Source organism: Polypterus senegalus, chromosome 1, assembly GCF_016835505.1.
Source record: "Polypterus senegalus isolate Bchr_013 chromosome 1, ASM1683550v1, whole genome shotgun sequence".
In the NCBI taxonomy this organism is placed as follows: domain Eukaryota; kingdom Metazoa; phylum Chordata; class Cladistia; order Polypteriformes; family Polypteridae; genus Polypterus; species Polypterus senegalus.
In genome coordinates, this window is record NC_053154.1 from 107,117,409 (window position 1) to 107,189,497 (window position 72,089).

Sequence of the window (72,089 nt, forward strand, 5' to 3'; positions counted from 1 at the left end):
TTAATTGCATAGTTTATGTCATGATTAAAGCTCAAATTTTGACTTTAATCTCAAAATTTATACTTCAATCTTGTAGTTTATTTTGTCATTAAAACAGATGCCGTAAACTTCATCTTAAAATCGATGTTAAATTTACTAGAGTTCCTCAGACCCCATCGTAACCAAAGCAGTATGTTAAATGCTTTGTATTCTAAGTGTTCCCTGACCCAGTTGCTTAATGACAAAATAAACTAATATATTAAAGCAGAAATCTTGAGATTCTTTAACCTCTAAATTTTTACTTTAATCTGATATCTTATATTGTCATTAAAGAAAAAATTTCGACATTGATTTCTGAATAGATCTTTTTTTCTTCATTGTATCCCTGTTTTTTTTTCTTCACTGTGGTCCTGTATAAATCAGAGTACTCAGTAAAAAACATATTGTAGATATTGAATCAGCATGCAAACTTCACACTGACAGCAACAAGGTGTGGGATTCAAATCCAGTCTGGAGGTGTGAGGCAAGAATGTTGGCCACTGTGCCACATGGCTCCAGAAATACTGTAAATGTATACTGACCTATCTGTAAAGAAACCATATAGGCCTAAGTGTTGGAGATTGTGAATTTAAAATGATATTTTCTGTAAACTCAAGCAATCTGGATTTGAGATATAAACATTAATACAAGGCCAAAGAAGAAAATTTCATCTCACATTTTTAGGTTATTGTGCACATAGTATGTTTTAATGTTTTATAAATACAGTATATCAGTTTATCCTTCTCCCTATATTGAAACAAGACTAGTACATTAATAATAAAATAAAATAGTATAAAACTTACAATATACCACAATAACTCCTGTACTGTCCCGTTGACATGTTTTTAAGCATAAGTTTGTTCTCAAGGAAGGTGACAAGACTTGTGTGTCGTTTTCAGGGTCTTGCTTCAAGTCATGAGATTAAACCAGTCTCTTTCTCTAAATAATTTTCTTATTTGCGTTTTTCTTTAGTTGAATTGTCTGCCAGAAAGCCCAGAAACATTTCCCAGTTAGTAAAGAAACACATTATATTTGAAAAATACTGAAGTCATACTGCCACACTTTTCGTATAAAAGACCGAGTAATTTCCAGAGCTGACACAGCTCGCTCAGCGTTATATCTCATGATTAATGTATTAATTAATACATTAAATCATTAACACATTGAATCAAAGCCTGTTGCTACTTCAGCGATAACTGTCGTGTGAAAAAACAGTTTTATGAACGTGAGGGGTGACAATACAAAAACATAAATACTCTCGCTATATCAGTGTGTTTATGATGAGTGACGAACGATAAATTTTACTACGGCGCTGAAAACAACATATCCCATGATGCACCGTGAAGCTTCACGTGGGCTGTCATTCCGGTGTCGGCGTTAACATGGCTGCGCTCGGTGTAACGCGCTGCTTCTTTCGGCGTTCGCATCAGCTAAAAAAGGTGGAGACGAAATACATTGTCGGGCTCGGTTGGGTTCTGAGGAGACATGGTAGTGTGGATTCTCAAAGTAGCAGTGAGTTCATGCTGTTTTATTTTTGGTGGCTGCGGTCAACGTGTTAAAATGACCTTCCGCAATGGTTTCAATTGGTCATTAAGAATCTGAGCACGCTATTAATCACTCCATTGTTTGAAATAATATTTTATATACAGTTTCATAAATTGGTTTGTTGAAGAGTCATCAGAGAATGTTTATTTGGTTATATTGTATGCTTTTGCACATTTAATGTTTTCATTAAATATTTACAAAGATCCTCGCATAAGGCATAACATCTCATTTTGTAGCAGTCAATTCTGTCTTTTAGAAATTGGGGGAAAGACTGTCATTTTATTGATAGTGACATCGACAGCTATCCCCGAGGCTCATCTGCAGTAAAGTTATAGTTATCTGCAAGTCCTACATCTCACAGATTTTACTTAGATCTTAATTTTTATCTATGCAACATGTTATGAAATTAGGACGTGAAAAGCTAAAAACTATCCACGCTCATTTATGAATTCATTTAAAAACTGCAGTTTTTAATTCACGACATGGTGATGGTCTTTCGTATCAAACCTTCATCCAAACCATTTTCCCTTGAAAGCCTTAGATATTCTTAAAGTGAAAAGTGCTACAAAAGCCACTGGACCATCTTAAAAGAGAGTGTGTTTAGGAATTCCTCACAGTTAATAAGCAGAAACCATGCCTGAAATGAGTTTATATATTTAAGAAAGTGTGCTCCAGTAAAGTGAACTGCATGCATAATGTGAAGAGCATGTTTCTTAAACCCGTAGTAAAAGAACAGAAACAATCACGCATCCATCAAACGTTGTATTGTGTTTTTTGTTTTAATGGTAACATTCCAAGAAATTCAGAACAGTTTATTTTTAATAATGGAACCACCACAAAACCTATACAGATATGACTTGTATACAGAGCATAAATAAATTAAATAAAACCTAATTGAGTAAGTGACAGCTTAGGTTCAAATTAACAGAAAACACTGCCTTGGGCTTGATGCTTAACCAACAGTAGATAGGCTCCAGTTTTCTCATGATCCTGATAAGAGGGACTGGAAAATGAGTGGGTGAAAGCACTGCAGAAAAAATAGTTTTTCTAATGAGAGTGTATAGGTCTGGTACTTGTGTACTAAACGGACGGCATGACAAAGGAAAACAGAAGTATTTTGACGAATTCATAACATGTTTATTGGGGTAAAAAATAGAGAGAAATTGGAGTATTATAGAAATACATACACTTGTTTTGACAAATTCATAACATATTTATTGGGATAAAACAGATACAAAGGTCGTGACACCAAATTGAAGAGGAGAGGTTGCATAAGGTTTCCCCCTACCCATTCTAGTGTTGGGCTCCGTGGGGGAGGTTTCACTGCCGTCCGCTTAGTACACAAGTACCGATATCCACTTTAGCTTTAACCACCTCTTCATGTTATTTTTGCATTATTTAAACTTAAGAAGAGGTTTCAGCCTAGAGTACTTATAATACTTCTTATCCATTCTCATTTGTCTGATGAGTGAAGCTTTTTTTCAGAATGACCATTCAAAAAATTCAGATTTTTGTAAATTCAATATCAATAGACTAAAATAGTACTTGAAAAGTGTTGTTTTAAAATGTTATTGGTATTTTTAAATGTTTTTTATCAGATCAGCCTTCACTTGAAAGCCAGAAGTTGATGTTTTCAGATGAGAAGGTACAAAGCATTTTGACCAGAATTACAGGTCTTGACTTACAGAAGGTTTTTAGGCCTGTTAAGATGGAGATGAAGCCTCCTTCATACCATCTGATGACAGATGAACAGCTTTCCGAGGTACAGTTCCTATAATTTTGTCTTTCATATTGAGTGTGTACACGCTACAGATTGACATGTAATAAATACTACTTCTATTCATTCTAATCAACTAATAAGCCCTAGTGTGTCAGTGATAGTTAAAAATAGCCGTCATTTTGTAAGTATTTTAAGAAACTGTCATTTATATTTTGTTAGTTGAGCACATCATAATGCAAATTATAGTGTATATTCTTAATGTTTTATTTCAATTAAATTATTTTTTTAATTCAGATTCATCGTATTCTGTACTGTATCATCCCCTTTTGTATATTGTAATTGTTCAACATGTTTTCATTTGCATTTACCAAGAGTCTAAAGTGAACAGAATTTAGGTAATTTTTCTGTCTTGTACTTTAAGAAGAAATGGCATGGTAGGGTAATAGGTATTTGTATGATTAAATGTAGGGTGGAACAGTGGGTAGCACTGCTGCCTCGCAATAAGGAGACCCGGGTTCACTTCCCGGGACCTCCCTGCGTGGAGTTTGCATGTCCCCGTGTCTGCGTGGGTTTCCTCTAGGTACTCCAGTTTCCTCCCACAGTCCAAAGACATGCAGGTTAGGTGCATTGGCGATTCTAAATTGTCCCCAGTGTGTGTGTGCGCACCCTGTGGTGGGCTGGCACCCTGCCCGGGGTTTGTTTCCTGCCTTGCTCCCTGTGTGGGCTGGGATTGGCTCCAGCAGACCCCCATGACTCTGTAGTTAGGATATAGCGGATTGGATAATGGAAGGGTGGATAATTAAATGTGTGTGTTTGTGAGCATACTCTGAAATGCATAGGCACCACATCCAGGTTTGAGCAGGATAAGCAGATGCATATTTGTGTGTATATGATATTCATTGTATTTCTTTCAAAAGGTATTGTTAGAGGCAGGGGGTGTTAATGTAGATTCTAATGTGGTGCATCGAGAGTTGCTGAAATATGGGAGGGGCTGTTGTCACCTTCCTTCTCAGGAGAAGAGGATTATAGTTTCCAGTTACTCTAAAAGTATTTCTATGTTTAATTTTTTGAAGCTTATAACTGTGTTCTAAATATATTTTCTACTGTTCTTTACTGTTATTTGTCAACTGTTCTGAGGAGATATGCAAGTAAGAGTTTCATTACGGTTACACTATGTATATGTATGTTCCAGGCACTATTGTCTCAGTAAACTTTGCTGTCTCACTCTGTTTACCTTTTTCGACAAGGCATGACAAATCTTGTGTATTGATGCAATACAAACAAATTGAGATTAGGGGTTATCATAAACTAATTCTAATTGGATTAATATTCACACTTCCACACAATCAAAAAATACCGTATTTACTCGTGTACCACGCAGCCTCGTGTAAGACGTGCATCCTAATTTTTACAAAGAAAATCGCAAAAATTGTTTTGCCCCGTGTACGAAGCGCGTTGTAATTGTATAGGAAGCATTTAGAGAGAGAGCGCGAGCAAGTGAGCGAGCCCAAGCAGGAGAAGTAAACATTACAGAATTACATTTCCTCGTGTATGACACGCACCTGATTTTCTAGTGCTAATTTTCTTGAAAAAATGTGCGCATGGTACACGCGTAAATACGGTAATGAATAATGGCCTTGTTCCTACCAAATCAAGACTTAATTATGACCGTACTGAAAATAACATACATTATAACAGCACACCCTCTTGCCAATCTTTGTTTATATTCCAAAATTTCAAGGCACCTTCAAAGCCTTCAGTGATGGTCTTGCCTATGTTGTCCACTACTATAAAACTTGCTTACAGGCAAATAATTTAAATTTTTCAGCCTTGTATGAAATGCACCGCTTAGGTAGTGTATGGCTTAAGTACGAAGTAGTGGTAGTGTTGAAAAATTGGCTGATATCTGAAAGTTCTGCTGTCTTTTTTTTTTTTTTTACAACGGATTGTAAGGCTTGTGCAAAACCCATATGAAAAAGTATTTTGTATCCAAGGTTCTTAACAGTTTCTTCTCTCACCTGCTGCTTGTACTCTCATGTGTATGCAGGCATACAGCGAACATTAGCAGGGATGCTCTTTGGCACCAGTGAGGAGATGAAGAGATGACATGCTGGTAGCACTGCACATGCCTGGCTGGCTTTCTCATATGAAGCAATACATTTTATCTGTAGATGTTGGAAGAAATTTATTGTGTTTCCAATCTTTGTTGCAACTTCATTTTAGCATTGTTTGCTGAACACAACTGCTTGCACTGTGCCTTCCCAGGCAAAATTCTGCCATTTTCAAGCAAAACTTAACATTACTGGTTTTGGGACTACATGACTTGATGGGAAGCTCTTCCTATTCTGATACTCACTATGTTTTTGTCATTTTCTTCAACGCTACTGTACAACATAGATGGTGTCGATGTAGTCACCCTTAGAACAAGCAGTGGGTATTTTACAGATTTTGTTACTTTCAGTAGAGGTTGATGAAAGTAAGATTAGAGTACTGAACAGCTCATTGTTCAAGGATAAGTTCAGCATTTTTCAAAGACCGTGTATATGCATTTGCCACATGAAATTGTGTATCGAACATGTTGCAATACCACTGGTGTTTTAATTGGAATTAACAGGGTATGGGTACACCTGGAAAACAAAAGCCTTAAACTGTACATTCTGTAGTCTTCAGAAATAACTTTTCACCTCCTTACTGGGGAGAGGTTTCCTCTAAAAAATAAAATCAAAGTAAACTTTTCATGCCATGTGGTTATTTTTGTTTTTGTTTACTTCTGTACTTATGTGAGAACACACACAAGTTAATAGTAAACCTATCAATACCTAGAACATTTAAGAAACATGCAGTAAAATTAATATTTCCAGATTCCTTTTGTTGTCACAAGCATGTGATGGAAACACAGTGTGCATGTTGCCTTTTTTTGGAAAGTCAGAGATGTATTTGGTAATTTTTTGACTTTTATTTTCTGATGTTGCTCCGTGTCCTGTTGCCTCCATTGTAAAGTACCAATGGGAGAAAGATTTTTTTTTTTTATTTTTTTTTTTATAATTTATAGAAAATGCTGGTCTTTGGAACACTATCATGTTTGTGAAGAAATAATTTAAACTTGAAAAAATACTGACCCATATCCTTTAACTTTTGAATACTGAAATTAAAAACACACAAAAAAAAAAAAAGTCTATATATTGCCCAGTCTTAGTGACTAGTATTTCTTAATGTGGTTCCAAATAAATACAACCATCAAATCTATTTGAAAAAGTATACAGTGACTGCACTGGAATGTTTCAGGGCTAATACTCTGGACTGTAAGGGTTATTTTTGTATTATTAAAATAGTTCTAAATACTGTACTTAAATTAAGTGTGAAAATGCAACTTTGGAGTAATAACTTAAAAATTTTTAGGCCACAAAAACAGCAGAAGAAGCGGCAAGACAGAGGTTACAGATGCCCCCAGTTCTTCCAGAACGCAAACCTATTTGTGATATTTTGGCAGTAGACAAAGTCTTGGATGGACTTGAAAAAAGCAAATATGTATTCACAGATATCACCTTTAACGTTCCTCACAGAGTAAGTGCAAACCATTGTTACATATCAGCCAATATGCTGTGGTCATCTTAAAATGAGAATAATAATAAAAATGAAGAATAAAATCTTCTGTTCTTAAAAAAACAGTAATTTTTAAAAAATAAATGCAGTTTTAAAAATTGACCTTTAACTATATCTTTTGTGATGTTTGTCAGTTCTTTTTTTTCCCTTTCCTTTCAGTTTTATTGCTATTCATCCTTTGGAGTGCAGGTGGTAAATTAGCAACAGGGTGGCACAGTGGTTAGCACTGCTACATCGCAGTTCCAGAGTCGTGGTTTTGAAATATGGCCTCCACTCCATATTTATAGTTTTTCTATTATTATATGACTACGAGGGCTTGACTTCCACATCAAAGACTAACATTTTAGGTTAATCGATGACTTTTAAATTGCCCATTTGGGTTCGTGGCTTGTTTGTTGGGAGGTTTGGATAAAAATGTTAGTGTCATTGTATCTCATCCAGCGTGCTACCAGTACAGATACAGGTAGCCTGCCACCCTGTATAAATAAGTTAGAAAAAGGATGGATGGATGGATAGATTAATTATAAGACATGTTAAATGTTTTTGATGCGAACCATTTCATTGCGTAAAGTGCTTTAAGTATTTTAATTAAATTATTTTTTAACTAGAGCACAAACTAGAAAGACTTACTATTAACCCTAAAATTGGAGAAAGAGTTCATTATTGTTTAGTATTTGATTGAATACTGTTTTTAGCTGGATTATGGAATTGATGTTATTTAGAAATACTGACCAATAAATGCTACTGTAGGAACGTTTCATTGTGATTAGGGAGTCTGATGGTACCTTGCGCAAAGCAACATGGGAAGAGAGGGACCGGATGGTGCAAATTTACTTCCCCTTCAAAGGCAGGCGACTGACTACCCCAGCAGTTTTCAAAGAGGCAAACATGAAGGTATGTGCAGTCTTGAACATAAAATATGTTATGTTAAAATGTTGTTTGATTTTTGTTTATAATGTTTGAGATTATGTGAAAAAAAATCACTGAGAACCATGGATGCTCAGTTTACTGCTGACATGAATTTTACATTTTAATAGTACTTTCTTTGAATTATTTATCCTTATCCAAGGAAACTTATAAAAAGAGTTGCACATAGTTAATCAGAGTTATTACTAAGAAATTTTAAAAAGTGACAACAGGAAGAAAAAAAACATAGAGAAGAAAAGGAGTCAAAGTAAAAAGCTTCCAAATAGCAGTTGATTTTAAGCAGAGGGGTGGAAAACCTAAACAGACTCAAAATTCTTTCAGGGGTCTCTACCATAGGAACCTAAACATAAATAGACTTGTGGAGATCTTTTTCCACAACCTTCGGAGCAAGACCTGATAAGGTTGTAGGCATGTATAGCTTTCTAGAAAAAGAAGGTGAAGTTAATAGACAGGCCTGGGAATTTTCCAGAGCTGGGTAGAGTAGCCAACAATTGTACTCAAGTAAGATTAGCGTTACTTCAAAATAATATTACTCAAGTAGAAGTAAAAAGTACTCATTCAAAAAATTACTCAAGTAGGAGTATAAAAGTATTTGGTGAAAAGACTACTCAAATACTGAGTAACTCTTTGATCATAATAAATTATTTATTTTTTAGAAATTTTGTAATAAGACAGACAAAAATATAAAATGATGTGCAAAATCTGCTATTTTCAAATAATAAAATAAAAAGAGTAAAAAATAAATAACATCTTTACAAAATATAAATGCACAAATAGCACAAAGTTCCAAATCTCAGTTTTTCACAACAAAGCTTTTGAAGCCAATATGTACAGTTGGTAACATGTATGTTTGAACAGTGCAAACTACTTAGAGTGACAAGATATACTGTACACTGACAATATAATACTGCATATGCACTTGCCCTCCAAATAGTACAGCTGATAGAAAATAACATTAGAACAAGGCAGCTTGTGCACATACAAGAAGTCTCACTTTACCTTGACTGTCTGTGCATGTTTGGTTAAAACGTGCTTGTTCTTCACTTAATACCCAAGTGGTTAAGCTTCATCAGGAGTTGGCTCTTATTTTTCATGTACAGTGGAACCTTAGTTTGCGAGTGTTCTGCAAGACGAGCTAACATTTTTAATAAATTTTGACTTGATAAACAAACAAAGTCTTGCAATACGAGTAGTCCGTACACGCTTTGTCTGTTGAGTGTCACATGATCACAACTGAGCTGATGGTTCTCCTCTTTCTTGCTGCAGGATTGTGGGCAATCATCAGTCAGCATGACTCACTCATATAGTCAAATAGCTGTACGAGCGTTTACTGTTTACTACAGCTTTGTGACCATGTGTGTGTGCTGTGAGGTGTGAGCCTCCGTCTTGCACCCCAAAACATGAAGCTGAGTCTCAATACTTTAGCGACACCATCTTTATTCAGCTTGAAACTGGAACAGCACGGTAATTTATTGTAGCGGGATCTGCCTCTCTCCTATACACAGACACAGCAGTCAGGCAGTGTCTATGCCGCCACCATAGACATAGAATTACTAGACGCTGCATGACCAGCAGCATCGTACGTCGACGTCACCTCCATATTGCTAGTGGCACTGCTGCAGAGTGAAGTAATGAATAATGTGCTGCTTGGGATTGTACAAACCGCTGTGCGCTCCAAACCAGATCCCGGGGGATTACATTTCATAGGTAAGGCTGAACAATTGTTTTGGTTATATTTGGACATTAGAAAATCCTGTTTTATAACCTTGGCACTCAACGTCACCTTACAATAAAATTAAACAACATTAGTAAAATTAAAATAAGAGAATGATAAATCAAAAAGCAATAGTTAACAAACAAACAAAGATAACTGGCAGTAACAGTGCAAAATTCACAATTGGTATGCTAGTTTGAAAAGATAAGTTTTAAGGGCAGTTTTAAAATGTGTTCTTGCATCGAACTGACGTATATGAGAGGGAAGAGAATTCCCAAGTTAAGGAGCACTATGAGAGACGCTCGAGCTCCCATAGAACAGAGTTTGATGTGTGGTACAGAAAGTAGAGCTGCAGATGAGGATCTGAGTGAGCGAGAGGAGTGCAAGTCTGTAGGAGATCAGTAAGGTTGTGGAGAGCTTTAAATGTTAAAAACAGTATTTTGCATTGTATTCTGTAGTTAACAGAAAGCCAGTGACGTTGAGAGAGAATAGGTGTAATATGTTCAGTGGATTTAGAACAGGTTATTATCCTGGCAGCAGAATTTTGAAGAAGTTGTAAGCGAAGAATACGTTTTTGTGGGATGCCAGATAGAATAGCATTACAGTAATATGTGAGGTGACTTGGGCATTAACCAATACTTCAGTACTGTGTTGCGTAAGAACAGGACGTCTAGAAATGTTTCAGAGATGGAAGAAGGCAGTCCGAGAAATGTTACTTGTATGGGAGGAATTATTTAATAATAATAATTATTTAGTAATTGCCATTTTGAGTGTATAAGTTGATTTAAATAATTGCATGTACACAATTCGCCAAAATCTGTTATATGTAAATGATACGGTTTCCACATCTACCTGTATTAGTTTAAATGGCACTTTTGCCACTCGCAATAGGGCGGATGCGCTGACGTATCGTGTCGACTGGGCAACATAGTGAATGCAGCGTCTATATATGTCTATTGCCGCCACAGTTTTTGTGCGGTCATGTGACTACATGGCTACGCCTGATTTGTGAAACGGAGCCATGTGATTATTGTTGCTAAGTTTGATTGGTGAAATGGAGTCTTGTGATTATTGTTGCTACATCTGATTGGTGAAATGAAGTCTTGTGATTATTATTGCTACGTGTGATTGTGAAACAGTCATGCAGTAGATCCACTGGCGGCTTCTCTCTGGTAAAAATATAGTGTAATGTTTACATGGAAAAAAGTAACAAGTCGAGTGTTGCCCAATGTAGTGGAGTAAGAGTAGCGTTTCTTCTTCACAAGTGTACTCAAGTAAAAGTAAAATGTATGGTGCAGTAAAACTACTCTTAGAAGTACAATTTTTAAAAAAAGTTGAACTCAAGTAAATGTAACGGAGTAAATGTAAGTCATTACTACCCACCTCTGGATTTTTCAGAGTAAAGTTGATAGACTAGAAATGGGAAACAGTGAAGAGCAGAGTCTTAAGGGACCTGTACTTCAATAAGTAACTTTGATCTGTATCCTATTACAGGAGAAAGTAGGGTGAAATGACACATTTTATTGGCTAACTAAAAAGATTACAAATACAATCTTTCGAGGCAGCTAAGGCCCCTTCATCAGGCAAGTTGTAGCCAATGAACCTTGCCTGATGAAGGGGCCTTAGCTGCCTCGAAAGCTTGCATTTGTAATCTATTTAGTTAATAAAAGCTGTCATTTCACCCTACTTTCTCCTGTATCTGTCTATGGTTAACACGCTACAACACTCCACTGTATCCTAGTAGTAACTGAAAGCCAGTGAAGAGACAGAAGCAGGGGAATAATGTAGATGATGGGAGGAACAGAATATACCATATAGATAACACTGCAAAGAAATCTCTGATGATATCATCTTACTTCGAAAAGGGTATTTATCACCCTGTGCACCTTGCTCAGGTATCATCTGCTTCATAACAAAACAGCATATTTCACATATAGCAGTTAAAATGTGTAATTCATGTGTTTTTTAAATTACATTCTAAGCTTCTAATTGAAATAATTTTCTATTAAATCCCATCATCTCACATTCTAAATTATGGGTTATTTATAGGTTGTATTTCTTGAGGATCGTCATGAGCTTCTTCTAGACCATTGTCTTGTTCAGTTTGAACCAGATTCTGCTGAATATAAACAAGTGAGTGAAAAAGTATTAAAATGTGTTGTTATATTTTTATAAAGTTGTATTTAATGTATTATTGCTAAGTGTCAGATTTAATATCTGTCACATAAATGTTTTAGCTGAAAATTGTACTGCTAAATAAGCACATTTTCATTTATATTTGTTTTAAAGATTCATCATTTAACTTATGAGAACATTGATCAGCATGGCAAATATGATCTCCTGCGCTCAACTCGTCACTTTGGTGGAATGGTTTGGTATTTGGTTAGTGAACGACGAATTGATGGATTAATAATAGATATGATTCAGAGAGATTTGTAAGTTTATTATTATATTATTATGAGATGCTTCATTTTTCATATTTTGAAGGTGAATACTTTATTTAAACAATAATTTTACAGAATACATGATGCAGAAAGTGTTGTTGAATTGTATCACATGATGTATCCTCAGTGCCAGTCAGCAAAGGAGGCTTCTGAGCAGCAAGCTAGTGGAATTGAGTTACTTAAGGTAAGATGCATCTTTTATTATTTGGTAGTATTTTGTGTTAGGGGTTGTTATGAAATTTTTAAACACAGTTTTTTTTTTTTATTTTCATTTTCATATTTAACTATGTAAGCTTATTGAGGACAGTAATCAGGATGAACAATGTAGACCAGGGGTGCCCAATACGTCGATCGCGTTTCATTCAAAAAAATTTTTTTTTTTAAATGTTAGTCTATTATATATTCTGCCTATGGCATTTGCGACTTGACTGACATACAGGGCGGCCAGTCTGAGATCTCTCTTCTTATAACATACTGGTCATCCCGCACGCACGATCAAACGCGCGAGCTACTGCAAAACTCCGGCTATCTAAGTGATCTAGTTAGCCTTCCAATTTATATTGACTAAAGAAGGGATTTAAAAAACGTATTTGATGGGGGTGATGGATATGGGCTGGATGTGGAATTGGAAAAGGATTTTTTTCTCTCACAGTGTTACAATCGAAGTGCGTTTGCCTAATCTGTCAATCTATTATTGCTATTCCAAAGAAGGAAAATGTGGAAAGGCACTTTCGAACTGTTCATAAAAACTACAAAACTGACTTCCTTCTGAAAAGTGATCTGAGAAAGGAGAGGGAACTAAAATCGCACTTAATCAGACAGCCGTCATTTTTCACTTGGCTGAATTCAAAAGAAAAGGCAGACACACCGAAGCATCGTTCCGGGTGATTCACTCGATCATTAAGCACAAGAAGTCCTTCCAAGATGGAGAGATGCTAAAAGATGCCTTCATTGAGGCAGACAGCTAGGGAGAAATTCCTGCTGAGATTTCGAAACCCCTGACCGGAGAAAAAGAGAGTTTCTCCTTGTCATTAAACATGCAGAATACAAGCAACTTAATAACGATCAATGGCCGCTAGACTTGGCATTTTTTTCCGATCTGACCAACACGTTGAATGAGCTTAATTTACAGCTGTAAGGAAAAGAGAAAACCATGGTCAATATGATTAGCTCAGTTAAAGCTTTCAAATGAAAAATGTAACATCTGTCTTCAAAGCTGCAGTGCCCTGATTTGGGGAACATCCAAAACCTCATGTCAGAGCTGGAGACGCAATGGAAGGCGTTTGCGCAACTTGACAGCATACGCTACACAGAGCAGATTGAAACGTGTCTGTCAGGCTTTATCTAATGAAAAAAAGTAATGATTTGAGTGTTGCCCAATGTAGCGGAGTAAGAGTAGCATTTCTTCTTCACAAATGTGCTCAAGTAAAAAGTATGGTGCAGTAAAACTACTCTTAGAAGTACATTTTTTTTTTTAAAGTTACTCAAGTAAATGTAACTCTTTACTACCCACCTCTGAGATATATATAGCATTTTTAATGTAGGTAGGTCATTTTGACCTGGTCATGTTAAAAGTAGCTCGCAAGCTGAAAAAGTGTGGACACCCCTGGTATAGACTGAATGTTCTACACCGATGATGATAAAAACAATAATTTAGCTATTCCTTTTACCTCCCCCTGTCACTAAGTTTTAAGAAATGTGTAATTCAAAACATTTTGGTATGTATTTGACCCAATTCATATAATGTAATGTGAGTTTTACATTTAACACCAATCCTGACTTCCGTGTAGTTCTCACAATCCAAAACTGAGTTAAGTGGATTCAAAAAGGGATGGATAGTTGGATGGACAGATACAAATGGAAGTTGCACATATTTCAGTTTTTCAGTTTATTACGCTGGAACAAAGCTCACTGTGTATACTGACATTTTTAGAAAGGGTTCATCAGCAAACAAACATGCTCCACATTTTATAATCAATATACTTATGTGATGTTTAAAGCATTCCATGTTTTTTTTAATATTTACATTTTGGCCACATGTTGGTGTTTGTAAATATTAATAAAAAAGGCTGCTAATTTGTTAACCTTGAATACTTTGTTTACTTCCCATATTGTCATATCAATGTAGGATGGCACAAATGTGAAGATTTCAGGAATTCATTAATTGTAACACAGGCTTTTGAAAGTTTACTTTTTACTATCAGGAGCAGTGTAGGATAACTTAATTTGTTCAGAGTATGTTTTCTTTCTTCCACAGGTGTATGCCAGGACAGAATCCAAACAGTCCGGATATATTGAACTTGCACTTCAAGTCTATCCCCAAATTTCTCTGCAAACTTCAGGCTAACACTTTTCTCAAATGATGACTTTGTCTTGTCGTATGGATTACTTAGGATAGATTTCATACTGATTGAAAAATAAACTTTGATGACCACTGTCTGTATTCTATAAACAGCGTTTGTATGTGTTCAGGAAAACTGGGAATTCATGAAAAGTTACCAAGCCAACATCCTGTACTGAAAAGTACTTGAAATTCTTAAGTGGTACTTAAAAGTCACGAATTCCAATAATCACATAGCATGAGATAAAACAGCAGCTGTTTTGCCAACAACACACTTGCATTTCACATTAATATCACCTTTTGTTCTGTGTGCTCATGCATGTGAACTGGTGTAGATGTGCAGTGGCTGTCAGCATGCACATCAAATTATCAGTGGTTAGTGTTAAATGGTAAATAGTTAGCAAGGTTAATTACATTGTGTATATTATACTTGTAACTGTGATTGAGTGAGCAGTCAGAATGTCAGGAACACACTGACTAGAAGGATTGGCATCAACAGGACAAATCAAATAAGTACATGCCTAAGTATCATTATTGTAATAAGAAATTTGACATTGGGAATATTGAGTCTGCTTTGAAAAGCCATATGAAAGAAGGGCAGTTTTGTGAACTAAGGAAGAGCAAGGACACCAGTAATTCTGTTAATGTTTTTGGACCTTTTGTCCTATCTGACTGCTGCACCCACAAGCTGGCAGTAGCGCTGATGAGAGCTGTAGTGGGGCTAGTTGCTGCCTTTGTTTTCATATGTGGCCAAAAACGGATGTTTAAAATCTGAAATCCTCTGGGTGTTAAATGTGATGGACATTCATACAAGTCATAGCAAAAAACACAGGGAATCTTTTTCAGGAAATGTTTCCCAATGGTGTGAGATCATAGGGATCCATAGAGTGTGCATACAGGGAGTGCAGAATTATTAGGCAAGTTGTATTTTTGAGGATTAATTTTAATATGGAACAAACACAGTGCTATCGGTCAATCCAAAATGTTAATAAACCTGAAACCTGAATGTTTCACAACGGAAATGTGAGTGTGAACATCATCAGGGGAATACATATGTGCGCACAATTATTAGGGAACTATTAGTGTGCAGATTTATTATGCAACTAAAGGAAAAATGAAAATTTTCCCATCTCACTTGTTTATTTTCATCTGTTATAGTGAGAATAATAAACAAACACCTCAAAATTTACAAATAAACATCTCTGACATTTCAAAAAAAATAAATCAATCAATGACCAATATAGCCATCCTTCTTTCCAATAACAGTCATAAGCCTTTCCATTCATGGAGTCTGTCAGTTTCTTGATCTGTTGACGATCAGCTTTTTGTGGAGCAGTGACTACAGCCTCCCAGACACTCTTCAGAGAGGTGTATTGTTTTTCTCCCCCGTAAATCTAGCGTTTAAGAAGTGCCCACAAGTTCTCGATAGGGTTTAGGTCAGATGAGGATGGGGGGCCATGTCATTATTCCTTCATCTTTAACCTTTACTGGCTGGCCACGCAGTGGAGAACTTCGATGCAAGTGATGGAGCATTGGCCTGCATAAAAATCATGGTCTTTTTCCTGTATCACTGTTTGAAGAAAGTGTCTTGAAAAACTGGCAGTAGGTTTGGGAGTTGATTTTGAGTTCATCTTCAATGCAAAAAGGTCCAACTAGCTCATCTTTAAAAATACCAGCTCATACCAGTACCCCACCTCCACGTTGGAGTGGAGCTCTGTGCCCATTACTGATCCTCTGGTCCATCAAGAGTCCCTCTCATCTCATCGGTCCATAAAACCTTTGAAAAAAATCTGTCTTCAGATATTTCTTGGCCCAGTTTTGACGTTTCAACTTATGTTTTTTGTTCAGTGGTGGTTGGGTTTCAGCCCTCCTTACCTTGGCCATGTCTTTGAGCACTGAACACCTTGTACTTCTGGGCACTCCAGGTAGGTTGCAGCTCTGGAATATGAAAGTACTGGAGGATAATGGGTTCCTGGTAGCTTCACGTTTGATTCTTCTCAAATCTTTGGCAGCTAATTTGCGTCTTTTGTTCTCAACACGTTTCTTGCGACCCTGTTGACTATTTGCAACAAAATGTTTGATGGTTCTGTGATCACACACCAATATCTTAGCAATTCCAAAAGTGCTGCATCCCTCTGAAAGACTTTTTACAATTTTTGACTTTTCAGAGTCAGTTAAATCTCTTTTTTTGGCCCATTTTGCCTGAGGAAAACTAGCTGCCTAATAATTCTGCACACCTTGATATAGGGTGTTGATCTCCTTAGGCCACACCCTCCCTCATTACACAAATACACATCACCTGACGTGCTTAAATCCAATAAGCATTCAAGTTAATACAGCTTGGAGTTGGAATACACGCATTAAAAATGATATGGTCAAAATACTCACTTGCCTAATAATTGTGCACACAGTGTATATACTCTACCTAAGGCATACCTCATACTTTTCCTTTACTACCTAATTACTCTATGTAAAATAGTGTGAGCTTCAATGTTAGTTTTTATAACCAATCGGCAATTTAAAATTGTCCAGATGTCTGAGTTTAGGCATATTAGGTTAATGTAATTTTTTGCGGATATTCAAAATTGGAGTGTAAAGTAGTCCTGGATTCTTGTGCTGGTTGCTGGAAAAGTCATAAAAATTCCTGGAATTTGAAATGTAATGGAAGTATACAAACCCTGTGTAAAATACATCAATAAGGTAGACCGACTCAGGTTTAATTTTGTTTTATTTACATTGGTCCAGGAATTACTAGTAACTATATGAAAACATGTCACTTTTGATACAAGTGTAGTTGGAAAAAACCTGTAAAGGACTGGATTGTTTCTGTGCATCTTTATATTTCTTCTGTATTAATGGTGAAATGTAGTTCCAGCTGTGGAATGAGCTGGGTGAGACTTTTTTTTTTTTTTGAAATGATAGAAGCTTAGCAAGTTCTTTTCTACTTTTCAGTTAAAAAAAAAAAAATCACAAATCATACTTCTTGGTTGCCATAGCCTGAATGGTTAAGAGTATACTTCTGAACTTAAAGAAAACACCATTTTGAACACATTTACCTTTCCAATTAGAAATGGAGAGAAGTGAAAAAAGTCTTTATTTTTTAATTTTGTACTTTAAGTACAAAAGTAAATAGAGCTGGCCACTAAGGTAAATTTCACCAGTGTGCCTAAAAAATGACACCACTGTTTATATTAGATCAAGAATAAAATACAAAGGATTTGGTCACTTAAATAATGCCGATTTCATTTTAGTCATCTAAGAAGTCATCATCCAAGTTTACATCAGTTGTGTCAATGTCTTCTAAATCCAAATTATCTAAGTCATCTTCAAGCTCTTGTAATGTCTGAAATGGAAAAAAAAAAATATGGATGAATTCGCAGATTATGCATACAGGTCAGACGAACAATAAAATACAGGCAGCTCTCTGCGTAGTGCTACCATTTGACAAATAGTTTGGCACAGTGTACAAACAAACCCACAAAGTAGTAACACTCAACTATTTACCTCATCTGTTTTGATATTTGATGTTGAAATCTCCTCTGTTTTTGAGCCCACGTCTGCTTCATGTTGCGATTGTTCACTGCTTACATTAAGCATTGTTTCTTCATTCTTTTCAGACTCCTTTAAAAAGGTTCACATTAGTATAGTAAATGTTTTTCATTCAGCAAAACATTTTACCAAATACGTTTAAACCTTTGCAATTTAATTACTGGAGTTACAGAATACTTTTAAGCTATTGCCATATTAATTGTGTCTGTACTTTCATAATGCATTACAAATTATCAACCTTTATACAAAGACAGGAAAAAATAGCATTTCTAGAAAACTAGTGACAGTGCTATTAGCAGTTTAAGAAAACAGACTGAAAACTTTAGAAGCAATATTTCATAATTTAGGGCTCAAAATGTCAAACTAGATATAAATATATACTTTACCTGAATTGTTCTTTCTTTTGGCTCGTAGTGTTTTGCCTCTTCCATTAAATTCCTCTCTTCATTTGGCTGTGAATTTTAAATATTTTAAATACATATTCAAAATAACATGTCTTTAACAAAAAAGGAAGAACAAACCAGTATTTACAGTGACTAGAGGATAGTCTGTAGCTGGTCTTGAGTTTTGAAGACTGGTCTCCCTAAGGTATTGTTCTGCTACAAATGCTTCCTTCAGCCCTGGAAAAAGGTTTTCATATTCTGTTGGATCGGCCAAGGATTCTGCTGCCTTTGGGTTCACTTTACCGAGAGACTCTCGCCAAAGTTTAACAACCCTAAAAGATAAGACAAAAATAACAATGTTATCGCTGGTAAAATCAGGTAGGTTTACTGTTTTTGTATTTTTTTTCCTTGCAAATACTAATGTTTCCCACAGACTATTCCCGTGATATAGTATGTAAAATTTAGGAGGGACTGAAAAGCAGCAGGAAATGCATACAAATACCTGCACTGAATAATTAAAGAAAAACAAAATGATTAACTTTTAAATCGGTTTCTGTTAGTACTCGGCATTCTAATAAAGAATACAAAAAGACCCACACAGTTACTAAGCACAGTAAATTACTATACCTTGATACTTGACTTGGGAGATATGTACGTGCCAAGAAAGCAGCTTCAGGAAGTCGTCCTGTCGTAATAAGCAGTTCTAAACAATTGTCAAGCCTGGAAGAAATATATACACACACACATTAAACATATACAGTTTATAGAATAAATAACATGCACATTAAAGATTTGGGAGACTCCAGTGGTCCAGTTTGATGTCTAAATCTGCTCTGAAACAGACTGGCGATCCAACTAAGAACTGTACCTGTATTTCTTAGCAAGCATCACAAAGTAGGAAAAAAAAGCCATAACTGGCAAAAAAAAAAAAACCTCACAGTGACAAATTTGGTTGTACCATTAGAAGTAGGAGTAAAAGCATTTTATCGATTGACCTTAGGAAACTACTAACAACTTCACCAGGATTTAGTCAGTCACACATTCTGGGAAAGGCTGAATGTTTTGAAATGCTGTACAACAAAACTCAAAAACATGTCAATTTGACAGAGGGAACAATATACTGTATTTAACAAATCTTGTGCATTACATAGTTGCTCCATCTATGCGCAGAAGCCATGTGCTGTCAGCTGAAATGAAAAGTGTAAGATGCAGCTTTGAAATAGCAAATGGCCCGGTGTTACCTTATTCTTCTTATTCATAGAAATGGCTGTTTTTGACAACAAACAGGATAACACAGGTGTATGAATTGGATGGGAGCAAGAAAACCTAATTCAGAAACTCACTTTCCCTGCAAGAAGTAGGAGAGGAAAGCAACATTGTTCTTGCCATCTTTCTCGGCCCCTTCTGCGAGCTTGTTGACCATTGCAGCATTACCAGAAGCAGTTGCTAGGAGTAAAATTCCACCATAATCCTGGGCATGATGAAGGCATTCTTGGGCAAGCCCAAACTGGCATTTATTGACAGCCAACTCAGCTAACTGTTTCCATTTCTGTTCAGACTGGCAAATCAATAAAAAAAAAGGTTAGAATACACATAATTAGGCAATCTGAATGAAAATGACTAAACTGGCTATGCATATTTGTCAAATAAGACGCAGTATTTTCTAGTCTTTACTACAAGCAAAATATGACCAAATTATTTTTCAAAACATAAAAATATTCCGGGTAAAGTTTTATACGAAGAAGTGACTACTTATAATAACGTTAAAAAGTTCATGTACTGCTGGAAACAACATAGTATAAAACGCAATATCAATTCCTGCCTTTTCACATCAACACAAGGCACAAAAAATGGCCCTGAGCAGAGGACCAGGACCCACTAATATGCACAGCAGCTCACACAATTTGAAATCATTAATTAACCCTAGCCACCATGTTTTTGGATATGTGAAACAAAAGCCAATGCAGACATGGGAAGAACAAGTAACCTACATGTGGACAAAAATGTGGCATGGGATTCAAACCCTGGACGCCGACCACAGGATCTGGGAGGAGGCACCACTACCCACTCCTCCACCATGAATCAACCAAAACAAAAAAAAAAAAAATCACTACAGTACATACTTCAATATCAAGTCAATAATAAAATCTAGAAAGATTAACCATACTAGTTTTTTACAGCATTGGTAGCACAGAGTTAAAGTTGGTAATTCACTCATGCGTGACTGCAGTATTGTTTCAAGGCTGGATTTGTGAAATGGAGAGACTGTCTGGCTACTGAACCTCAGATCTAGGCCGTGAAATGCAGATTCTGGTCCTGGCTAAGGAACAGTGCAAGAACACTTTTTCCCTTGCACAAATACAGTCATAGGAAAAAGTTTGGGAACCCCTCTCAGTCTGCATAATAATTTACTTTCAACAAAAAAAGATAACAGTGGTATATCTTTCATTTCCTAGGAACAGCTGAGTACTGGGGTGTTTTCCGAACAAAGATTTGGGTCCCCTTGTTATTTTGCTGATTTGAATGCATGTAACTTCACAATACTGATTACTTGCAACACCATTGGTTGGATTAGCTCATAAAGCCTTGAACTTCATAGACAGGTGTTTCCAATCATGAGAAAAGGTATTTAAGGTGGTCAACTGCAAGTTGTGTTTCCCTTTTACTCTCCTCTGAAGAGTGACAGCATGGGATCCTCAAAGCAACTCTCAAAAGATCTGGGGCCTCAAGTATAAAGGGTGCGTACACATAGAAATGTTGCGTAAGAACGTTTCCACGTTCAAATCGCGATGTATAAAACCTAAACTTGGCGTAAAGCCACACACATTTCCACAGTACCTCATACCCTGTCGTACGCAAGTTCTGCGCTCGGTTTTGCAGACTGACGGAACCCAGCGTCAAAGCAGTGCTACTGTTCCTGTGTTCCTTTCTTTTCCTGACACGGCTTTATAAATACACTGAAATTAACCACATATTGTTTATTAGTTTAATGAAGCCGATTGTAATTAACCAGTAACAATATAATGGTCAAACTACTCTAAATACCATATCTGCTTTAGTGTTGTTACTGTCACTGCACCTTCTTTCAGCTGCTCCCGTTAGGGGTTGCCACAGCGGATCATCTTTTTCCATATTACTCTCACTGCATCACTCGGAGCAGCTGATCGGAAAGAGAATTATCAGTATACAGCATCAAGCACACGTTGCCTCAGCCATGCTTCCTATTTAAACTGCTTCTCACACGGCAAATGCTTCAAACCTTTCCTGTACGGACCTCGCGGTTCAGAAAGAGTTTCATTCCAAGAGATCTAAATGCACTCAATCAGTCCATGAACTGCTCCTTATAGAATGGTTAGTACTTCTAAGTACAATCACCTCACTGTAAACTTGCACTACAGTAAGTAGTACAGTAACATTGCACAACCTGAGCCACTTTATGAAGAGTGTATTTACATATGATGGCGATATTTTTAAGATAAAATGCAGCAAAGTATGTTTCTTATACAGATAAAACTAACTTCATTTAAATAATCTATATTGTTAATAATTAAAGGACACAGTGTCGCTATGCTAGCGAGGATCTGGCACTCTACTCACGATTGTTCCTGCCTCACACTGTATGCTTCACTGGAACTGGTGTGAAGGATAGAATAATTAAACATGTACAACGAAGATATTTCAGTGTTCCTTAAAAGTTTTGAAGACTCAGCATTCTAAGCTTACAGATGGCTTAACATCTATTACAGAGCTCATTGTGTGGCGATCGGTTACTTGGAGAAAGAAAGGGAAGGACAGGAATTTGAGGTTAGTACGTTTGAAAGAGACAGTACTGCATGGGGGCCATAGGCATGTGCAAACTGTGCACCTGCACAGGGCCGCCACGCCAATATATATTAAATATAAAACAGAAAGAGAAAATAACAACACAGCTAAAAACACAGCGTCAAATTTTGTCAAAAGTTAAATGCTTGTGTCACGAGCACGAGGTGGCTATGCAGTGTCCGCAATGGACATGGCCATCCGCCATGCATAAGATACCATATTGACATTAGTGGGCAAAGGGGCCACAGATTCTTTCTCTGCCCAGGGCCGCCACGAGCCTAGAGCCACCCATGAATACTGCTGCAATAAATTATTTCATCAAAGGTCACGCACAATCGCTGCACCACCGTGTTCCCATGTTTAATAACGTGCTTTAACTCAAATCATTACGAAAATGATATCACGTATACATCTCAGTATTTTAGTTATTCAGAGAGCTGTAATATCACGAATGTAATGGATTCTGTGTCCTGTCGGAGGAAGAGAAAGCCTGGAAGCATGTAGTGATTCACACACACAGAGCACAAAGGTGATCAAATACAAAACACTCATTTAACGTGCTACTTTAATTACGATGTGATTTGCGAAACTAGTTGATTAAACGATTTTAAGATGAAGTCTATGATGTTCTACTTTAATGACAAAATAAACTACGTGATTAAAGTAGAAATTTCGAGAGTGAAGTTAACATGCAGAGGGAGAAGTACAATGTTCTGGAATGCCTGTCACAGTGGTCAAAAATACCTCCATCCAGAATCCAGACACTCATCAAAGGCTATAGGAGGCATCTGGAGGCTATTATATTTGCAAAACGAAGCTCAACTAAGTACTGATGTAATATTTCTGTTGGGGTGCCCAAATTTATGCACCCGTCTAATTTTGTTATGATGCATATTTTCTGTTAATCCAATACACTTAATGTCACTGCTGAAATACTACTGTTTCCATAAGGCACGTCATTTATTAAAAGGAAGTTGCTACTTTGAAAGCTTAGCCAATGATAAATAAAAATCCAAAGAATTAAGAGGGGTTCCCAAACTTTTTCATGACTGTATGTCTGACAGGTGTTGAGAAATTACTGATTCTATCCATATGTGCTTACTAGATTTGGAGAAGTGGTTATGGTCACACATGTGTGGTATCTTGGAGAAGGTGCAAGAATATAAGGGTCATATGTGTCATTTTTACCTGTATTTTCAGAGCAAAGAGTTCTATTTTCATACTTGACATTAAGCATAGTCCATTTACTTTGGACTCTACCAAGGAAGCATCTTGTCCCTTTTCTTCCGTTTGTGACGTTCAATGGGCACCAGAGGTTGAGCAGTATCCAGTATAGATATCCAGAAGCTATTTTAGGCAGTTTGCAGATAACACTAGCTTTCTTCACTTGACTGTTAATCACAACACACACTGAAGTGATACAAAGCTAAAAGTGATGCAGTCAGAATAAGACATTATCCCCTTGTTAAAGGCATTTTCCAAAATGAGTGGCTAGTTCCCTTCAGATAATAAACGAGTAGCTGTGCAAAAAGAGGAGTTGATGTACCATTGGGTCTTGTTCAAGAGTGAAAGTATGGCTCTGTCCTCCAGTAAATACTAATTATTGTCAATTTAGCAGCAATGCAGTGGTCTGCCATTTACTAAAGACAGAGAACCAAGGTAGAGAACATTAAAGGTTCAAGTTTGTGGCACATTACATGGCTTCTAGTAGTAGGGCATTTCAGACATAACTACAGTTGCTGGATGCCTTTGCCTTGAAAATGTCAGACTGTATAATTAGGAAATGCAGGGGATGACAAACTACATGACTCCATAATAAACGTTTCAGCATAGTTCTAAATTTTCAAAGTTTCTAAAACTCTCTTCACTCCGACAACTCGGACAGAAATGCCTCTCTTCGGTTTGCAAGGTTCAAAGCACCAGCTTTCCATTTTTTCCTTGTAGCTCTCACACAATCACAAGCCTGGCCTACAGCTTACAACAAAAATCAAACCTTTCTAATTTTTTGGGGTGAGTTGCAGACTGGTCTGATTGAGTTGCTGGGAATATTCAACTAGACAACCAACTTGATAAAATTATGTAAATGAAGGCTATAACTGAAAATAACTGGAAATGTCATGTAGTATGACAGGGGCATTATTATTATGTTGCTCGAGTACATGATAATAACTTGTTTCAGACTTATCTAACCTATGTAGCATTCAATCTATAGAAGATGCTCAGGGTTGTGATATTTAGAGATCTCTATACTAACAATGTATTTGCATCGTTTTAAAGAATTAAACTCCAATTGTACTCTTTCAGCTCCAGCTTTTTTCTTCTATATACAAATTAGAAAGTTCTTAAAAGACAACCTAACCGTTTTTAACTCTTTTAGGGCTAATTTTTTTTCCCTTTTCTCCCAGGGCTGAATATTTTTCCAAAAACCTCAGTTTTCTAAAAAGCAATGGTTTCATGCAGAAATCAGCATGAAATACTTATTTATGATAAATGTCACTCTGCTTTTTGTTCCAACAGCCTCTACAGTACGCAAATTCACATACTTATTATTACATACAGTACCTCTTTGTCTCATCACTCAAACGCTAAAGGGCACTTTCTTGGGGGGAAAAAAACAGCTACCTGTCTTTTGTTTTTGATTTCTGTATCGCTTGGAATCAAAGCAGTTTGTTTGTTTTTGTGTGTTATCGCTTAATCAGACTTTGACTTGTCAAATAAATAATGTACAAAGACTATTTTGTTTTATGAATTCACTTTTGTTTTCTTGCCTGATGTTGATGCCATTCTAGATGTTGTTTACTTTACACTACTCATACACACGCAACAATTCAACAAGTCTAACAGTCCTTCTAGCAAAGAGGGTCTACCTACAGGAATATCATGACAAAGTTGATTTATTTCAGTAATTCCATTCAAAAAGTGAAACTTGTACATTAGATTCATTCATTACACACAGACTGATGTATTTCAAATGTTTATTTCTTTTAATTTTGATGATTATAACTGACAACTAATGAAAGTCCCAAATTCAGTATCTCGGAAAATTAGAATATTGTGAAAAGGTTCAATATTGAAGACACCTGGTGCCACACTCTAATCAGCTAATTAACTCAAAACACCTGCAAAAGCCTTTAAATGGTCTCTCAGTCTAGTCCTGTAGGCTACACAATCATGGGGAAGACTGCTGACTTGACAGTTGTCCAAAAGACGACCATTGACACCTTGCACAAGGAGTGCAAGACACAAAAGGTCATTGCTAAAGAGGCTGGCTGTTCACAGAGCTCTGTGTCCAAGCACATTAATAGAGAGGCGAAGGGAAGGACAAGATGTGGTAGAAAAAAGTGTACAAGCAATAGGGATAACCGCACCCTGGAGAGGATTGTGAAACAAAACCCATTCAAAACTGTGGGGGAGATTCACAAAGAGTGGACTGCAGCTGGAGTCAGTGCTTCAAGAACCACCACGCACAGACGTAAGCAAGACACGGGTTTCAGCTGTCATATTCCTTGTGTCAAGCCACTCTTGAACAAGAGATAGCGTCAGAAGCATCTCACCTGGACTAAAGACAAAAAGGACTGGACTGCTGCTGAGTGGTCCACATTTATATTCTCTGATGAAAGTAAACTTTACATTTCCTTTGGAAATCAAGGTCCCAGAGTCTGGAGGAAGAGAGGAGAGGCACAGAATCCACGTTGCTTGAGGTCCAGTGTAAAGTTTCCACAGTCAGTGAAGGTTTGGGGTGCCATGTCATCTGCTGGTGTTGGTCCATTCTATTTTCTGATGTCCAGGGTCAACGCAGCCGTCTACCAGGAAGTTTTATAGCACTTTATGCTGCCTGCTGCTGACAAACTATGGAGATGCAGATTTCATTTTCCAACAGAACCTGGCACCTGCACACAGTGCCAAAGCTACCAGTACTTGGTTTAAGGACCATGGTATCCCTGTACTTGATTGGCCAGCAAACTCGCCTGACCTTAACCCCATAGATGTATTGTGAAGAGGAAGATGCAATACGCCAGAACCAACAATTCAGAAGGGCTGAAGGCCACTATCAGAGCAACATGGGCTCTTATAACACCTGAGCAGTGCCACAGACATCGACTCCATGCCACGCCGCATTGCTGCAATAATCCAGGCCAACTAAATATTGAGTGCTGTACATGCTCATACTTTTCATGTTCATACCTTTCAGTTGGCCAACATTTCTAAAAATCCTTTTTTTGCATTGGTCTTAATTGATATTCTAATTTTCCGAGATACTGAATTTGGGACTTTCATTAGTTGTCAGTTATAATCATCAAAATTAAAAGAAATAAACATTTGAAATACACCAGTCTGTTTGTAATGAATTAATCTAATATACAGGTTTCACTTTTTGAATGGAATTACTGAAATAAATCAACTTTGACATGATATTCTAATTTTATGACCAGCACCTGTATAATGTAACAGTGAGTTTTGTCGAAGCTTACAGTCGATTATCGCCCTCTACTCTCAAACCCTGCTGTCAACAAAAGTGTAAACATTTTTTAAAAACCTTCTTTACAAAAAAGTTGATATAAATGATTCAAATAAAAACAAAATTTCTAAATCCTCTTTGACCTGTATTAAATTTACAATTTACTAATCAGTCAACATTCCCACCCTATTCTTTGGTAGCAAGCTGTAGGTACTGATAGAAACAAAAAGATCAAGTACAAATAGCAAGAATGAGGTTGCTGGGAACACACTCTGTGATAAGGAACTGTGCTCTGCAATACAGGAAGACTTTGGACAAGAACTGACACTTCTCCAGTTTATGTGGAGCTAGCTGAAGGGGTAATTAGGTTGCCTCTTCAGTGTCTCCTACAGAGTTTGAGATGGATAGGTGCACCAGGCATAGTCCATTAGAAGACCCAGGAAAATTTTGCTTAAATTAGGGTGACCTAGTCTCTCTAGATTAGCCAAGTATCACCAAAATATTCACCAAGAAAAGTGGACAAAAATCTGAGTAAAGAGAAGCCTTACCTCTGCTTCTACTGCAAGCTGATATGCAATCTTTAGCTCCCCAAGTTGTAGCGCAAGCTCAAACCGATGCTCTGGATCTGATGATACAGCCAGGGCTTGTTGCTTAAAACCCTATTAGAAGCACATTTTAACAAATAAAACATCTGTTTGTATAGTTTTCAATACAAATAATTCAACCCAATTTGTTTTTTTTTACAAAATTGCTTATAAGTGCAGTACACAAAGTCCTTCATTTTCTGCTTTCAGTTTCATAACTAACATAACCTGATCTAAAATGCCAATGATGAGGCTAATTATATTACAGACTATATTATCCACTCTTTCTTCATTTAAAGTATATCACTTTATACTGCACTACTGCATTACCACAGTATGTTGTGTAGTTTTTCAATTAACTGAAATAAACAATGAATTTGTACAACACCAGTCTGACCTGCTTTTCCAAGAAATGAGCAACTCTGGTCCTCTGTTCCTTAGGAATAGTTGGAAGAACCTTATCAGCCATACTAAAGTCCCTCCGCATCACTGCAGTCTGGTACTCCAGTACAGAGACTAGCAGGGAATAGCTGACAATATTCAATTCCTTATCGCCCAGGTATAGCCGGTTATCCTTAGGAATATATCCCAAAAGATACATAGTCCTTATAAAAAAAAATAAAAATAAAAAATAAAATACATACATGCATACATACATATATAAACAAATACAAATCATGTTCACTATTATAAGCTTCTTTTGCATCCAACCAGAGTGCAGAAGTAGTATGCGATAAAAAGTTTATTTAGGTCTTTGTTTCTCAGCGAGAACTTCTCTACAGGTTTTCAACTTTATTCAATTGCCTTTCTGGAAGAGGATTTGAGAATTTGATTTACATTAACTCATAACCAATTTGACTCTTACCTGTCCAAATGAGCAATTGTCACAATTTCTCCACCAACGTAATAATTCAGCCTGTTCACAGAGCTAGTATAGATGAAGCAGTCACCAACCCATAAACCGGTCTTAACAATTTCCTGAATTTCACCCTGAACCTTTATATATTAAAAAAAAAAAAAAAAAAAAAAAAAGTTAACTAGAAGACTAAAAATAGGAGCACTATTTATTTATTATATAAAATAAAAGTTTAAAACGAAACAATTCATTGATATTATGGAGAAGTCTCTTTAAATTTATTTGGTTTCTCAAATCAGAACCAGAATTTAAAGTACCTCAAAAGCATCTTCAATGCCATCTTCTGTAACTCCCTCATTTGATTCTTGAGCAGATGCCACCTTGTCTGCCAAGTATTTTAAAATAAAAAATGATTCTTCTGTAGCAATGCAGACAAGTTCTCCAGAGTCTGACCAAAAAATCTACAAAAGGCATAATAAAATAAAAGATGAGACAATTTTCCTCAGTCACACTCTTTAACATACTTAAATATTAAACTCACATTATAGAATACAAAATGGATTGTGCTTATGCAGAAAAAAAAAACATAAAAACAATATATAAATAGTACAAGTGTAATTTTCAATAAAAAAGTGGTAATACAGTGGTATAATTAGTTAGCACTGATGCTAATCCGAACTAGAGTTCTGGGTTTTAATCCCACACCCTCTCTTCTGTGTGGAACCTGCACAGTCTCCTGGCATCTATGTGTGGTTTTCCATTGGATGCTCTAGTTTTCCCCTTATTTCTTCAGCGACATACATGTTAACTGGAGACTCTAAATTAGCCCCAGTGTCAGCTAGAGTGGATTTGTGTGCCATGAGACTGGTGCACTCTGTAAGGATTTTTCTTGGCTTGCACCCAGGACAGGTAGGATGGGCCCCAAAAAGCCAACATCACTAAATGAAGTTTACAAATAAACAAAAACTATGCTCTCAATATAAACCACTCCTTCCACTGTAGCAAATATTACCCTTTTAACCATTTGTCCACTACAATCACACCCAGACTGGTTATTGCTTATAAGCACTTAGATTTTTTTTTTTTCAAACTTTAAATTTATTAAATCAAGACCAAAGATATCACATTAATATTAGTTAAATTTAAACAAGTCTATTTGTGTTAAATATGTTCACATCCACTACACCCATGCAAAAATCCAAAGAATTTAATAGTTCCTATATTATGGGGAGGAAAATTACCATTAAACAAACAAAACTTATTATTCTTACTACTCATGCTATACTTACATGTTTAGGCTGGATTTCAATTCGTCGAATTAACTCTGTATTTTCCCAGTCATAAAATGCCAACCCATTAACAGATCGCACTCCCAAAAGAAATCCACCATAAATACCTAGGAAATCACAAATAATTTCAGTGTGATATCATAAAATACAATAAATTTAAAAAGTGGGAAAAAGCCAGTTACCTTCAGCACCAAAATCAGGTTTAAAAGATTTCTTCTCTTTGAAATTTTTAAAGATTTTCACTACACTGTTGCTTTCTCTTATTGCATACCTAAAAAGGAAGAAGTACGCTTCTGTTAAGAACAACAACTAGGATTACTTAAAATCAAATTTAAATATCAGTTTCTTATACTTACTCTGATGAATCATGTGCCCAGGCAAATTCTTGTGCAGAGCCAAAGCTTTTGTTTCGTAATGCCATAGCAGTGTAGATGATGTATTCCCCATCTCCGCAGACAACAACAAATCTACCATGAGAAGGAAAATTGTTCTTTAATTAGAATACACTGTATATGCTGTAATCCAGGCTAACAGCACAATGGTAGTTTACAAACAGAGTAGGATTTTCATATTATTGTCATAGACAGACAGAGAGACAGACAAAGTTCCATCCCCACCATATCACTAGTATCTCGAATACACCCAATATTTCTGAATGATTAATGACAGGAGAAGGCATGGAATATTTGGTACACACTATATAAAGTGATGAGAACTTCACACCACTAACTAGAGATAAATATCCCAAGTACCATTGCAAAATTTTGAATGAAATGGTACATTTAATCACTGTACTTGTGTAAAAATAAACACATTATACACTGCCTTGCATTCATAGTCAAGTATTTTGAGCTTTTTAGGTTTTTTTCCTTGTAAATTTTAATTTTCAGTGAACCTTCCCCTATTTTTAGATTCATGATTAAATTGTGGGTGTCCATTTCTTTGGAGGATACATCTTGGGAGTGCCTTTTATTTTCAAGCCAGAGTTTATTGCTGCTAATGACCTCACTTATAGGCTGATAGAGTAATTTTTGCCACCTTCTATTCTACTTCAGCTAACTAACATTTGTGGGGTTTCCAAAAAATCTCTTTGTTTCAGGTTCTGGACCAACATCTCAGAGTAGATTGGTTTACTAATTCACTCCAAAGGTTTAAATAGTTTTTGTTTGATCTAACAAATAACCCAGCTTGTGCTTCATATTTAAACTCCCTTACAAATAGCCTAATATTCTTCATCCCCAACACAAAAAAGAGTTTAAAATGCCTTCACTGATTACATTTTGATGCAGTGAGGTATCAACTACTGAATGCATATTGGATTCTCTCTTGCCATTTGCTGCACAGAGCTGAAATGTTAAACCTTTGACCAACGAGCAGTCCATATTATAGTAATATATGCATACACACCATATACACACATACATATACAGATATATACATATACATATATATATATATATATATATGTATATGTATGTATATATATATATATGTATATATACACATATATATATATACACATATATATACATATATATATATTATATATACATACATACATACATATTAATATGTATGTATGTGTGTATATTATATATATATATATATATATATGTATATATATTATCTATACTAATAAAAGGCAAAGCCCTCACTCACTCACTCACTCACTCACTCACTCACTCACTCACTGACTCATCACTAATTCTCCAACTTCCCGTGTGGGTGGAAGGCTGAAATTTGGCAGGTTCATTCCTTACAGCTTCCTTACAAAAGTTGGGCAGGTTTTATATCGAAATTCTACGTAATGGTCATAACTGGAAGCAGTTTTTCTCCATTTACTGTAATGGAGATGAGCTTCAACGCCGTGGGGGAGTTTCGGTGACATCATCACGCCTCCCACGTAATCACGCAGTACATAGAAAACCAGGAAGACCTCAAAAAGCGCAAGAAAACATGCATTATATAATTGAGAAGGCAGCTAAACAATAAGAAGCGAAGCGAAAGTGACATATACAACCATATTCATGAGTTCTGCTACTGAAACAAAGCACGATGTAAACCTACACTTTAAATTAAGTTCATAGACAGGCTGCGCTGGCGTTTGTAATTTAGTGCCTGCCCATATAAGGCCGTCCGTCAGCGGCAATCCAATAGCAAACTGCCACGGGTAAATATTCACGGGTGAAGGACTGTGCTTATGGAGAGGAAGATGAGATGGTCAGGGTGGTGTTTGACACAAACTCAGCTTAAACTGCGAGAGAAAGTTTTAAGTGCCAGGACTAAGGTAACATTAAATAAAGCTATGGACATAGCAGAGATGGCACCAGCACAGCTGGGAACCTTCGATGCAAGTACACCGAGTGGCTCACGTGAACTGACGCGTGCACAGATAAAAGCAACAGTTCCAAAGAGCGCTGAACAAAACCGAATTACACAATTGAAAAGGCAGCAAAAATATGAAGCGCCTGATAAGCATATTCATAAATCCAGCTACTGCGGAAACAAAGCACACGGTGGAAAAAGTCAATGTCCCGCTAAAGGAAGACAGTGTAAAAAACCCGTGCATGCAGTGTGTCAGGTCTCAGATAAAGAAGAAGACGAGCTGTTTATTGATGCAGTAAGAAACGAATCGATGAATGAAACCTGTCATCTTTACAACGATTGACAAACACGGAATGTAACTTGAACACAACACATCCTACAAATACGAACCTGATTGAAAGAAATAATGATAATCAAATCCTTGATGACAGCAACACTCAGTAACACTCACAAAACAAATACTGTATATTGACAGTCATGTTACGTTATTTTTAAAATGTTCCCTTTTCTTTTCTACCTTTTTAACACACTACTTCTCCGCTGCGATACGCGCGTATATATATATATATATATATATATATATCCCGCTCTACATACTCGAATAATGGATACTTTATTCGCCATCAATGATTGTTTTGGTAAAGCCATACTCAGTGTATTCATTAGATGAACGGTAAAAAGTAAGAGCGAGGGAGGATGACTCATTGAGGCATGCAGGCTGTAGTCTGCCAACTCTATCTGAATTGCGATCACATTTGAAAAATATATCTTTTCAAGTTCTATTTAGTCCATATGTGTCAAACTCAAGGGCCAGGGGCCACATCCGCCCGGTGTAATTATATCCGCCCGCGAGATCATTTTATATACTGTATTATTGTTATTAATGGCCCGGGTATATGAAGCGCTGGTAACACAATAAACTACAGATCCCATAATGCAGCGCTTCAGCTGCCTTGCCAACACTTACCACGCTAATCAAGTCTACCTTATGATGCTGCAAGTTATTGCGAAGCTAGAGTTATTGCGCACTGAGTTTGCACGGCGCTTTGGTGACTTTGAAGAACAAAAAAAGTCCGTCTACATGCGGCTCGAACCTTGTGCATGTTTGGTAGCACATATCTGTGTGAGAAGCTCTTCTCAGTGATAAAGACTAACAAAACAGCACACAGGAGTCGCCTCACTGATGAGCACCTGCAATCCATCCTGAGAATCTCCACAACACAGAACCTCACACCAAACAGAAACGAACTTGTGGCCAAAAAAAGATGCCAGGCGTCCAGCTCTAAAATGACATATGAGCAAAGACAATGATTTGTTATTGCACGTAAGAGCGGGAGTCAACCGTTTTAACAAACAGCGTATTGCACTGATACGAAATAGCTGTGTGTGTATATATGTGTGTATGTATGTATATGTGTGTATATATGTGTGTATATATGTGTGTATATATGTAGATATATATGTGTGTATATATGTGTGTGTATATATGTAGATATATATGTGTGTATATATATATATATATATATATATATATATATATATATATGACAACAACACTCATCACTCACAACAGTGACAAAACAATTACATTGACAATCAGGTTACGTTATTTTCAAAATGTTTCCTTTTCTTTTCATTGCTTCTTTAACACACTACTTCTCCGCTGCAAAGCGCGGGTATTTTGCTAGTATATAATATAAACTGCTCAAAAAAATTAAAGGAACACTTTGAAAACACATCAGATCTCAATGGGAAAAAGAAATCCTCCTGGATATCTATACTGATATAGACTGGGTAATGTGTTAGGAACGAAAGGATGCCACATCGTTTGATGGAAATGAAAAATGATCAACCTACAGAGCCCTGAATTCAAAGACGCACCAAAAATCAGAGAGAAAAAATTATCTGGCAGGCTAGTCCATTTTGCCAAAATTTAATTGCAGCAACTCAAAATTGTGCGCAGCACTTTGTATGGCCCCTGTGTTCTTGTATACATGCCTGACAACATCGGTGCATGCTTCTAATGAGATGACAGATGGTGTTGTGGGGGATCTCCTCCCAGATCTGGACCAGGGCATCTTGGACAATCTGAGGTGCAACCTTGTGGCATTGGATGGACCAAAACATAATGTCCCAAAGGTGTTCTATTGGATTTAGGTCAGGAAAGTGTGGTGGCCAGTCAATGGTATCAATTCCTTCATCCTGCAGGAACTGCCTGCATACTCTCACCACATGAGGGCAGGAATTGTTGTGCATAAGGAGCCACTGTACCAGCATAGGGTCTGACAATGGGTCCAAGGATTTCATCCTGATACCTAATGGCAGCCAAGGTGCCTTTGTCAAGCCTGTAGCGGTCTGTGTGACCCTCCATGGAAAAGCCTCCCCAGACAATCATTAACCCACCACCAAACTGCTCATGCTGAATGATGTTACAGGCAGCATAATGTTCTCCATGGCTTCTCCAGACCCTTTCACTTCTGTCACGTGCTCAGGGTGAACCTGCTCTCATCTGTAAAGCACAGGGCACCAGTGGTGCATCTGCCAATTCTGGTATTCTATGGCGAATGCCAATCGAGCTGCATGCTGCTGGGCAGTGAGCTCAGGGCCCATTAGAGGACATGGGGGCCTTGGGTCAACCTCATGAAGTCTTTCTGGTTGTTTGGTCAGAGACATTCACACCAGTGGCCTGCTGGAGGTCATTTTGTAGGGCTCTGGCAGTGCTCATCCTGTTCCTCCTTGCCCAAAGGAGCAGATACTGGTCCTGCTGATGGGTTATGGACCTTCTATGGCCTTCTCCAGTTCTCCTAGAGTAACTGCTTGTCTCCTAGAATCTCCTCCATGCCCTCGAGACTGTGCAGGGAGACACAGCAAACCTTCTGGCAATGACACGTATTGATGTGCCATCCTGGAGAAGTTGGACTACCTGTGCAACCTCTGTAGGGTCCAGGTATCGCCTCATGCTACCAGTAGTGACACTGACTGTAGCCAAATGCAAAACTAGTGAAGAAACAGTCAGAAAAGATGAGGAGGGAAAAATGTCAGTGGCCTCCACCTGTTAAACCATTCCTGTTTTGGGGGTCATCTCATTGTTGCCCCTCTAGTGCATCTGTTGTTAATTTCATTAACACCACAGCAGCTGAAACTGATTAACAACCCCCTCTGCTACTTAACGGACCAGATTAATATCCCATAAGTTTCATTGACTTTATGCTATACTCTGATTAAAAAGTGTTCCTTTAATTCTTTTGAGCAGTATATTATATATATGTATACTAATAAAAGGCAAAGCCCTCACTGACTCACTCACTGACTGACTGACTCATCACTAATTCTCCAACTTACCGTGTTGGTGGAAGGCTGAAATTTGGCAGGCTCATTCCTTACAGCTTCCTTACAAAAGTTGGGCAGGTTTCATTTCAAAATTCTACGCATAATGGTCATAACTGGAAGGTATTTTTCTCCATTTACTGTAATGGAGTTCAGCCAGTTCCGTGGGGGGCGGAGTTTCGTGTGACATCATCACGCCTCCCACGTAATCACGTGAACGGATTGTCAACGCACTACGTAGAAAACCAGGAAGAGCTCCAAAACGCGCTGAAGAAAACATGCATTATATAATTGAGAAGGCAGCGAAACAATAAGAAGCGAGCGAGTGATATATACTACCATATTAATGAGTGCTGCTACTTCGGAAAGAAAGGTGTAAACCTAAACTTTAAATTAAGTTAATAGACAGGGTGCCGCTGGTGTTTCTCATGCCTACGGGTAATGCGGGATACAAGTTTAATGAGAGGACGCAGGATATAAACGAGAGTTTTGATCACTTTGTAACAAAGTTAAAATTGCAGGTGAAGGGGTGTGCTTATGCAAATTCCGAGAGACTGTGTTTGTGGGGGATTGACAGTTAACGCGGTTGGGGGAGTCACGTCATCATATCCCCTCCCATTTACCTCATTTCGCTCTGAGCTGAGCTCATGCTAACAGCGTCTTCCGAAGCAACTTCATCACACTCCCACCAAATACTCACAGAAAAATCCACAAGTTAATACACACGCTGTCTCTAGAGTTTCTCCACACTCAATGTATTCCTCGCGCCCCCTTTATACCCTCTAATCTCCCATTTCAATTTAGATACCTCCAATTTCCAGTAAGGCTCAGCTGCGCGATGACAAGTAATAAGTCTCAAGGACAGACCCTACAAAACGATGCCATTGATTTCAGGCAAGATTGCTTTTCTCCTGGACAACTATACTTGCATTCTCAAATTACGTCATATTACAACCGGAGTGCAGCCAGAAACTTTTAAGTACCGGGTCTTAGATAACATTAAAATTAAGCCGTAGACATCGCAACATCACACAAGATAGCAGCTCACGAGAACTTACTGAACGCAGTACGAAAGTGATCACTTCCATGCATCAAACCTGTTCAAAAAACGCATTACACAATTTACAAGGTGATGGCTTTCTATGGCGTTCGCTTATAAAGCAGCGGAGAGGCTCTGTGAAGGCAGCTACACAGAAAAAGCAGAGCCACACTCTGAATGTATTGCTGGCATCACCGTTATACCCTCTGATCTCCCATTTGAATTGAAATGCCTCAAATTTCCAGTAAGGCTCTGCTTCGCGATGACAATTAATAAGTCTCAGGGACACACCCTACAAAAGGTTGCCATTGATTTGAGGCAACATTGCTTTCCTCCTGGACAAAACTATACGTTGCATTCTCAAAAGTTCTATTATTTATATATATATATATATATATATATATATATATATATATATATATATATATATATATATATATATATATATATATATATATATATATATATATATACACCCGATCTACAATACTGTCAAATAAATGACCCACACACATAGCAACATGAGAGACTTCACCTTTAGCGCTGACGTCTTAGGTTTGATTCATGAGTGGGTGCAGTGCGTGTGTACTGCCTGATGAGCCCAGAATTAGGCTAAGCACGTGCATGTACTGTTTGCATTATTTGATAGTAAAACTATTTCAATATATTCAATATATATATATATATATATATATATATATATATATATATATATATATATATATATATATATATATATATATATATCGCTTAATGATTCATTTTACTCTCGCAACCCCTGTTTGGGAAGAAGTATGAAAAAATATGAGGTTAACGCAGAAAACCAGATCACCAATTTAAGCTTTAGGAATCAAATACTTTATTCGACATCAATGATTGTTTTGGTAAAGCCATACTCGGTGTAATCCTCCTTCCATGTTATATTTCCGCGACTAGCCAAGATTAAATGAACAGAAAAAAAGTAAGAGCGAAGCGAGGGTGACGCAGGCAGGCAGGTGACAGCTCAATAGCTCGAATTTGGATATACTACAGTAGGTTCTATTTAGTCGCCAGGAATATCTTTGGTAGGAATCGAAGTTGGATTTAGTCTTTAAATTTCTATGGTGAAGAAAAATTTATGCAATGATGATTAAATTTAACTTTCATTCCTACTAAACATATTTCTGTCGACCAAATAAAAATTACTTCTATTTAAAATTTAAATAGAACTTGAACAAATACGATAGTTCAGAATACCCACGCAGCACTAAGTGCACGTAAGATTACGAGTCATCCGTTTTAACAAGCAGCATATTGCACTGATACGAAATAGCCTGCCCATTTAATTATTTAGGAATGGATAGATAAATTAAGATTTTGTACAAATAATGTTTTAAATTTTTCTTCCTCAGTGGATTCTGGCACTCCCAGCAACAGCTCCTCGCACCCCAAAGGAGATATGTGTGTTATATATATATATATATATATATGCCAGCAACACTCATGACAATGACAAAACAATTACATTGTCAATCATGTTACATTATTATTAAAATGTTTCCTTTTCTTTTTCATTACTTCTTTAACACACTACTTCTCTGCTGCAAAGCGCAGGTATTTTGCTATATATGCATATGTATATATGTGTATATGTATATATATGCATATATATGTATATGTATATATACTGTATATATGTATGTGTGTGTGTCTGTGTATGTGTGTGTGTCTGTGTCTATATATATGCCAGCAACACTCATGACAATGACAAAACAATTACATTGTCAATCATGTTACATTATTATTAAAATGTTTCCTTTTCTTTTTCATTACTTCTTTAACACACTACTTCTCTGCTGCAAAGCGCAGGTATTTTGCTATATATGCATATGTATATATGTGTATATGTATATATATGCATATATATGTATATGTATATATACTGTATATATGTATGTGTCTATATATATGACAGCAACACTCATATCAGTGACAAAACAATTACATTAACAATCATCTTACGTTATTTTTAAAATGTTTCCTTTTCTGTTTTCATAACTTCTTTAACACACTACTTCTCTGCTGCGCTAGCTGTATATATATATATATATATATATATATATATATATATATATATATATATATATATATATATATATATATATATATATATATATATATATATATATATATATATATATATAAGCAGTTGGAGATCCACAAAGGGAAAAAATGAATCACGTATCATAAAGTAGTTTTTATTCCTGAGCTTTCAGCCCACGACACTAAACAAATTGTGAATAAAAACTGAATGCAATGATGTGGAGATGGCAAATGTCAATATTTTATTTGTATTAGAACGTAGATGACAGATCAAACGTTTAATCCGAGTAAATGTATCATTTTAAAGGAAAAATATGTTGATTCAAAATTTCACGGTGTCAACAAATCCCAAAAAGTTGGGACAAGTAGCAATAAGAGGCTGGAAAAAGTAAATTTGAGCATAACGAAGAGCTGGAAGACCAATTAACACTAATTAGGTCAATTGGCAACATGATTGGGTATAAAAGAGCTTCTCAGAGTGGCAGTGTCTCTCAGAAGCCAAGATGGGTAGAGGATCACCAATTCCCACAATGTTGCGCAGAAAGATAGTGGAGCAATATCAGAAAGGTGTTACCCAGCGAAAAATTGCAAAGACTTTGCATCTATCATCATCAACTGTGCATAACATCATCCAAGATTCAGAGAATCTGGAACAATCTCTGTGCGTAAGGGTCAAGGCCGTAAAACCATACTGGATGCCCGTGATCTCCGGCCCTTAAACGACACTGCACCACAAACAGGAATGCTACTGTAAAGGAAATCACAGAATGGGCTCAGGAATACTTCCAGAAACCATTGTCAGTGAACACAATCCACCGTGCCATCCGCCGTTGCCAGCTGAAACTCTATAGTGCAAAGAAGAAGCCATTTCTAAGCAAGATCCACAAGCTCAGGCGTTTTCACTGGGCCAGGGATCATTTAAAATGGAGTGTGGCAAAATGGAAGACTGTTCTGTGGTCAGGCGAGTCATGATTCAAGTTCTTTTGGAAATCTGGGGCGCCATGTCATCCGGACCAAAGAGGACAAGGACAACCCAAGTTGTTATCAACGCTCAGTTCAGAAGCCTGCATCTCTGATGGTATGGGGTTGCATGAGTGCGTGTGGCATGGGCAGCTTGCATGTCTGGAAAGGCACCATCAATGCAGAAAAATATATTCAGGTTCTAGAACAACATATGCTCCCATCCAGACGCCATCTCTTTCAGGGAAGACCCTGCATTTTTCAACAAGATAATGCCAGACCACATTCTGCATCAATCACAACATCATGGCTGCGTAGGAGAAGGATCCGGGTACTGAAATGGCCAGTCTGCAGTCCAGATCTTTCACCTATAGAGAACATTTGGCGCATCATAAAGAGGAAGGTGTGACAAAGAAGGCCCAAGACGATTGAACAGTTAGAGGCCTGTATTAGACAAGAATGGGAGAGCATTCCTATTTCTAAACTTGAGAAACTGGTCTCCTCGGTCCCCAGACGTCTGTTGAGTGTTATAAGAAGAAGGGGAGATGCCACACAGTGGTGAAAATGGCCTTGTCCCAACTTTTTTGGGATTTGTTGACACCATGAAATTCTGAATCAACATATTTTTCCCTTAAAATGATACATTTTCTCAGTTTAAACTTTTGTTCCGTGATTTATGTTCTATTCTAAATAAAATATTAGAAGTTGGCACCTCCACATCATTGCATTCAGTTTTTAATCACGATTTGTATTGTGTCCCAACTTTTTTGGAATCCGGTTTGTATATAAAAAAAAAAAAGAAACACGTTCTTCCCAATCTCTTAAGGATTGTTCTGGTGCACTTTAGGCATATTGCTTGTGCTGTTAATGAGCAGTACTTTGTGTTTACCAAGGTTTTCAGTTTTGCTCATTCTCTTTCTGATGGAGAGGCACATTCACTAACCTTAGGCAAGGCAAAGGAGGCCTTAACACACCAAAACATCATTCTAGGTCTCTTTGCAATTTTACAGGTGTCCCTACAATTTTACAACTTTTCTTTGCTTGTTCATTTTTTTAGCAGGACTGTTCATTGCTCGAGATTCTAAACATGGAAATTTCAGTCAATATGCTCCTGTCTATGATGTGCTGTTGCCGTTTTGCTTGATAAAGGACTCTAATTTCTCTTGACTGAAGTGGAAGGCAATCAAACATGTACAGAGAACCAGATGTTAGCATTTTGTACATTCAGGCTCTTCTACATATGCTAAAACAATCTATTAATAAATTTGACCAAACTCTTTACCACAGGATATGAAAATCAGAGAGGAGATAAATGTTTATTTGTGGTGCTTAATATTGTATGCATTTAGGTGCAGGTATTATTCTAAAGCTCAAACATAACACACTTCTTTTTCCCCATTTAATGCCAGTGTAAGCACTTTTATTGAGCAAGTGGGTTTAACAATGACTTAATAAATGTTACTGATCATATGAGCGGATTTAAAACAAAGGCTGATAACTGTGTTTTTTTTTTCTCCTTATATAAACAACGAAAAAAACGTGTACTAAGGTTATTATGTGGATCTGCTATATAATGGAATCTCTGGGCACAGGATGATTTGAGTTTTATGGATGAAGTGAACTGTGATTTATTTAATGTAATTTAATCTTTAACCTTTAATAGATATCAAAAAGGTACTAACTATCCATTTTAGGTCTAAGAATATGGATTATTTTTTTTATTTATCTGCATATGGTTCAACTGTCAATATGTGACTTTGGATACTATAGCAAAAAAACATGTATTTTCTGCTTATGATCTAGAATTCATCTATATTTGAAGTGAAGTTTAAGGACACAAATCTGACATTTTATACTTAATAACAATTCTGCAATCTATGCACTGAAGCATTTTCCTGTAATTTACTAAATTAAGCATCCCACTAAGCTTTCAGATTAAAGTTTAAGTACAAAGATAAAGATGGGTCATGATATCTAAACATTTCAACTCACATAAAGGAAACAACCTCTGCAAACATTTTGGAGACTATTTCACAATACACATTAAGAAACTTGCAGTATTCTCCTCATTAATGTTGCATTCAAAACCATGTATAAAAAAAAAAGAAAAGAAAAAAAAAACTCAAATAACTAATACCATCATACATAATAGCACTATAACATAGCAACAGAGCAAACATAAGAGCAGAGTAAAACAAACATCATTAATGTAATTCCATATAAACATGAGGAAGATGAAGATATACAAGAAAAACAACTAACACTCCAAGTGAGAAAAATAAGTCAATGTCTAGGATCTATAGGAATAAATGTACCGTTACAAAACTTTAAACGTTGCCTTTACCTGCCATTGGGATTATGTTGAATTGTCTGTGGATATATTTCACAGCTTCCCATGTCTTTTACAGCTAAAGGCAGTCTTTCCCCATCTTTAATTTCAGCATCGCCCATAGCTTTTAAATTAGCTTGCTGAATCTCTGAGTGTTTTGCCCAAATTATTTTTCCATTGGCATCCATAGACATTGCTGGTTCCTCACGTCCAAGCTTCAGGAGGGGAAGAAAAATAAAAAAATGAAAGGTATTAGAAGTATGTGAATGGAAAAAGTATAAGTAGTTATAAATCATATTGAAAGTTTGCAAAAGTTAAGCAGAAATTAGTTTCAAAATATGGTACCTTGATGATAATGTTGCCTTCATCATATCCTAGTGCCACATTGTTGGAGCCACGCAGGCTAGCTACACACCAAACTCTCTCCATACCATAGTTCAGTGTACTTTCCAGTCGGTAAGTGCTTGAATGCCAGATACGAACAGTGCCTTAAAGTAAAACATATCCAAAACAAATTAAATGTACACAACTGGATTCTTTAAAGCACTGTGTTACAATATGAATTAAATAAAGACACCATATATAAACGTATAATAAAATGAAAATGTCTTCTGTTACATACCATCTTCTGAACCAGTGATGATGATAGGGAGTTCAGGATGGAAACTAACACAAGACACATTCTGAGCATGACCTTCCAGAGTTTGTACACATGTCTTGTTCTTGTTGTTAAAGACAGAAAAAAGTTTGTCATGTAAAAGTTTATATATAGTATCCAATTTGACTTTTATTAACACAAAACATTAAAAATGAATACCTGATAATCCCAGATTTTTACAAGACGGTCATCTGCTCCAGAAATAAGGTATGGCTTATCTCCACCGCTATAGTAATCGATGCAGTTGACACCTTTTTCGTGACCTTCTAGGGTAAAGTTTGGAGAGGAGGAGCCAAGCTGCCAAACCTGTAACAAAAAAGGTAGTGATAAAAGACAAGCATATAATTTTAAAAGTTTAAAGCGAGGGGGAAAATGAAGGGAACAACAATTCTTTTTGCAATTCCTACCTTAATAGTTCTGTCCAGAGATGCACTAGCGAACTGGTTATTGTCCTTGGGATTAATAACAATCTGCATAACATAATGAGTGTGTCCCTCAAAAACCTGACTGCAAGACCATTTCTTTTCCCAGTCCCAAAGTTTGATTAGCATATCATCTATAAAAGATAACAATTTTTTCACAAATATTAAACATTTCTGTAAACATATAGCTAGATGCACCAGCATATTATTTATATCTAGATAGATAGGAAGATATATCTGAAGCCATTCATCATGAAATACATCTTCCCTGCTTGAAAATTGTATACAACATTATGTTGAAAGCATGAAGAATGAAGATAACAAATCTAGTTCTGGATGACCAATATTTTTGCTCTTGAAACCAGAATAGTAAAATACATAGAAACCTGCTTGCAATGGTCCAACTTAAAAGCAAATAAATCTTTTATCATAATATTTATAAAAACCTATAAATAGGAAAGGTTAAAGGGAAAAAAAACAAAAACAAAACTAATATATATACACACATATATACATACACATACTCAGAGAATATATAAATCTTACCACTGCTGGTCAGAATGTAGGGTTGTGTGGGATGCACAGCTATACAACGGATATAATCTGAATGTGCTTCAAACATATGTACTCTCTCCAAAGTGTTGTAATTAAATACACGAATTTGCATGTCATCCTTTGAAGAAGGAAGAAAATTATTGAAACGGTAACACAAATATGATCATTATAAAAACAGATTATACATAACAGAATTTAACAAAATTTTTAATGTGGTGGCAATTTACAAGTTTACAAAAAATTGCAGACTTTTTCATAAAACACTTACTGCTCCAGTAATGACCCAGTTCTTTCTAGCAACAAACTTCGAAGCTCGGACTGGCAAGTCACACACCTCAAAGGTCTTCACAAGTGTCTATAATTGAACCAGAAATTGACAATCATTTGCATATGAAATTATATTATAATTAAGTATTTATATTGGGGAAAAGGATCCTCTCCCCCTTTTTTTCTACTCAAAGTTTTACTCTGGCTGTTGGCCTTGCTCTCTTTTTCATGGGTGGGGGCTGATTTGAATTTAGTTAAGTCAAGTTTCACTTGCTTGTATGGAATGTTACTTGCTTTTAATAAATGCAATAAAATGTCAAAAACAAAATGCTTATGGTGGAGTAGAAGACACACAATTACAGGATACTTTAGCAAGAAATACTTTACAGAGCTCATTACCTGAGTTTCATGGTTCCACACGCACACACTGCCATTATAGAGACTGGCTAGCATCCATGGCTCTGTTGGATGTAGGTCAACGCTCTTCACTCGGTCAGACCGAGCTGTTAACTTCCGTTTTATGTCAAGTCTGAGAGGCTGAAGAGTAAAAAAAGTTTTTATTAAAATGAAAAAATGTAAAATTCATTTGCAAAAGGCTGTAAGAGGATAACTACATTTTCAATGAGTACAGAAATTGAACCGAGAATGTAGTATGATGACAGTTTTATTATCAAGGCGTACATATCATAATGAAAGGACTGTACGTAGTACGTATTCATTGGGTGCGTTTGATTCTTTTCCGAGTGCAGAAACTTCACCATTGTACAAGTGAGATTTGAAAATAAGAATCCCCCTTTAATTACTGTAATTACATTTTTTTCCAAAAGTTAAACACTATCCAAATTCTAATTTGCAATGCACAATACAATACTATATGAAGTATAATGGAGTTAGCCCACTTTTTCAGCACTACTAATCATGTTGTTTCCTAATAAATACAGTACCTATGTGCTACAGTTATATAAAAGGGAAGAAAGTTCACCCCATGATCATTTTTTCTATTTTAATATATCTGGGCATATTTAGATTTGATCCTCATTTAAACAGTATTTTTAGATAAAGGGAATGTAACTGAAAAAAAAAATTACATTTTACTTTTCAATTATTTACTCAGTTAAAACTGTCATTTCTACCTGTGGAAAAAGTAAGTACACCCTTGGCTCTAATAGCTGGTATTGGACCCTCAAGTCTGCATTTCCTATAACACAGACGGGGAGAAAGTTTTCCCACTCCTCCATGCAGAATTCTTATGGTTGTGCGATGCTTCAGGGATGTCTTGAATTTAGATCTGGGCTTTGACTTGGTCATTACAAAACCCTTCATTTCTTTATTTAAAGGCATTCCTTAGTGGATTTACTAGTATGTTTAGGGTCATTGTCATGTTGCAAGGTTCACTTAAAGGTACATATACCTTTTACAGAATATTCTAGTCTGAGGCAGAGCAATAAATTACATAAAATGTATATTTTTTTTCTATGTCTTTACAATTGTACAACATAAAACTCATTAAAATGTGTTTTGAGGTTTTCAAATTTTCTGGTGTGGAAAGCACAACTGAAACTACCATCCAATGCCAAACCAACCTTCTATTGCTCCGTTTATAAAGCTCTACATGGCTTTATCTGCCTCGTGCTCTGACCTGCCCGCACATTAACTCTGACAATTCCACTCTGCACATTCATTTGGTGTTAAACATTATACTATCTATGATTACTTTTCACAACTCTGTAAGCCAATCCAAGCCAGATGCCTTTGGAAGCTCGATAGGAGCCACAGACAAGAAGTACACACTGTTTAAACAGCTGCTTTTAAGATCATGTCCTTTTTGAGGAAATGCATCACTCCATCTTTTAGAACTGGGCAGTACCAGCTTTATCCGCACTTAAATCAAACTGCTCAATAAATGACAGAGCAACAAAGAAATATTTCTCAACAATTGGAGCAATAGAATGGCCCACAACATATTCTTTAGGATTAACCAGATACTGCAGTACTATATTATGTTTTAGCTTATGTTTCACCTATTTGTGCCTTATATCATGTTACACCAACCAGCCACTTTATTAGGTACACCTTGCTAGTACTGCGTTGGACCCCCAATTACCTTTAGAACCAGTCTGGCCATTCTCCTCTGACATCAACAAGGTATTTTCGCCCAGAGAATATGGATATATGGATACTGGATATTTCCCTTTTTTCGAAACATTCTCTGTAAACCCTAGAGATGGTTGTGCGTGAAAAATAACAGCAGATCAGCAGTTTCTGAAATACTCAGACCAGCCCATCTGGCACTAACAACCATAACATGCCACGTTCAAAGTCACTTAAATCACCTTTCTTCCCCATTCTGATGCTTGGTTTGAACTTCAGCAGGTTGTCTTAATGTCTACATACCTAAATGCATTACGTTGCTGTCATATAATTGGCAGATTAGATATCTGCATTAACAAGCAGTTGAACAGGTGTACCTAATAAAGTGTGTGTATACATGTACTATAACAGACAGAGATTATGTTTGTGTGTATCAGAACAAGTCTGTACTTAAAGGATAATAAAAGTAATCAATCACAATTTTAAAGGATCTTAACGCTACATTTATTCAAGTGTGCATAACACTTCCACTTTCCTTACAATCTTAAAAGATGTTATTTCCATTCCATAGATCATTCACGTAACGTGATAAAATTCCCTAAATTCAAATGTAATGTTTAATGTCTCTCTAAATTGATTTCCAAGGTCTATAAAATTCATGGAAAATTTTCTAAAAGAAAAATCCACCAATCCCAAGTTCATAAAACATATTTTCACAAAATATATATAAAACAGGAAACTATTAGGAAAACTGAATAAAAAAAACTATATATTTACATTTTCTCCAAATCTGGAAACTGCTAAAGCAAATTTCATTACACTTAACATGTCAGTTAATCAATACACAACATGCTGAATTAATCTATCCAGGCATAAACAGGCAAAATGTCAATACTGTACATATTTTTGTTACATTTTAATACACTTTATACAGTAATTTATATGATTAAAAACAAGAACTACAAAGATCTGCGCAATGATTTAAATGTTCTTGTACTAGCTAGGTAGAATAGTGTCATTGGAGCAGAGTTCTCTATGAATCCTGCATTGGGGACTGCCAGTTGAATCGGCACTTTCTCCTTGTGTCTTTGTACAAGTATAAGTATAAGTTAATATCGCTAATATAAAGCGGTATGGGTGATTGACTGTGCCTGTTGAGTTGCGCGTGTCCCAGTATGCCTCGAGATGGGCTGGCATGAGCAAGTTAAGGTTTACTGCCATGTGTACAAAGGCATTCTTGCATGTCGTATTATTGTCAGTTGTTTTGACATAATACCAACCAAAAGACACATAGACAAAAAAAGAATAGGATTTCCAGGACCCTGGATTCAACAAACAATTTGAAAAACAAATTACTGAACAATGAGATCTAGATTGGCATTTTATAATATTTGCATGCAGGGCAACGTCACAAAGCTCCACACCAAATATTTTTACAAACCAGATCTGCTCTACCCTGGACCAGAGAATAGCTGATCGCCGAGACCTGCCTTGAGCTTAAGACTGCCAAGATAGATACTAAACTCACTCGAACCGAACTAAAACAGACAACTGGTATAATAGGCGATTGATGCCAAATGTTATCTTTTTCAAGAAAACGTGTTAGTGTTGACAAAATAAACAGAACAAATTCAGCCAAGTAAAGAATCACAGGTATTCTCCAAAACGCAATACTAAAGGCATGTCTCCCGAACGTTTATTGTATACCTACAACATAATATTTTTGGCAGTTTACGAAACACTTTGCAACACTCATTAATTCATAAAAGAGTAACTGTGAACGCAAACGTTTATTTAATGTTACTGTCAACATCACTTTACAAAAAATATACTTTAAACCTTTTAATATTGTCAATTGAGTAGTAAACTTTAGTTGAACATACTAACTTTAAAGTATTATTGCCATAAATTGCTTCAATTGCTGATCTCCACTTGTCTGACAGACACATCTGGCGACTATATAATGGCATATGAGTAGAAATTTGCCATCCCACTCTTGAAAAAACCTCATACATCTTTAGTGTATGAAAAAATAAATAATTTTCTTAATACTTACCATTCTGATATCGACTTAGAGCTCTGCTCAGCCAAAGCTTTTCCCTGTACAGGCCAGAGTCGCAGTGCTAAACGTACTGACGTGGAGCTTCCGGAACCACTACCACTGCGAGAACGGGGTAATATCGTGAGAACTAGATGAGTTCCTGCCTTCCGCCGGCATTTACGTCATCAAAATGCGCTCTGGGACGCGGTATCATTCCTAAAGATAGTGTTTAAATTTCATAATTGTTTATTAAGATAAACAATTTAATCAAATGATACGCATATCACATTTGTAAAGTAATTTATATCCACATGGTAATTCGCTCATGTATTTCCCTTTTTAATCGCTGGAAGTGGTTTAAGTCTTGTTATTATGTCTTATAAACGCTTCCTTGCAAAAAAGGCGTCGTTTACATAAATGTAAGCATCTTAAAATTACTCCTTTCTTAGTTTTTCTAAGTGACTTGAATAATGACGTCTCTGCCTTAAAGTATGTGAAAATAGAACTACTGATAGACTGGTAAATTTAATTATGTAATATTGTTTAACTGTATGTAGTAGTATAGAGTTGAGAGTGTCTAACGACATTCTTTTTAACTTTAACTCGACACTCATTTGGCTGAACAGCCGTTCAATATCTGCATATGAGTGGTGCAAGGACAGGACAGCAAGTGCAGCTTTGCCCTGCTCTTCAAATGGATTTGATCCAGAATAGCCAAAGTTGTTCACTTCACTCCAGAACTCAATTATATTTTCAGTTGAATCAAACCTAAACAGATGGATGTTTCTCCATTGCGAAACAAGTTTGTCAGTTGCTTGCAGCTGGTATTCCAGTAGCACAGCTACTTTAATAATTTAGTGGTGCCTTTATTGTGGTTTAACATTTCCTTAACACTGAACAAGTTCATGTTTCTGGAGGTTTCTAGGAGCCTTGCTTGAAGCAACAATGTAGCTGATGCACCATCCCTGAATAACCTTTTCTTCCTCCTTTGCAAGACTGAGTTGGAACACTGTGTTTTCAAAAAGATACCCAAGGTATGGTGTGGGACTGAGATGTCCTTCAAGGAAATCTTTCAGGACATCAGTTTTTGCCAAAGTGTTGACAACTTTGTAGCAAATTGAAATTAGAAGGTGTACCAGATTGTCCAAAAGTTTAACGGGATCTGTTTGCTCTCCCTCAAATGACTTCACTGAAGTTTGTATGTCCATCAAGACTGATAACAAGCATGTCAGGTAGACAACATCGTTGTCCACTCTATGTAAATGGCATGAAGCACATGTGATTTATAGCAGTGTGCACTGGCCTTGGTCAAAGTGGAGTTTCAGTTCCTTTAACTGGTTCAACATGTGATTTACTGCAGGTTCAATCAATAATGGGCAGGAGTTTCTAGCCACAATTAATTGTGGCATACAATTTTGTATGCCTCCCACTGTTTTGGGGAAACTGAAAACCATTTGTAGGTTTCTTTATGGCAGGTGTGACGAGGCTCCAAAAAACTGGACATAGGAATGGGTATCGCGCAGGTTTAACTTAAATATTGTGTAAATGATGTGGTGATCGGAGACACGAACGCAGAATTAAATGGATGTTCTTCTGAACGGGCTTTCTTTATTGCATGCGTGCTGTCTCTAGCAGTTAATTGTGGCATACAGTTTTGTATGCCTCCCACTGTTTTGGGGAAACTTAAAACCAGTTGTAGGTTTCCCTAATTAAGTACATCACACTCCTTGAAATGGTTTCTTTGGATGTTGTACTGACAACCAATTGTACAAAATAACACATGCAACAGATGACTATCAAATTGGGCAATGTCTATTCTTCCTTTAAAATCTTGTGCACTCTGTCGTGCATCCCAGTCATCACAGACTCTTTCTTCCTGTGACACTTCAAAAAGCTCAATTACTGCATTTGCTATTGATCTAGCATTGCCACCCTCCAATTCAACCAGCCCAAGAAATGTGGACACAGCTGGTCATTTATTTAGAACTAAATGCAGAATCTCTATACCCAGGTACTGTCAGAGAGTGACATCAGTTGACTCATCTAAAAGGAGACTGAACTTCTCATCTCTCACATCTAACATTATTGTTTCAGAAAACAAGGAGCCAGAGTTCCCCTGATCATTTCTGTGCATTTGGAAGTTTTTTCCTACCACAGAATCTGAAAAGGCAGTTTTGCAAGCCTCCACCTAAATGGTCACATGCTAGAAGTGAACAATGCTCATCAGTGGCCATTGCCATAGTAGCTCCTGCACTTTTGCAGTTGTCAACTTTTTTCACAAACTGTGGTAATGTAAACTGCATAGCGGGGTGGTATGGTTTTTTTGATATCATACATCTTTACAAGCATATCTGATTTGCAGTATACGCAGTATATATGCCCAACAATCTTCCACAGCAACTGGCTTCAGCCACCCTTTAAATTCAGGTATAGACTCCCACTCTTTTCTCTATTTCTGACTATACAACTTTGAATGAGACATGTTGATTATCTTGCCGAAGCTGAATTACTGCAGAAAAAAATTATCATTGCTGCCTATACCTGGATATTAAACATTCATCAAAAGCAAATTCCCTCCTCGGAATGGTTGTTGTCCAGTCCTATCTTAGCAACGGTTTCTATGTGAGGCTGTCAAAGTCTGTCAGGGTTTGATAAAGCTAACATTAGACATTACAGGTTAGCAACTTTCCATAAGTATAATATGGATGAGCCGCTCACCTAATTATTTAGTAATGAACACTTTAGTGTTGCACAAATTACAGGCACAGAAAATATTTTGTGTCATTTCACTGGGGGGAAATGTGTGCATTACAGTGTTTAAGTTGCTTTTCAAAAGTTGCTGAGAGTTTCTAAATATAATTTTAAAATAGCTAAATTTGTGGCTAGTTTCTTTTCCGTGGGAAAAAAAGTTGCTACGGTAGTCAAAAAGTTACTAAGTTGGCATCAGTGTAATGCAGAAGGTGGCATTAACACACCACAAAAGGCAGTTGGTTATCTAGACACCTAGGACCTGAAGCTGCTAACTGATTGGACAGAGGAGTCGGTGATGTGGAGTGGAGTGAGGCATGGCTGCTGCTGTTCTTTCTGAAGTCAACAATGACCTTCTTTGAGCTGGTTGTTGTTACAGCATCATACAGTCTGGTCTTTTACCTCCCTCCTTTCGGCGGCCTCATCATTGTCACTGATGAGGGCTATCATAGTCATGTCGTCTGCAAAGTTGCTAATGCTGTTGCCCTCATGCTTTTCTACACTGTCATAGGTAATATTAAGCCGTATAGTAGTTGGCTGAGGCACCAGCCTGGTGGAACAGCAATATCAGTAAACAGTGTGGAGAAGTTATTTTTGCCAATCCTTACTGACTGAGGTGTACTTGTCAGCAAGTAAAACACTCTGCCACAAGTAGAGTTGCTCAGACCAAGTTATCTCCGATTTAACACCGGGCTGGATGGCACAATGGTGTTACAGGTAGAGCTATAGTCAATGAACAGCATCCTTACTTGGGTGTTTCTTCTTTCCAGATGTCCCAGAGCAGTGTGCAAGGTGAGGGAGATTAGTTACACTGATACGCATTTTGAAGAAGATTCAGGGTAGCAGGGATGTGTGACTAATGTGGATAATGACCATTTTCTCTAAGCACTTCATCCGCACAAACATTAACACACTAGGCTGATTGGTAATTATATTGAAACGTGTTTTTTTGGTTGTATAATATTGTAGTGCCAGTAAGGATTCTTTTGCTTGTTACATGGCTATTTTAGGTGGGTTGTTATCATTAAAAGGACTGCTTGCCATTGCCGCACTAAATGAAATTCTATTTATGACATTGCAGGCTTACCACTATTATAGGCGCACTTGCTGCTGGCTCTGAAGTTGCTTATTTGCATGATGGAATGCCAGCTCATACTATTTGTGACTTATCCCTGACTGATGCAACTCATCAGCACCATTACCTAAGGTCAATAAAGATTAAAAAAAAAAAAAAGCTGTAATTTTCTGTTTCTTTAAGTTACTAGTTTGTGTTCTTGGAATTTTTTTATTTTTGAATGTAAGCTCTAAACTAACACATTTAGCAACCAAAAGTGATTTTCCTACGCAGATTTACATAGATATGAAGCTGTATGCAAGTTAAATGATGTCACGAATATGGTTAAATTATTTAATTATTTCTTTTTTTTTTTTGTAATTTATACCTCTGAGAATTACTTTTGTAGTCGTTATTTGGACATAGGGCAACCAGAGCTAATCCTGGCAGTTTTGAAATCATACAAAAAAAGAACTCTGAACATGTCATCAGTACATCGCAGAGCACATTCATGAATACTCCAACACTCGCCTGCAGAGAATCAGTTTAGTGTCATCAGTTTACCTAAAGCACATGTCTTTTGGATATTAGAGGAAACCTCTAATCACTAGAGTATGTGCAGATATAGATTGGATAGAATATGTATAGTACTCAGCCAGTCGTAAATTATTTTATTTTTAGTGTTTCCTATTTAATGCTACCAGTCAATATAACATGCACATCTTTGGGATGTGAGAGAAAACTATAATAACACGGCACTCATACAGACACAAGGAGAATATGCAGATGGTGGCCACTGTTTACACTTGGTCTCTTCGAGATGTAGGTCTAACCAATCTGCCACCTTGTAATGCTTAAGGTGAACAAGTTAAAGCAGAAAATAACTAACCTTAAATTGTTCAGGAATAATTATGTAATTCTGGAAAAATGTTTCTGGATATTATAAGGATTCTGCCACATTTGGGTTCACTTTAGAGTCGCTCGCCAAAAGTTCAGCAACCCTAAAAGATAAGACAAAAATAACTGAAATGAAAGCACACTCTGGTAAAATCAGGTAGGTCTGCTGTTTTTGCATTTTTGTTTCTTTCAAATATTGATGTTTCTCACAAACTATTCCTATAAGATAGTATGTAAAATTTAGCAGGAATTAAAAAGCACAAGATATTCAAATACTTGCACTGCATAATAAAAAATAAAAACAATTATAAATCTGAATCACTGGTTTTAAATCAGATTTAGGCAGGAGCCAACATTCTAAAAAAAATACAAAAAGGTCCACACAGTTACTAAGAACAGTAATTTGCTATACCTGGATACTTCACTTGGCTGATAAGAACGTACAAACAAAGCAGCTTCAGGAAAATGTCCCGTCTTAAGAAGTAATAATAATAATAAATTATATTTATATAGTGCTTTTTTCAGTACACACGGGGAGGAACCGGGAAGCAAACCCACAACCTTCCACAGTTTCCTAACTGCAAGGCAGCAGCACTACCACTGCGCCACCTGTGAGGACTAGTAGTTCTAAAGTAGTTCTAAACATTTGTCAAGTCTGGAAAAAACAAATATAAATATATACAGTAAGCAAAAATTAATGTAGGTGCATGTTACAGATTTGGGAGACTCTATACTGATACAATTTGAATGAGTGAATTGTCTAAATCTGCCCTGCACTGGACTGGCAATCTAGCTAAGACCTGTGCCTGTTTTATCAAGTGTCACGTAAACTAAACTAACTGGCTAAAAAAAAATGTAAAAAGAAATCTCACAGTGCTACACAGTTGGTCCTATTCATAGATGTAGCAATAAAAGCATTTTATCAATTGACCTAATTTAAGAAACTATTACTATTAACTTCAACAGGATTTTGGGCAGCCCATCTAGCAGCTGTCAAGACGTCTACAAAAACACCCCAGGAAAGGGTGAAAGTTTTGGAAATGCTAGACAACAATGAACTCGTTTATAAAAAAAAAAAAAAACTGACTTGGCAGATGGAATAATATATGTAATTAATCTTGTGTATTTCATGGATGTTCCTTCAATGCATAGAAGCCATGGGCTGTCAACTTAAATGAAAGTGTAATAATGCAGCTTTGTAAAAGCAATGATTTAGATATGGCACAAAGAAACAGTTCTCGAATGTTACACCAAACTTTTAATATCCTTACGAGTGACGTAACACACACATTCTCCACAACTCCATGTGAGGTAATGTTAAAGCAAGCATGTAAAGATCATTGCTCCTAGTGTGGATCAGCACACAAGCGGTCATGGATGCAAACTGTATTGTAGTAGCCAGCATATTACCCTGATAATAGAAGAAGTGATGGACAGCAAAATGTAACAAAGGTATATGGAGCTCTGCATTCCACAAACCACTGAAACGTTCCAGTAAAACTTTGCAAGCCTGAGAAGGTTCAAGAAGGCACTGGAAACAGATCCTCACGTAAGATATGATAAAAGGTTGGGATGGGCGGTGGTCATGGAGATTGGCATGGCCTGGCTAAGTAAAAATGATTGGCAACACTGAAAGAGTGAATTTGACTTTAGAAACAACGTAAGAATACCTGTAACTACTTTCAGTAACTGTTACTTTATGAGGCATTTCCCAAGGTCATAACAGCAAGAAGGTGATTCTTCTGAAAGTACGGCTATATACCACTCACTGTTAAACATGCCAGATATCGGGTTTCACTTTCATTCAGTGTGTGTCCCTCAGTCTTTCCATCTCAGTGCTCATTAGGGTATTATTCTTGATGTTGCAAAGTGGCTGCAATTACATGCAGCTTAGTACAATATCCAACCTGATTAAGCTTTCCTTATTCTATTCATACTCCTTTGAATATTATTATTATATTTGTGGTGAAGCCGTAGCATATCAGAAAAGTACTAAACATCTTCATTTCCAATGAAACTACAAAACACCTTCATGAGTGCTATTTAGTGGCCCAGGTTATCATAAAATTATAACGTCATTCGTTCTACAACATGAGCTTGTACTCCTGGCTGGGAACAGGTGTAGCTCGCTTCATATATACTTCTTGTGTCCTAGTCTGATGTAGGAGAAATTCTTATCCTAGTCAGACTTTTAGTGTAATTCCTAGGAGTAATTCTGAGACGCTTCATAAATATTGGGCACTGTTCTTGCCCTATATATGATACTGCTGATTTCCTGCACACCTTAAAACTGGATGAAGCAAGGGCAATGAATGGACAGATAGATGCACCTTGTGGTCAAAAATTTAACATCATATTAAAGAAAGAAACGTCCTCTAATAAGACAATTCAGTAATCAGGCAGGAGAAAAGCTGTTCATTGTACCTTTTAATTACTCCTCAGCAAAATGCCTTGGAGGGAGCATTCTTCAAAAGCAGTCTGTTACAGAATGGTCAGACAAACAAAGGATAGAGGTTCATTTTATAAACTGTTGAATTTACATACAGTGTCAATCAATACATACATTTTACTTTGGTTGGTTCGTTGGTTTACCAAAAGGATTTATATAAAATAAAAGTCTATTATATTATATTCTGGTTCTTCTTATACCTTATGAGATGAGACACCACCCTTGAAATTTCTGTGCATATAACAACTGTACATTCTAGTTTATAGGACATCTGCTGATTTCTTGGTCATCTCTTAGTAATCCTTCAGTACATTTTGTGTATTATATCTATCTTTCTTCTGGTACATTCTTTATTTACTTGACCATCTCAGTATTTTTCCTAAACTAAATCTTACATTTCAGTGTACATTTTGTTGTTCACTTGACCTTTACTTAGTTTCCCACATTTATTAACCCTTTATGCTATTTCTTTAAGATGAATGCTACGTTACCCTAAAATTATTCTTCCACAACCTAGACATTCTACACATTGGAGTTTGAACAAAAATGAAGTAAATGAGTGGTTGAATCTACATTACTTCGTTAAACTTGTATCACTATGCACACAGTTCATGTAAAATTTTCAACTATAAAGATCAACTGGCATAAAGGCATTTCAACTTCATATGAAAACTATTTCAATTAATAGTGCAATTAATTAAATGTAGCCTGTTCACTGGTTAGAGCTTATACTTTTTCCTTGTGTCTGCATTAATTTGTTTTGCATTATCTTCAACATCTTCTTATTCTTTCGGCTGATCCTGTTAGGGGTTGCCACAGCGTATCATTCTCTTACATATCTTTCTGTCCTCTGCATCTTGTTCTTTAACACCCATCACCTGCATGTCCTCTTTCACCACATCCATAAACCTCCCCTTAGGCCTTCCTTTTTTCCTCTTACCTGACAGCTCTATCAACATCCTTTTCCCAATATCCTCAGCATCTCTCCTCTGCACATGACCAAACCAACCCAATCTCGCCTCACTGACTTTGTCTCCCAACCGTCCAATTTGAGCTGACCCTCTAATGTACTCATTTCTAATCCTGTCCATCCTCGTCACACCCAGTGCAAATCTTAGCATCTTTAACTCTGCTACCTCCAGCTCTGTCTCCTGCTTTCTGGTCAGTGCCACCATCTCCAACCCCTACAACTTAGCTGGTCTCAATACCATCCTGTAGACCTTCCCTTTCACTCTTGCTGATACCCATCTGTCACAAATTACTCCTGACACTCTTCTCCACCAATTCCACCCTGCCTGCACTCTCTTTTCACCTCTCTTCCACACTCCCTGTTACTCTGTACTGTTGATCCCAAATATTTAAACACATCCACCTTCGCCAACTCTACTCCCTGCATCTTCACCATTCCACTGACCTCCCTTTCATTCACACATGTATTTTGTCTTGTTCCTACTGATCTTCATTCCTCTCCTCTCCAGAGCATATCTCCATCTTTTCAGGGTCTCCTCAACCTGCTCCCTACTATTGCTACAGATCACAATGTCATCAACAAACATCATAGTCCACGGGGACTCCTGTCTAATCTTGCCTGTCAACCTGTCCATCACCATTGAAAATAAGTAAGGGCTCAGAGCTTATCCCTGACGTAATCCCACTTCCACCTTGAATGCATCCGTCACTCCTACCGAAGACCCCACCACTGTCACACTTCCCTCATACATATCCTCTAAAACTCTTACATACTTCTCTGCCACTCCTGACTTCTTCATACAATAGCACAGCTCCTCACAAGGCACCCTGTCATATGCTTTCTCCAGGTCCACGAAGACACACTACAACTCCTTCTGGCCTTCTCTATAGTTCTCCATCAACATCCTCAGAGCAAACATCACATCTGTGGTGCTCTTTCTTGGCATGAAACCATACTACTGCTCACTAATCATCACCTCACTTCTTAACCTAGCTTCCACTACTCTTTCCCGTAACTTCATGCTGTGGCTCATCAATTTTATCCCCCTGTAGTTGCTACAGTCCTGCACATCCTCCTTATTCTTAAATATTAGCACCAGTACACTTCTTCTCCACTCTTTAGGCATCCTCTCACTTTCCAAGGTTCCATTAAACAATCTGTTTAAAAACTCCACTGCCATCTCTCCTAAACACCTCCATGCTTCCACTGGTATGTCATCTGGACCCAACGGCCTTTCCATTTTTCATCCTCTTCAAAGCTGTCCTTACTTCCTCCTTGCTATCCATTGCACTTCCTGATTCACATCTCCACATCATCCAACCTTCTCTCTCTCTCGTTCTCTTCATTCATCAACCTCTCAAAGTACTCTTTCCATCTGCTCAACACATTCTCCTCACTTGTAAGTATGTCTCCATCTTTATCCTTTATCACCTTAACCTGCTGCACATCTTTCCCAGCTCGGTCCCTCTGTCTAGCCAATAGGTACAGGTCCTTTTCTCCCTCCATAGTGTCCAACCTCTCATATAACTCATCATATGCCTTTTTTTTAGCTTTCGCCACCTCTCTCTTCACCTTGCACCTTATCTCCTTGTACTCTTATCTACTTTCCGCATCTATCTAACTATCCCATTTTGTTCTTCACCATCCTCTTCCTCTGTATACTCTCCTGTACTTCCCCATTCCACCACCAGGTTTCCTTTTCCTCCTTCCTCTGTCCAGATGTCACATCAAGCACCCTTCTTACTGTCACCCTTACTACATCTGCTGTACTTGCCCAACTGTCTGGTAACTCTTCACTGCCACCCAGTGCCTGTCTAACCTCCTCTCTAAACTCAACCTTGCAGTCTTCCTTTTTCAACGTCCACAATTTGATACTTGGCTCTGCCCTTACTCTCTTCCTATTCTTGATCTCCAATGTCATCCTACAGACCACCATCCTATGCTGCTTAACTACACTTTCCCCTGCCACCACTTTGCAGTCTTCAATCTCCTTCAGATTGACTCTTCTGCATAGGATGTAATCTACCTGTGTGCATCTTCCTCCACTCTTGTGCATCACCCTATGTTCCTCCCTCTTCTTAAAATACGTATTCACCATAGCCATGTCCATCCTTTAGGCAAAATACACTATCCTCTGACCTTCTTCATTTCTCATTCCATACCTACCCATCACCTCTTCGTCTCCTCTGTACCCTTCACCAACATGTCCATTGAAATCTGCTCCAATCACCACTTTCTGTCCCTTGGGTACACTGCTCATCACTTCATTCAAATCACTCTCATTACTCTGTCTGACACTCTTTTCACCTCCAAAACACTCTTGACATACTGTTCCTTCAGAATAACCCCTACCCCATTTTTTCTCCCATCCACCCCATAATAGAACAATTTGGATCCACCTCCAATCCACCTGGCCTTACTCCCCTTACATTTAGTCTTTTGCATGCACAATATATCAGCCTTCCTTCTCTCCATCATATCTGCTAACTCTCTCCCCTTACCAGTCATACTGCCAGCATTCAAAGTCCCTACCCTCAGTTCCTCCTCTCCTCCTGCCTCTGGACACGTCCCCCTTTTTCTTCTCCTTCTTTGACCAACAGTAGCCCAATTTCCACCAGAACCCTGTGAAATCTTACCTTCAGCATGCAAAACAATATTTAAGATAATGAGGGTGGCTAGAGCATAAAGTTATGCTCAGAATGGGTCAAATAATCAGCACCATGATCATTTGTTCCTGTTACTCATGGAAAATGCCTCTTGTGACAACATACAGGACAACACAGATTTATGAATTGGATGGAAGCAAGAAAACCTAATTCTGAAACTCGCTTTCCTTGCAAGAGCTTGGACAGAAAAGCAACATTGTTCTTGCCATCTTTCTTGGCCCCTTCTGTGAGTTTCCACCATAATCTTGTCCATGATGAAGGCATTCTCGGGCAAGCCCAAATTGGCATTTATAGATAGCCAACTCAGCTAACTGTTTCCATTTCTGTTCAGACTGGCAAATCAATAAAAAAGTTAGAATACACATAATGAGGCCATCAGATTTAAAATGACTAGAAAATGACTATGCTTATTTGACAAATAAGATTCAGTATTTTCCAGGCTTCATTACAAGCAAAATATGCCCAAATTATTTTCTGAAATGTAAAATACTTTGGGTATGTGAAGTTCTATAAGGAGAAGTGACTACTTAAAATATTGAAATGTTCATCTACTACAAAAAACAACATAGTATACTGTAACATCAATTCCTGCCTTATCCCATCAACATAAGGCAGAAAAAACAGGCTTGGGCAGAGCACCAGTTCACTACAGGACTCACTAATATACACAGCCACATTCACACTCATACAATTTGAATTCACTAATTAACCCTTGGCTACCATGTCTTTGTGTGTTCAGGTGAGCACTAATTGGCTGTCAGCTCTCTCACAATCACAAGCCTGGCCTACAACTTATGACAAAATCAAACCTTTCTGATTTTTTGGAACAAGTCGAAGACTAATCTGATAGAGTTGCTGGGGATATCAAGCTAAGCAACGTACTTCATAGCATTATGTAAATGAAGGCTATAACTGAAAATCACATGTAGTGTGACAGCGGCTTTATAGGTTTGCATGGTCTTTATTATCATGTTGTTGAAGTACATGATAATAACCCATTATCGGATTTCTATAACCTATGTAGTATTAAATCTACAAAACATACACAGTATTCTGATATTTAAAGATCTCTCTACTAATAATGTATTTGCATCTTTTGAAGAATTAAACTCCATATTTACTCTTCCAGCTACATATTTTTTCTTCTATATATAAATTAGAAAACTTGCTAAAAACAACCTAACCATTTTTAAGCATGTTTTAGCCATTCATAAAATACATCTTAGTTTAATAAGCAGCAAGTATGACATAACTGAACTAAAAATTTTCATTGATCACACAGATATTGTTTAAAATTATTTAAAATGTACCAGGGCAAGGTTCAGTCTGTGAGCAATTTGATCTAATGTCTGTACTGCTAGACCATGTGTTGAGAATTCCCTTCACTTAAACAACCTTGGGTAAACATTTTTGTAAAAACCATTATTTGCAAAACACTGATACAATAGGTAAGATTCAAACAAAAACGTTTCTAAATCCTCTTTGATCTGTATTAAATTGAAAATTTACTAAACACTCAACATTCCCATCCTTTTCTTTGGTAGCAAGTTCAACGAAGTGATGAAAAGTAAGTGGTCAAGTACAAATGGCAAAAATGAGGTTGATGGGGTCACTCTCTGTGATAAGGAAATGTACACAGAAATACATGAACACTTTGGACAGGAATTGATGCTTCTCCAGTTGAGGTGGAGCCAGCTGAGGGGGTAATTAGGATGCATCTTCAGTGTCTCCTACAGAGTTTGAGATCGATAGATGCATCAGGCATACTCCACAAGAAGAAGATCCCGATTAGCCAGGTGTCACAAGCAATTCACTACAGCAGTTGGCTGGCTAGTAGTTTGGGCCCGACCAGGTGCAAGGGAATAACGAGAGACACAAGAGAGGCAGATGTACAGTACATAGAAAAGGTAGAATTTTATTCCTCAATAACTAGAAAAACACTCACAGATCTTGGTGTAAATATTTACAAGGGAAAAGTGAATGATGGACTAAACAACAAAAAAGTCCAGAGGTAATAAAACAATTCTCCTTGAACAGGGGTTCTTAACCTGAGGTCCGTGAAACCCTAGGAGGTCCATGGATAGGTTTCAGGGGGTCCGTGAGGGTCAGATAAAAATTAACATTTATATTCACTATATAGCCTGGTACTGTTGATTTAGAGTAAATGTAGTAGTGGTAGAGAACATAGTAGTAGTAGATCTGGTTTCATTTTCACAAGAGGATTGTATTCCATAATTATAATGAGTGGCCATTACTTTTTGCAAAAAAAAGTGTTTTTTTTCAGATTGTTTACTTTAAAGTTTAATAATAATTAGCGTATGTCATATATGTATGAGACAATAAAATTTCGATAAGTAAAGTACATTATACTCATTGCATGCAAAGTTGTGTTTATGCAAATATGTCTAGGGAAGAGGGTCCATTTACGTCATGCAAGGGGGAACTGCAAAAATCATCAAAGCATCAAAAAACAATCTTGAGTTTACTAACAAAAAACATGTTATGATGTCCCACGTGCCTGTCTTTCTGGATTACCAGACATCTGCGACTGTGCTTAGCCTCGGAGCCAGCATTAAAAAACCAGCCGATAAACACTGAATCCTATTTGTGAGGTCTGTGGCAAAAACTAATGGTGGAATATCCAAAAATACAGAAACAACCTGGTGGAAAGTCAAAAACCTTGTTAAATATTTTTGTTTTCTCACTGAAAACACACTGACAGTTAGTTGTTGCTGCTCATGTTTATGGAGTGTCTTGTAGCATTCTATCCGGTTGCACTGTGCTCCATTAGCATTCTGGTGAGGCTATAGCATCACACCAGGTTTCATCAAAATATTCACCAGGAAATGTAGATAAAAATCAGAGTAAACGGAAGCCTTACCTCTGCTTCTACTGCAAACTGATATGCAATCTTTAGCTCCCCAAGAGTTAAAGTTTTGCTCTTTCTCTTTATGATGGTAGAGTCACTTAGCTCCCAGAGCAAGCTCAAACCGGTGCTTCATATCTGATACAACAAAGGCTCATTGCTTAAAACCATAATAGAAGCACATTGTAACAAATACAAGATTTGTTTCTATTGCTTTCAACACAAATTATTTATCCAACTTGTTTTTCAAATCATTGCTTATAAGTGAACTACACAAAGTCCTTCACTTTCTGCTTTCCATTTCATGATTAACATAACATCAACTAAAATGCTAATGGAGAGGCTAATTATACTGTATAATACAAACTTTACTATCCACTCTTTCTTAATTTAAATTATATCACTTTAATGGGTGGTATACTGCACTATTGCATTATCACAGTATGTAATGTAGTTTTTCAATCAACTGAAATAAACATTGAATTTGTACAACACCAATCTGACCTCTGGTCCTCTGTTCCTTTGCAACAGTTGGAAGGACCTTATCAGCCATACTAAAGTCACTCCACATCACTGCAGTCTGGTACTCCAAAACAGAAACTAGCAGGAAATAGCTGACAATATTCAATTCCTTATCACACAGGTACAGCCGGTTATCTTTAGAAATATATCCCAAAAGATACATTGTCCTTGTTAAAAATTTAAATAAATAAACATTCATACACACAAACATAATAAAAATCATGCTTACTACTATTATAAGCCATTTCTGCATCCAACCAGGTACCACATTCTTATGCTTTAAAAAGTTTGTTTAGGTCTTTATATTTCTCAGACAGAACTTCTCTAAAGGTTTTCAACATTATTCTTTTGCCTTTTTGGAAGAGGATTTGAGATTGTTATTTATATAAACTCATAACATATTTTAATTCTTACCTATCCAAATGAACAATTGTCACAAATTCTCCACCAGCACAATAATTCAGCCTGTGCACAGAGCTAGTATAGATGAAGCAGTCACCATCTCATAAACCTGTCATAACATTTCCCTGAATTTCACACTAATCCTTTAAAAAAATTGAAAATAACTAAAAATAAGAGCAACAATTATTTTATAAGCGTACTGTAAAAAAAAAATGAAACAATTCATTGTTATTACGGAGCAGGTACTTAATTTTTTTAATTTCTAGAAACAGAACCATATTATAAATTACCACAAAAGCATATTCAATGCCATCTTCTGAAACTCCCTCATTTGATTCTTGAGCAGAAGCCACCATGTCCACCAAGTATTTTAAAATAAAAAAAAAGATTCTTCTGTTGCAATGCAATGCAGACTAGTTCTGATTCTGACCAAAAAATCTGCAAAAGGCATAATAAAATAAGGGATGAGACAATTTTCTTCAGTCACACTCTAACATTTCTAAATATAAAACTCATCACGTTGCAGAACATAAAATACTCAAGCGGAAAATAAAACATAAAAACATGGGACACATAAATAGTATGAGCAAGTATGATAATTTACAGCATCACCATGATAACAGTGATACAACAAACAGACAGCAGTTATGCCTAAGACAATCAGAGTTCTGGGTTTTAATCCTACACCCACACTTCTGTGTGAAACTTGCACAGTCTCCTGGCTTCTACGTGAAGTTTTCCTTTGGATGCTTCTGTTTTCCCCTTCAGTCTTCAGCGACACGCAGGTTGTCTGGCAACTCCAAATTAGCCTCAGTGTCAGCTAGAGTGGGTTTCTGTGCCATGAGACTGGTGCACTCTCTAAGGTTGTTTCTTGGCTTATAACCTGCAAATGAAGTATGGCTTCAACCAGCCCAAAAATCCAACACCACTCAATTAAGTTTAGAGAAAGAAAAACGTATGCTTACAATATAAACTACTCCTTTTACTGTAGTAAATTTTAACATGTTAACCATTTGGCCACTGATAGCCTCAAATGAATAAAAGCACAATCACACACAAGAAGGTTATTGCTTATAAGCACTTTTAGATTGTTTTTCATACTTTAAATGTATCAAATCAAGAGCATTAATGTAAGTTCATATCCAATACACACATTCAACAATCCACAGAACTTCATAGTTCCTATAATATGAGGAGGAAAATTCCCACTAATTAGACAAACTTAAAATTACATACATTGCTTATGCTATACTTTCATGTTTAGGATGGATTTCAATTTGTCGAATTAACTCTGCGTTTTCCCAGTCATAAATTCCAAGCAATTAACAGATTGCACAACCAAAAGAAATCTACCATAAATACCTAAAAAATCACAAATAATTTCAGTGTGGTATCATAAAATACAATAAATTTAAGTGGAAAAAGAGTCAGTTACCCTCCGCATCAAAATCAGCTCTAAAAGAATTATTTTTGAATTTTTTTAAAGATTTTCACTAAACTGTTGCTTTTTCTTATTGCAAACCTAAAAAAAAGGAAGAAATACACTCATGGTAAGAACAACAACTAGATTACTAAAAGTCAAATTTAAATATTAGTTTCCAATACTTACTATGATGAATCATGTGCCCAGTCGAATTCTTGTGTAGAGCCAAAGCTTTTGTTTTATAATGCCACAGCAGTATAGATAATGTATTCCCCCTCTCCACAGATAACAACAAATCTACCATGAGAAAGAAAATATTTGTTTAATTAAAATACACTGTAGATACTGTAATCCAGGCAATGGTAGTTTATTTAATAGAGTATGTCTTAACTCAAACACAATTCACCCAGGGAGTGCCTTTCATTTTCAAGACAAAAGTTCATATTGCTGCTACTGTGACAAGAGAGGAATGTTTGCCACTTTCAACTTCAGCTCACTAATACTTGTGGGGCTTCTAAAACATCTCCTTGTTTCAGGTTTTGGCACAACATCTCAAAGTAGTTTGGTTTAGATTGCTTACTAGTTCATTCCAAAGTTTTAAATGGTCTTTGTCTGATTAAATGTATAACCTAGCCTGTGCTTCATTTTTAAGCTCCCTCACAAACAACCCAATATTATTCTGTAGAGTCTCCCAAAACAAAACAGAATTTACAACGCCTGCACTAATTACATTTTTATGCAGCAAGGCGGCATCTGATATGACAATACTACTGCCACTCTTGAGTTCAATATTGGATTTTCTCCAGACATTTACTACACATAGTTAAAGAGTTCAACTTTTTACTAACTTGTCCTTAACAACAATAACAAAATAATTTTGTTCCCAAACAATTAAAGATCATCCTAGAGCATTCGGTAAACGTAAAGCATGTACTTGTGCTGTTAGTGAGTAGTACTTTGTGCTTACCAAGGTTTCTAGCTTTACTCTTTGTCTTTCTGATGGCAGAGCCACTTTCACTCACCTTTGCCACGGTAAAGTAGGCCTTAACACACCTAGATACTGCTTTTATTTATTTATTTTTATTTTGCAATTTTACAGAATGTTTTTGTTCTCGCTTGTACATTTTTTTAGTAGGACTATTATTGGTAGTGCTATATGATTCTTACTAAATGGAGATATTTTTATATTTTTGTCAATATGCCCCTATCAATGATGTGCTGTTGCCTCTGAGCTTGATAAATGACTTTATAAAAATTTTCAGGTTGAGACATTCCAAAATTTTTTTATGAATTTCTCCTGATAAAGGCGAAAGGTAATCAAACATGAAAACAGGACCAAATTTTAGAATTTTGTACATTCAAGCTCACCTCCTTGTACTAAAAAATCTATAAATAAATCTGATCAAACTTTTTACAATAACATAAAATAATCAGAGAGGAGATAAATGTTTATTTGTGGTGCTGAATATTGTGTGCATATTATTCTAGAGATCAAACATATTACATTTCTTTGACCCGTTACTGCCAGTGTAAATGCTGTTATTGGGCAAGTGGGTTTGACAATGGATTAACAAATGTTAAATGTTACTGATCCCATTATCTTATTTAATATGAAAGCTGATAACTGGGGAACTGCTGCATAATGGACTGGGCAAGGGAAGATTTTGAGTGTTATGGATGAAATAAACTGTGATTTATTTTCTTTAATGTAATCTTTACCCTTTAATAAAACATTAAAAATGGTACTAACTATTCATTTTGGCCCAAGACTGTGCATATTTTTTAATTCAGTTGCATATTGTTCTAGGAGACTTCTATATGGCATATTGTCAATATGTTATTTTGGATGCTATAGAAAAGAAACATGTATGTTCTGCTTGATAACTAGAATTCATCTTCACTTCAGATGAAGTTTATTTTAAGGACACACATGTTTATACTTAAAAACAATCCTGCAGTTCATGCACTGAAGCGGTTTTCTCCTATTTACTATATTAAGAATCCCACTAACCTTTCAGATCAAAGTTTAAGTACAAAGATAAGGATGGTTTATGATATCTAAACATTTCAACTCACACAAAGGAAGCTACCACTGCAGACTTTTTGGAGATTATTTTACACTGAGAAAGAAACATGCATGAGGCTTGTGGTATTTTCTCTATTCATGTTGAATTCAAATCCATGTATTAAAAAACTCATGACAATTATTGTTGTTGTAAATGTATAATGATCTTTATTTTACTCTGCCTGAGGCACTGATGTCGCTCCATATAAATATAAGGATATTGATATGAAAGAAAAAAAAATAAGTACGAAAAGGCTGTAATTTCAGCATCACCCATAGCGTTCAAATTAGCTTGCCAGATCTCTGAGTGTTTGGTCCAAATTATTCTTCCTTTACCGTCAATAAACATTGCCGGTTCCTCATGTCCAATCTTCAGGTGGAGGGAAGGGGGTGTAAAGCGAAACAGGAAGATATTGGAACCATGTAAATGGAAAAACTGAAAGCTGCCAAAAAGTATATTGAAAGTTTGCAAATGTTAACTAGAAATCTGTTTCAAAATCTGGCACCTTGATTATAATGTAGTCGTCATCAACCCCTAGTGCTACTTGCACGCTAGGCACTACCAAACTCTCTCCATACCATAGTTCAGTATGCTTTTTTTGTAATATACATGGAAACATGCTTGCGCTGCAAATCTAGCTTAAAAGCAAACAAATCTTTGCTATAAAAATGTAATGCTAAAGGAAAATAGATGTATTCAAATCTTTACCACTGCTGGTCAGTATGTAGGGTTGTATGGGATGCACAGCTGTACACCAGATATAATCTGAATGTGCTTCAAACATGTATACCCTCTCCAAATTGAATACATGAATTTGCATGTTTACTTGTGGAGAAGGGAAAAAATAATTTAAACTGTCTTTGTAACACAAATATGCTCATTATAAAAACATTATTTATAACAGAAAATAACATTTTCAATGCAATGGCAATTTACAAGTTTCCAAATAAATTACAGACTTTAAAAAAATAGTCTGTACCTTCTGCTATAATGAAGAATTGCTAGTGGATTTTATGAAGGTGAGCTGGCCTGGCCCTGATGCTGACAAAGCAACTAAATGTCTGAGGTTTAAATACGGTAAGACCTCTCTACTAATGTACTAATTATTTGCACCTGATCTGGTGCATCTAATTATAAATTTAGGCATTTCGGGTAGTTACAAATGTATTTTTCTTCTTGCAAAAATTTGCATTTATCTTTATTTAAATTATACAATAAACAACAAAATATAAATTTGGAATATTGTTAGCTATATCATCATTTAACCAGGATCTAGAGATAAAGAAGAGGTGGTCAATGTCTTTCTGTCTACTGCAAACACCTGGCTGTATTAAAATATGAACACAAATGAAGCACATATGAATAAACACAGGCCTAGGTAATAAAGAAAGAAGACCGTATGTAGGCCATTATTTTGCTCTACTTGTAAGATATAATACACTATAATTAAAGGCAAGACATGATCCTTTTTCTGGAAGGAAACTGAACTGGAGTGAATGAATATGGAGGAATATTTTGGACAAAATTAAATAAATAAATAAATGCGTAAATAAATTAAAGTACTGTGAAATGTGAACATAAATAAATAAATTTGCCATGAAATGAGAGCCTAAATAAATAAATATGTCATGAAATGAGAGCATAAATAAATAAATGTGTCACAAAATATGTTTTTTGTTGCTTATTTATTTATTTCATTTTGTCCGTAACATTCCTGCAAACCGTCATGAAATACGACTTGAAATAAAACTGTCACTTTCACTCGTCAAAGTTGAGAGGGTGGGCTCTAACACACCCTCTAGTTACTGATTGGTGAATCGAAGCACAAGAATTAATTAGAAAAATGCTTACTACTGCCGATGAAATGGATTCTGCCGAAGATATTACCTATTTCAGAGAGAAAATTGAAGATTTATCAGAAGAAATTACAATGTTGGCGGCCCTTTTAGACTCCGATATACAGTAGATTAAACTATTTTTGAAATTATCGAACAGGTGGCATGGACTCTACTACACTCCAGTTCAGGTGACACAGTTCCCTGCTCAGGACGTCCATCCTTTGACATTCCAGCAGAGTCAATAGAATACTCTACAGCTCTGATCAGTGGCAAAGTTGTTTGAAAAAGTAGCTGCGAATATGCACCTGACTTTACTCATAAAACAAGGGTCAAATACTCAAATCAAAATATTAGTTGGAGTTGCTTTGGGCATTCCATTTCAAAGTACCTAAACTAAAACAGCCATTGCAGCTTACCGTATATCAAACTGGCTCATTCGCCTTGTGGTTGTCTTCTCCGATACAACCATATAGATCTACAATCTGTCGTACTTTTAAACCACATAACAGAAGGTGTTCTATTGACTCAGCTGGAATGTCAAAGGATGGACATCCAGAGCAGGGAACTGTGTCGCCTGAACTCAAGTGTAGTAGGGTCTGTTCCACCTGTTCTTCGATAATTTCAAAAATAGCTTCATCTACATCGGAGTCTAAAAGGGCCGCCAACATTGTAATTTCTTCTGATAAATCTTCAATTTTCTATCTGAAATACGTAATATCTTCGGCAGAATCCATTTCATCGGCAGTAGTAAGTATTTTTCTAATTAATTCTTGTGCTTTGATTCACCAATCAGTAACTAGAGGGCGTGTTAGAACCCACCCTCTCAACCTTGACGAGTGAAAGTGACAGTTTTATTTCAAGTCGTATTTCATGACGGTTTGCAGGAATGTTACGGACAAAATGAAATAAATAAATAAGCAACAAAAAACATATTTTGTGACACATTTATTTATTTATGCTCTCATTTCATGACATTTATTTATTTAGGCTCTCATTTCATGACACATTTATTTATTTATGCTCACATTTCACAGTACTTTTATTTACGCATTTATTTATTTATTTAATTTTGTCCGAAATATTCCTCCATAAATTAATTGCTAAAGCAAGGATATAAATTATTAGCTTTTCACAACTGGCAAGCTACTGGAGAATGGTGTTTAAATTTTCCCTTATTGGCAGATTCAGGACATAAAATAACAGCAGCTCTATCTTTGACTACATTGGGGGACTTAATGCTTAAACCAAAGTATATTTGTATTTTATAATTTATTTCAACATAACCTGAACATGTTGTGCGGTTTCTGAATTGTTTTGGGTACCCCCACCCCCCTAAGAGACGACACAGAAAAGTGCGTCCTGAAGCGCAATTGCCGCGTTTGTGGAAGAATGCTTGTCCATTGCTGGGGCAACCGCAGGCTCACAGCACTGCAGCGGAGCACTGCGGAAGCACATCCAAGCCGATCGTGGTCGTGCTATAAGCTCCTGTCATCGATCGGTGATGTAAGGAACATTATAAATGCAGGGAACAGTATTATTTGGCCACTAACCTGGCCGTGACCCTGCCTGACTGCTGTGTCTGCGTATAGGAGAGTGGTGGATAACGCTACAATAAATAACCGTGCTGTTCCTGTTTCAAGCTGAATAAAGCTTGTTTTGCTAAAGTATTGAGACTCAGCCTCGTGTTTTGGGGTGCAAGACAGTGACTCACGCGTCACAATGTATATATACCTTTCCACCTTATTCTTGTCTGAAGCAGAGCAATTATTTATACAGAAATTTCAAATTAACTGAAGCAAAACAATAGAAAAAAATATATTTATTACTATGTGTTGCCCTTAAAATTTGTTTTAGAGGTGAACATTGTAAAACATAAAACACACTAATGTTTGTCCCAGGGTTTTAAAGTTTTTTGGGGTGGAAAGCCCAACCGAATGGCAATCCAACCTTCCAGTGCTCCATCCATACTGCTCCACATGCTTTTATCTGCCTCATGCACTACCTGCACACACAATCACTCTGACATTTCCACCTTGCAAACTCATTTGGGGTTGAAGATTACACTATCTGCACTCACTTTCCACAATTCTGTAAGCCAATCTAACACAGGATGTCTTTGGAAGCTCACTGGCAGACGGGGCCAACTCTACGTTGGAGCAAGAGGGGGCAATGCCCCCTTAAACAAACGTTCTGCCCCCTTAAATCGAACTTTTAGAGGTTGAGAAAGAAAATAATAGATTACCCACAAACTGAATATGGACAAGATTTACTACAGTAGCTGAAAAATCCACTGGAAAAGGCACAAATGAGATGATAGGTTTCAACTCTTGTTCACACTTTCCCTCCGTTCTCTGTTTGTGCGCAGGCTCACACAGCACTCGGCAGTGATCCCCCACTCACCCTCCCCCCGGCTAAACATCCAATCACTGTTAGTATGCAAATGACCCGGTGTCAGGTTTCTCAGTAGGCAGGGCAGATCAAAATGAGCTTGTCAACAGTAGTGATGGAAAGTTCGGATCATTTTACCGACTCGGACCTTTGAGTCTCATTCAGCACAATGAACAAATCTTTTTTCAAGTCATTTCGTTCATTTTAGCAAAATATAATTAAAATGTTACCTGTTACCTCCCTAACACATCTACTGCTTACACAAATGTTGATCACAATAATTAATCAATAATTTATTTGTAACAGGATTATTTATTTATAAAAAAACACACCACAGATCCTCAAGAAACAGAAATTGACAGACCTTTTTTATTTATAAGAAAATGCGTTTTAGATATTTTTGATAATTTTATGATAATTTCTAAATATGATCCAACATACAACAAATGGAATTTTACGTTAGTATTTGACTGAGGTACTGATCCGGTAAGCTACAAAAGAACGAACGACTCGAAAGACTCGAGGAATGAACTAATCAATTCTGTTTCTGGCTCAGACTGCATACTAGGTTAAGCTTATGGGGCTGTCACGTGATGAACGAACGACTCGAACCCAAAGACTCGAGAGATGAACTAATCAATTCTGTTTCCGGCTCAGACTGAGTTGGTTAAGCTTATTCCAATACAGAAACTATAGGAAGTTGTGCAAATGACTGAACGAATCACTCCCACGAGACGACTCGTTTTTTCCGAGTCACATTAAAGATTCGTTCAAAATGAACGAATCGTTCAAGAATGACCCATCATTAGTCAACAGCGGGAGGCTTTGAGGAAGCAGCAAATCCCTGTCGTCAAAATCATAGTGACTCGTGAGATAATTAACAACAACTAAAAAATACATCTATATTTGTACAGTCAATGGGGGACTAGTCCATTGTTCTTCTTACGGTTTCAGTCTGGTAGAGAAGTGTTTCTTTCTCGATCCCACAAGCACCACTGCTGCTGCATAGAGCCGACTGGAGGACCCGTGTCTGTCTGTCAGACCCCGACACAAAGCCTCGCCCCAGCTTTCAACTCTGCACTCAACAGTGTTCTCATTTCATATACTGATGTATCACAGCGATTTTAGTAAAGCTTATTCACTTTCCACCCCAGCTTCCAGCAGTTCACAAAGGGAAAGTTAATGCTGTGAGATGCATCCTTTTTTCCAAGCTTTTAAAAAGTGTGGCACTGCTCCTGCCTGTACCAATAGCAGTAGCAATGATGCTGCTGCTGGACCAGTGCTGGTACATCAGAGACAGCAGCTAGCATGTCTGCTCCTGTGGCATCAACAGGCACTGCTTCTCCTGTACCTCTGCCACCAATTCCTGCCCCAAAGCAAGCCACTCAGCTACCCAGTGACTTAAATGGCAATACACCATCCCAGCCAATATTGGGTAGTTACCCCAAACATGTATTTGATGGCACATCATTAAGATCATTCAATCCTGCCTGGTACTGCACACGACCATGGCTGGAGTACTCTGTTGTGGGGGACGCATGCTTCTGTTTCTCCTGTCGGAAATATGGCAGCACTGTTAATGAGAGGGATGTAGTTTTTACCTTAACTGGTCTTAACAACTGGAAAGCAGCACTTGATCGAGACAAGGGGCTACAGAGGCATGTGTCCAGCCACAACCATGTGCATGCTTCAACCATCTGGACTGAGCATAAAAGCAGAGAGGCCACAAGGGGGACTGTGGATTCAATGTTGGTTGGTAAAACACAACTTGATAAAAACCATTACTATGTCAAGAGTATTGGTAGTGCTATATGGTTTCTCTGTGTAAATGAGTTGGGGCTCTGTGGGACTGCAGAAACCTTGAGACATGATGCAGCGGGTAATGATGATGACATTGCTTCAGGTATTTTTCTAAACATGATGGAATATACCTTAGAAAAGGATGAGAAGCTAGCAATCATTTCTAAGGGTATTCCAAAAATGCAAAATACACATCTAAGGATATCCAAAATGAAATTATCCAGACACTGGCTCACATGGTGCTTGGAGAGGTCAGGAAAAAATATGAAAGTGCTGATTCTGCAGGGTTTTGCCACAAAAGTGATGGGACCAGGGATAGGTGCAATGTGGAAAATTTGTCTGTGTTTGTCAGAAATTCCATGCCAGAGGAGCATCTTATTGGGTTGCTTGACTTGCAACAACTTGATGCAAAGTACATCACCTTTGAGATACTGTTATACCTTTCTGATGCTGGCTACAGTGCTGACAGTATACTTAGCCAGTGTTATGATGGGGCTTCTGTGATGAGTGGGGTTAGAGGTGGTGTACAAGCTCTTCTCCAAAAGACGCTTGACAGATTTGTCCAATACATCCACTGCTACAGCCACCAACTGCACTTAGTGGTTGTGCATGCCGTGCAGAGTGAGCCATGTGCAAAAAGATTTTTTAGC

At 36.9% G+C, this 72,089-nt stretch overlaps 2 protein-coding genes across 2 annotated transcripts; one reads left to right on the forward strand and one right to left on the reverse strand.

Moving 5' to 3' along the window:
- The first annotated feature begins 1,345 nt into the window (after positions 1-1,345).
- mrps22 (mitochondrial ribosomal protein S22) lies at positions 1,346-14,423 on the forward strand. The gene is made up of 8 exons (XM_039755734.1): positions 1,346-1,530; positions 3,162-3,325; positions 6,683-6,847; positions 7,637-7,780; positions 11,577-11,660; positions 11,817-11,962; positions 12,047-12,155; positions 14,229-14,423. The coding sequence occupies exons 1-8, from the start codon at positions 1,401-1,403 to the stop codon at positions 14,316-14,318; spliced, it is 1,032 nt and encodes a 343-aa protein (XP_039611668.1). The 5' UTR covers positions 1,346-1,400; the 3' UTR covers positions 14,319-14,423.
- A 2,599-nt stretch (positions 14,424-17,022) lies between these two features.
- copb2 (COPI coat complex subunit beta 2) lies at positions 17,023-47,458 on the reverse strand. Its single transcript, XM_039755748.1, has 22 exons — positions 47,366-47,458; positions 43,618-43,755; positions 43,220-43,306; positions 42,943-43,069; positions 42,382-42,530; positions 42,134-42,280; positions 41,939-42,038; positions 41,662-41,804; positions 41,332-41,531; positions 29,611-29,721; positions 29,437-29,525; positions 29,255-29,361; positions 28,283-28,426; positions 27,975-28,105; positions 27,507-27,714; positions 27,074-27,184; positions 19,588-19,802; positions 18,872-18,964; positions 18,393-18,576; positions 18,248-18,313; positions 17,817-17,933; positions 17,023-17,655 (listed from the first exon to the last, which is right to left on the reverse strand). The coding sequence occupies exons 1-22, from the start codon at positions 47,366-47,368 to the stop codon at positions 17,560-17,562; spliced, it is 2,766 nt and encodes a 921-aa protein (XP_039611682.1). The 5' UTR covers positions 47,369-47,458; the 3' UTR covers positions 17,023-17,559.
- Between the last annotated feature and the right edge of the window lie 24,631 nt (positions 47,459-72,089).

Coding starts and splice junctions, on each gene's coding strand:
- mrps22 (XM_039755734.1), top strand. CDS start 1,401: ATGGCTGCGCTCGGTGTAACGCGCTGCTTCTTTCGGCGTTCGCATCAG. Junction 3,326..6,682: donor CAGATGAACAGCTTTCCGAG/GTACAGTTCCTA, acceptor AAAAATTTTTAG/GCCACAAAAACAGCAGAAGA. Junction 11,661..11,816: donor ATTCTGCTGAATATAAACAA/GTGAGTGAAAAA, acceptor TTTGTTTTAAAG/ATTCATCATTTAACTTATGA.
- copb2 (XM_039755748.1), bottom strand. Junction 41,805..41,938: donor CATCACTGGTTCAGAAGATG/GTATGTAACAGA, acceptor TTTTACTTTAAG/GCACTGTTCGTATCTGGCAT. Junction 19,803..27,073: donor AGCTTGCAGTAGAAGCAGAG/GTAAGGCTTCTC, acceptor TTGATTTGCCAG/TCTGAACAGAAATGGAAACA.